The 72,089-nt window shown below is 38.2% G+C and overlaps 1 protein-coding gene across 1 annotated transcript; it reads right to left on the minus strand.

Annotated features, from left to right (window-relative positions):
• Window positions 1-32,696: 32,696 nt before the first annotated feature.
• On the minus strand, window positions 32,697-46,858 carry ap1ar (adaptor related protein complex 1 associated regulatory protein). The gene is made up of 10 exons (XM_053630936.1): window positions 46,446-46,858; window positions 45,891-45,939; window positions 45,743-45,769; window positions 45,620-45,645; window positions 43,358-43,454; window positions 42,879-42,977; window positions 42,459-42,511; window positions 40,706-40,776; window positions 37,638-37,760; window positions 32,697-34,229 (listed from the first exon to the last, which is right to left on the minus strand). The coding sequence occupies exons 1-10, from the start codon at window positions 46,514-46,516 to the stop codon at window positions 33,958-33,960; spliced, it is 888 nt and encodes a 295-aa protein (XP_053486911.1). The 5' UTR covers window positions 46,517-46,858; the 3' UTR covers window positions 32,697-33,957.
• Between the last annotated feature and the right edge of the window lie 25,231 nt (window positions 46,859-72,089).

Below are 72,089 nucleotides of genomic sequence, written 5' to 3' on the forward strand. Positions count from 1 at the left end.
TGCCCTGCGGCCCAGTCTCCGAAGGGAGGGGATCATGCTCTGCTTCAGTATGTCACAGTACATGTTGGCTTTCATGGTTCCCTCGATGAACTGTAGCTCCCCAGTGCCGGCAGCACTCATGCAGCCCCAGACCATGACACTCCCACCACCATGCTTGACTGTAGGCAAGACACACTTGTCCTTATACTCCTCACCTGGTTTCCGCCAAACACACTTGACACCATCTGAACCAAATAAGTTTTCTTGGTCTCATCAGACTACAGGACATGGTTCCAGTAATCCATGTCCTTAGTCTGCTTGTCTTCAGCAAACTATTTGCAGCTTTCTTGTGCATCATATTTAGAAGAGGCTTCCTTCTGGGACGACAGCCATGCAGACCAATTTGATGCAGTGTGCGGCGTATGGTCTGAGCACTGACAGGCTGACCCCCCACCCCTTCAACCTCTGCAGCAATGCTGGCAGCACTCATACGTCTATTTCCCAAACACAACCTCTGAATATGACGCTGAGCATGTGCACTCAACTTCTTTGGTCGACCATGGCGAGGCCTGTTCTGAGTGGAACCTGTCCTGTTAAACCGCTGTATGGTCTTGGCCACCGTCCTGCATCTCAGTGTCAGGGTCTTGGCAATCTTCTTATAGCCAAGGCCATCTTTATGTAGAGCAACAATTCTTTTTTTCAGATCCTCACAGAGTTCTTTGCCATGAGGTGCCATGTTGAAGTTCCAGTGACCAGTATGAGGGAGTGTGAGCGATGACACCAAATTGCTCCCCATTCACACCTGATACCTTGTAACACTAACAAGTCACATGACACCGGGGAGGGAAAATGGCTAATTGGGCCCAATTTGGACATTTTCACTTAGGGGTGTACTCACTTTTGTTGCCAGCAGTTTGGACATTAGTGGCTGTATGTTGATTTATTTTGAGGGGACAGAAAATTTACACTGTTACACAAGCTGTACACTCACTACTTTACATTGTAGCAAAGTGTCATTTCTTCAGTGTTGTCACATGAAAAGTTTTAATCAAATATTTACAAAAATATGAGGGGTGTACTCACTTTTGTGAGATACTGTATATGTGTGTGTCTGTGTATATATGTGTGTATATATGTGTGTATATATGTGTGTATGTATATATATATATATATATATATATATATATATATATATATATATATATATATATATATATATATATATATATATATACAGAGAGACAGAGCGAGAGAGAGAGTACCATGGTAACCGGAGTTCACTCTCTATGCTTTGTGGTCAGCTGTCACTGGTCGTCTATGTGTTGGCTTTCGTCGCAGTAACAAGCATGTCACAGTGTATCAAGATAACATTAATTTCCTCCCCAAACAAAGTCCCCAAGGTGCTGCAGGAGACAGACACAGGGTCTGAGACCACTGACAGCCAAAAGGAGTGAAAGAGAGAGGAATACATCACAGGTTCAGTGCCTAGTTGTCATACTGTTCATTAGAAACAACTTTTTTCTCTCCTGTTCCAGATATCGAAGTAGGATTGGATGCTATCTGAAGATCCAGTTTTATTGATCCAGCTACTATTTTCTAGACTTCTATGTTTTGATTCTTAAGGCAACAATTTGATATTTGATGATACCACTTAATCTGCTACAATATGATACGATATGATACAATATGATATGGTATGATATAATAGCCACCGATCAATATGTTGTCTTTGTTATAGATTTGGGCACACGGTGGCTTAGTGGTTAGCACGTTCGCCTCACACCTCCAGGGTCTGGGATTCGATTCCTGCCGGGGCCATGTGTGTGCGGAGTTTGCATGTTCTCCCCATGCTGCGGGGGTTTCCTCCCCCAGTCCAAAGACATGCATGGTAGGCTGATTGGCGTGTCTAAAGTGCCCGTAGTGTATGAATGGGTGTGTGAGTGTGTATGTGATTGTGCCCTGCGATGGACTGGCACCCTGTCCAGGGTGTACCCCGCCTTGTGCCCGATGATCTCTGGGATAGGCTCCAGGTTCCCCCGCGACCCTGAAGAAGATGAATGGATGGATGGATGGATGTTATAGATTTAGGGCGTATGGTGGCTTAGTGGTTAGCACGTTCGCTTTGCACCTCCAAGGTCGGGCGTTTGATTCCCACCGATTCTGCACCCTGTGTGTGCAGAGTTTGCATGCTCTCCCCGTGCTGTCTGGGTTTCTTCCGGGTACGCCGGTTTCCTCCGTCAGTCCAAAGACATGCATGGTAGGCTGATTGGCGTGTCCGTAGTGTATGAATGGGTGTGTGATTGTGCCCTGCGATGGATTGGCACCCTTGGCATTTTGTGACTTCTACATTATCGAGTCAGTACAAAAACCATGTTAGATTCTCTACCTTACAATTAAATGTTACAGAAAAATGCTTGTATGTCAGTAAAGAAAGCAGCATATTATACCACTTTTCAGACAAAAAAACACAATGAAGGCTGCTGGGTTTTGCTGCAAAAGTAAGAAGCAAGTGTGACAGTAAAAGTCTCCATAAGAACTGTGGCTGGTTCTGCAAGATGCTCAATAAAACTTACAGCTCATTTCCTTATAAGATTGCACTAAATTTACAAGAGACTACTAATAATTTTTTAACAAAAGCTCATCACACCGAATATCAACTTTGTTTCATTTATTTCTGTTTACTGCACCTTATAGTATATTTTTAAATTTCATTATGTTTGAAGGCATCTTTGCTGTACATAATTTCTAGACTATTGCACAGTACTGTATATTTGACAAATATTTTAATAATATACTGTACATGTTAATAACGTTAATATTTAATTTTTAAGTAGAATGGCTTTTAAATTATATTTTCAGTTCAAAGAGCCTGCTTTAACCCTCAATCCTGATGATTACATCAGAGCTCAAATTGCAGAAAGTTAGCAGCCTGAATGATGGGGCCTTCCTGCCTCTCTTAGTTATTTAAATGAAGATGACTGCCATTACTGTAGGTCTCTGCAGTGAGTCTTACCTACTGCATTTAAAACACCATGTGCTTTGTGTGTGTCTTTGGTGCCGTGAGAGGTTTTAGAGAGGTGTCTAAAATGTACCTGGTGGGGGTCTGATGAGATGCAAAACAGTATTCCCTGCAGGCTAGTGACTAAAGCTTCACAGTGACTGGCAGGGTGAATATGCTGACCTTAAGAATCATCAGAGCAGAGAAGATAGTGTGTGTGTGTGTGTGTGTGTGTGTGTGTGTGTGTGTGTGTGTGTGTGCGCGCGCGCGCGTGTGTGTGTGTGTGTGAGTGTGTAGGAGATGAAATTATATCATTAGAAAAATGGATCCAACAGTTCTGTATGGAATAGATGCTGGTGTGCGTTGTGTATTGTTAAGCTGCTTGATGATGTGTATGCTTGTGTATGTGTACTTAATTATGTTTATAATTAATTTGTTATTTGTGAAATGGCAGTTTGGTTTCCATAGAATTGATTAAAATGCCATGAGTAGGTAAATGCTGTTCAGTAATTTCCAGCAATCTACATGATAAGCAGTGCACAGAGTGGTGCTCATAATTGTTCAAAGTCCGCAACAGAAAACAGCCACCCTGATGAATCTAACCTTTTTTTTTTCACCCAACTTCCTTTGTACAGCTGAGCTATCGCATATGCTGTTCACTGTGCCTTTGTGCGGCTTTTCTTTCTTTTTATTTCCCTCTATTTAATCCAATTCATTATCCAGAGCCCTTTTGTCCCTCCACTATCAGGGCACACAAAGCGCTCCACTCAGTATGGATGGGGCTTTCTTCACATTCTGTCCTCTTCTCCCCTGGGATGCAGGGTCCACGAAGAATACCTGGAGCAGGCTTTTTCTTTTTGTGCGCAGGAGGCACGGCAAACAGCAAGAGGGGAAAGCCGGTGAGGCACCCAGCTGAAGGATAAACGCTTTTGAGAGGCACTCACACCAAAGGAAAAACTTTTTTGGGGTCACATAATGCTTCCATATGCATAGAGTGTGCTAGTGGGACTCTGAAATGGAAAGAAATACTATTCTGCACTAAAGCAGATGGATGCAGTGTGTCCTGTTTTTGTTTGTTTGTTTGTTTAAACACCAAAATCCACTGCAAAGAATGTGGCTTAATTACACAATATCTATTTCTTACTGAATATGCACTGGAAATAGTCATCTTAACAAGTGGAAATATCTTAAATATAGTCTAATTTATCTAGTATTTCTTATTATACAATTATAGTAAACCTAGTAAAAGATCATTAAACCTATTTCTAGACATTATTTCAAGCTTGTAGGTTTCTTATTCTATTGGAGATCATTTTGCTTCTTTCTAGAAATAAATGCTTAACATGAGCAAAATTATCTACCAATAGAACAAGCTTGAAATGAGTACAAATGTCTTGAAATATGTTTAATAATCTTAAACATAATAATCTTTGGTTTATGCCCTGCGATGGACTGGCACCCTGTCCAGGGTGTACCCTGCCTTGTGCCCGATGCTCCCTGGGATAGGCTCCAGGTTCACCGTGACCCTGAAAAGGAGTAAGCGGTAGAAGATGGATGGATGAATGGATATTTGGTTTATTGTGATCTTATAATAAGAAGTAATAGGTAGATGTGACTATATTTAAGATATTTCCACTTGCTGAGATGTCATAGTTTTGCAATGTGAGACATATAATAAAGGTAATCTTAAATAAGGTATGTAGAATATTGCAATCACAGCTATTATTTGATACATACAGTGGTGATCGGAAGTTCAAATCTTTTTATATATCTGCTTAAATATGACCTAAAACATAATTAGATTTTCACACAAGTCCTAAAAGATGATAAAGAGAACCCAATTAAACAAATGAGACAAAAATATTATACTTTATTTATTTATTTATTTATTTATTGAGGAAAATGATCCAATATTACATATCTGTGAGTGTCAAAAGTATGTGAACCTCTAGGATTAGCAGTTTAATTTGAAGGTGAAATTAGAGTCAGGTGATTTCAATGAATGGGATGACAATCAGGTGTGAGTGAGTGTCCGGTTTTATTTAAAGAACAGGGATCCATCAAAGTCTGATCTTCACACCACATTTGTGAGAGTGTATCATGGCATGAACAAAGGAGATTTGCTGATGAAACAAAAGAGTTGCTGATGCTTATCAGGCTGATAAAGGTTAAAAACCCCTCTCTAAAGAGTTTGGACTCCATCAATCCACAGACAGAGAGATTGTGTACAAATGGAAGAAATTCAAGACCACTGTTACCCCAGGAGTGGTTGACCAACAAATATCACTCCAAGAGCAAGATGGGTACTAGTCCATGAGGTCACATAGGAGCCCAGGGTTACTTTTAAGCAACTAAAGGCCTCTCTCACATTGGCTAATGCTAATGTTCATGAGTCCACCATCAGGAGAACACTGAACAACAATGCCATGCATAGCAGGGTTGCAAAGAGAAAGCCACTGCTCTCCAAAAAGAACATGGCTTCCTCTCTGCAGTTTGCTAAAGATCAAATGGACAAGCCAGAAGGCTGTTGGAAAAATATTTTGTGGGTGGAAAAGACCAAAATAGAATTTTTGGTTTCAATGAGAAGGGCTAGGTTTGGAGAAAGGAAAACACTGCATTCCAGCATAAGAGCCTTATCCCATCTGTGAAATGTGGTGGTGGTGGTAGTCTCATGGCTTGGACCTGTTTTGCTGCATCTGGGCCAGGACAACTTGCCATCATTGATGGAACAATGAATTCTGAATTATACCAGTGAATTCTAAAGGAAACTGTTAGAACATCAACCATGATTTGAATCTCATGAGAAAGTGGGGCATGCATCAAGACAACGATCCTATGCACACAAGTCATCTACCAAAGAATGGTTAAAGTAGAATAAAGTTAATGTTTTGGAATGGCCAAGTCAAAGTCCTGATCATTATTCAACACAAATGTTGTGGAAGAACCTGAAGCAAGCAGTTCATGTGAGGAAACCCACCAACATCCCAGAGTCAAAGCTGTTCTGTACTGAGGAATAGGCTAAAATTCCTACAAGCCGATGTGCAGGACTGATCAACAGTTACCGGAAACATGTAGTTTAGTTTAGCGGTCACACCAGATACTGAAAGCAAAGGTTCACAAACTTTTGCCACTCACAGATATGTAATATTGGATAATTTTCCTCAATAAATAAATGACCAAGAATAAAAATATTTTTGTCTCATTTGTTTAATTGGGTTGTCTTTATCTACTTTTAGGACTTGTGTGAAAATCTGATGATGATTTTGGTCATATTTATGCAGATATATAAAAATCCACAAACTTTCAAGCAACACTGTACTAAAGTATAGATGACGTGTACATCCGTTTATGTGCTAAATAAAGACAGAATGAGTATAGATTGAGTAGTTCGATCAGCCTCTGTAAACCCTCCCACTTGGCAAATTCTCCTGATCACATCTTCTCTGCCTGCACTTGAGATCCTATATAGAGAAACCCGACACATTCTTGCCTGTCCTTCTACATTCATCTCACGGTCTCCCTATCGCACTATCCTGTATAACCATTCCATGCCCCATGGTGGGTCGCTGAAACACATTTCAATTGAGAAACTGTGCATCTCAAACTGAGAGGGACAACGGGACTTTTTTCCCCCAGGAAGTGATTTTCACCGTTCAAAGGGACCGGATGCTGTTAATGGCTTCTCTTTATTTTCTCCTAAATGCTGTGTGTGTGTGTGTGTGTTTGTGGGTGTGTGTGGGTGTGTGTGTGTGTGTGTGTGTGTGTGTGTGTGTGTGTGTGTGTGTGCATTTTAAATGAGAGACAAATAGAAATGTGACATGTCAGTCACAGGTGGTTGCCCTGATGAGTGTACACATTGTTAAGGGAGGATCATTTCCTACTCTAATTACACACAGCAAGTACTTACTGAATTGGGGCAGCTCTCCAGACACAACAGCATAATGGGTGTTGGGATTCAATTAAAAAAATTACTTGAGTGTTTTAATGCTGCATAAAAAAAGGGAACCCAGAACCACATATGCAAATGCATACAGTATAAACACAAAAAGAGAATCAGATGCATGCTCACTAGTCTTCTCAAACGTAGACCAGGACTGAAATAACATTAGCACCAGACCAAAGTGCTTTTGCAGAGAATGGCCAGACTGGTTAGAACTGACAGAAAGGCTACATTAACTCAGATTACCACTCTGTACAATTTTGGTGAGCAGAAAAGCATCTCAGAATGCACAACACATTGTAATTTGAGGTGGATGGGCTCCAACAGCAGAAGATCATGTGAGGTTCCACTTATTTCAGACAAGAACAGAAAGCTGAGGTTGCAGTGGGCACAGGCTCACTGAAACCGGACAGTTGAAGACTGGTAAAATATAGCCTGATGAATCTTGCTTTCTATTGAAGCACACAGATGGTAGGCTCAGACATTGGTGCCAACAGCATGAATCCATGGACCTGTTGTGTTGTAATGGTGTGGGGAATTATTTCTGGGCACACTTTGGGCCTGTTAATACCAATTAATCATTGTTTGGGTGCCACAGACTATTTATGTATTGCTGCTGACCATGTGCGTCCCTTCATTGCCACAATTTAGCCATCAACTAATGGTAACTTCCAGCATGATAATGCACCATGTCACAAAGCAAAAGTCATCTTAAACTGGTTTCATGAACATGACAATGAATTCAGTGTTCTTCAGTGGCCTTCCCAGTCTCCGGATCTGAACCCAGTACACTTTTGGGACGTGGTAGAATGGGAGATTAGCAGCATGAAAGTGCACCTAAAGATTCTGCAGGAATTGCATGATGTAATCATGTCAACATGGACCAGAATCTCAAAGGAATGTTTCCATCATCTTGTGGAATCTCTGCAATGAAGAATTGAGGCTGTTTTGACAGCAAATGGAGGCCCTACCCAGAATTAGTATTGTGTTCCTAATAAAGCTCATTGCCGAGCTAGCTAGTCCAGAAAGAACGTCTAAAGACAACACTATATGAGTGGAAGTAATAGCTCTAACCCTGTATATTGTTCTTGACTATCAGGTGATATTGGCCATTGACAGTGGAGGATTTCAATGCAACAAAAACATACTTTACTAAGAGCTGCACAAGTGCTCTTTTCCAAAGTGAACCAAAACCTGCTCTTCTGCACTGCAACCCATCCATGGTAACTAATATAACTAGTTAATGCTCTTCATTTAAAATTCGCTAGCTAGCATTAGAAAGAACAAGACTAGTAGTATAACTGCATGATCAGGCTCATTTTGCATGGCCACTATTTAAACTGGGGAAACATAAACAGAGCTAAATCTTCAGTGACGTCTCTGATTGATTAGAACTATCCTTCCATCCCTAAGGATAAATATACTTAATCTCTATCCAATATAGAGTTGTGTGGAGTGCATGTGTAAACCACACAGTTACTTTGATAATGCATAACCGCACATTTTTTTTCTTTGTAAAAGCAGTCCTACAGAATTATAAAGATTTAGATCTAATTTACAAATACCTTTGTCTGAATAATTCATGATTCATATCAAATACCAAGAATATCAAATACCTTTAAATAATTCGTAGCCTTTTATAAAATATGTAAGTGTCTCATGTAAATGTTTATTGACTGCCCTAACAATTGCCCTTAGACTTCCATTGTCAGTGAGTTTTGAGTAAACAGGTTTTCCGTGCTTTTCTTAATACAGGGGATTTACACAGATCAAGATAGAGAGAGTCTGGAGGGTTTTTTTATTATTCAAGTGAGACATGCAGCAACACAAAGGAAATACAAAAATGTGCACTGATTTGGCTAGTGGAAAAGTGTGTTATCAAATGCCCATCTACAGCACTACAAACCACTATAAAGCATACAGTTTATGCTTTTTTACTACATATGTTTATATATTCACATTGTACTCATTGCCACATTATGTTTATACTGAGGATGAATATATCTGACATTTTCTAGCCTTCTATTTCTATGTCTTAAATAATCATTATGATTCATTTGTGGCACTGTGTCATTTGTACTCATTATGGGGATTGAAAGCAGTAGAATAATATAAGGCCATCACTTTCTCTGTGAATGAATCCCAATTTGAGCTTCACTCTCTGAAGCTCAAATTCCTCTCTGAAAATGAAGCAATATCATCTCATTTGCAGTTTAAATTTCTTTCAAAGAGTCCAGAAGCGAGTGTGTCCTTTGGCTTGCCCCTGGTCTGATTATGTCCTATCTTACAACCACACACATCTTGTGTATGCATGTTCCTATTAGCAGTACTATATATATATATATATATATATATATATATATATATATATATATATATCATCCTGATTTCTGGTAGGGACAGGGGCATAAAATGAGGAACTGTAATCTACAGACTGTGGACTGTTATCTGCTAGTTATGCTCTAGGAATACTAATTAGATTCAGCTTTGTATATACATAGCAACAACTGCTGTTTGGCGAGGAGATAAGGGGTGTGTTTAAATTCAGCTCACACACGCCTATGCACACACACATACACACACTTATTTGCACCCTCTCCTATCTCTTCATCTCATCATCATCTCCCATTTTCAGAGATGATTGAACCAAACTGTGTGCAGCTGAGTTGTGCAAGAGTGACTGCCTAACACACATCTGTACAATATATGGTTGGTTCTCCCACAAAGAGATATGGAGCCATAAACCAAATTTGTGCAGGAGATTTCTATGGTAATAGTAGCATTTAGCACCTATCTGCCAATTTTTCCTTCTCTCTGCCCCATCATCCCCATCTTCCACCTCTAAGATTTTTGTCACAAAAAAGCTCACACACCAATTATTATGGATCAAATAGCAAAACCTGGCTGAATACCAGTGTCATATTATATACAGAGACAGTAATCAGACTCAGAAGCGAGAGGTACGGTGCAGCAAGGGAAATTAGAAGACCTAGCGAGGAAATGAGAGGGAAATGAAAGGTTCTGCCTCCACTGTAGCACACAGGCCATTCACATCCTGAATGAAGACAGCACATTCCTCCCATAGGAATCAGCTCTAATCCTCATTTAACAATCATTCCAGACAACCCGAATGAGTCTCTACATGTGATGAATAAGATATGCTAATGCCAATTTCGGAATGGTTAATACACTGCAAATAATTATGTGTTGCTCTTTGCTTTCATCTTTCCTTGTGAAATGTTGAAATATCATTTATTTATTTATTCAATGATGCTTTCATAGAGAGATTACATTCATTTGGTGTTAGTAGTAAATGAAAGTAATTCACCACAAGATTCTTTAATATTGAAAAAAATGGCCTTGCAATGTTAAAAAAAATAAAATAAAAGTAGTAGTAATTAAGTAAGTAAGTAGTAATGTGAAAGGAGGCAGCCAGTTTCCTTTATCAATCATTTTCCCTTCTGTAGCTCAACCTGCAAATAAAGATACAATGTCTGTGTTATTAGTGATGCAAATTTTCTTTAATATTATTGAGGACCATTTTTCTTAAAAGTATATCGAGAGATGTTTTGTTCCAATGACAGCAATTTAGTGATTATTATTGGATGTCCTCTGGTATAATAGTCTATTTTTATCAGTGATTGCTGGCTGTAATATTAGATGGGAGGGCTCAAACAAACTATTGTATTAGGATTGAGCAATGCATTATATCATGAGGTCTCATTGACGGCATATTAAGAATGATTTATGTGGGACAAACCACACACACACACACACAGCGACATAAAGAAAGAAAGAGAGATAGGCTGCTGTTTCACTTTGTGTTTTCAAATAATTTTTTGTGTGTTTCAAGTCTGTAATGATTTACTGGTTTCATGCTATGTTTCCTCTGAATACCAAACAACAGAAAAGATGTAACCCTTTTGTTCAAATTAAAGAGCACTAAGTGAACTCAAAATTGACGTTTTGTGGCTTTTAGTATGAACATGTTAACCTTAAGGTTATGTACGTATAAGCTTGTGTGCTCCATAACAATGACAATCCGCATTTATAATATATATGCATTAAAAATTGACAGTCTCTCTCTACCACCAGTACGGCTCAACAATTTTGATGACATCATTCTGCACTTCAGCTTCTCATCAGATTTGATGTCCAAACAAAAATGCTCTCTAGAATCTGAAGTGTCCCGCCCCCAACATTAAAAAAATCTATGCTACTAACCGTCAAGTACGGCTTAGCCTGGGCTGTGAGGTAAGATAAACGCTATTGGCTATTTAAAAAAGAGAGAGGAGCCACTCGATATATCCCACCCTGACTTCCTGTTTCAGTGGAAATTACATCAGTGCATCTAATAACACAGAGTGTTTCGAGGTACTTCATGGGGACATTAAGGTTTGTGTGTGATTTTTGTTTGGACGAAGTATATAAGAATTTTGGGGAGGAAATAGGATGTAAACAATCCAGCTTGTTCACATCCATCACACACACACAACTGTATTTCTGTCACTGCTGATGACATGTTATGGAAGTGTCAGCAACACAGGCTGGAAAAATATCAGCTCAAATGAAGATCTTGGGGGCGTTTTGTGTGAAAACACCTGACATAACTATCACTGGTCAGCTGCATTAATCTATAGTCTGGGCTAAAAAGCAATCAGCCTGAGTCTTGCATTTTTGTATGGTTCTGTGTATTGGTCTTACTGGTGCTGCTGTTGTGTGTGGTTCCACAAAAGCTTCTCTGGAGAGGAAGTTAAAGGGAGTTAGCCCTGTTAGCTAGCCAGTTACACCAGCCATACCTGATATTTATGTATAAATTGTGGATATATGATATAAATGTGAAATTGACATGTATGAACTCTGTATGTTTTAATTATTGCATATAAGGTCAGGTTAATGAAAACAAAATCCAGCCTTCATTGGAAAGTAAAGTTTTTTCTAAGTACATCTCCAGGCCTCAAGCTAGACCATCACTAAGAAAACTCAGGTAATAATTACAGGTAGCCAGTGGTGAAAAAAGTAGGAGGTTGTTCAAATGTGCAGACTTCTCTAGTGAGGGTGTTAGCTCTTTACCGGTCCTCCTCAGGCTGTGTAGTATTCTTATTATATAATCTGCTTCTTCTTAAGCTTTATTTTAGGTGGGCGGACAGATTTACTGTTCCTGTGTCCTCAAGGCACTTTGGTATGCTAATGCCAGACAAGCTTTCCCACAACCGCAAGGGCTTTTTTCTATTTTTTACTCTTAATTATTTTACACAAGTCAGGGATTTTTTTCCTTCTGAAACGTTAAGATTTCTTCAAGAGAGGAGTTCTCAGCATATATTACAGGAAAACAAGCACACATGGGATTTGTGTGTTAATGAGTTTGTGCTGACGAGAGGAGTTGCCTTGGAAGAGATTTGGAAAGCTGTTACTCTGCTAAAGCACAGAAGGCTGATACTGCAATGCCAACTGTTTTTCATGGTTGAAAATTCTTAAGGCAACATGATCCTGACTGGGATAAAGTGGTTACTGAAGATGAATGAAGGATGAATGGAATTTGTAAGGATTTGTATGATCCGAATGTAGATGACAAAATACAAATGATTTAGGTCTGTGCTAAAGAGGCAGGATTAAGACATTTTTAAAAACATAATGCATCTAGCCCAGACTTGTGAATCCAGATCTGGGAATTTGGAATCTAGACAATAGTTTGCTCACAATCTCCAAGCTACTAACAAGATTGGTTGTTCCTCCTTTCTCTCATGAGACTTTCAATGTAGGTGAGCATGGGGTCAGTTGTAACAGGGATCAGATGTAACACTATCGATTGTTCTAATCAGCAACAAGGTACAGTGGAGACACAAACTCTGCCCATGTTCAATACCATCATTCTCTTCCTGCCTTCAAAAGAAAAGCACAGAACTTAATCACAGCTCAGAAGGATTTATCAGCAGTAGTCAGATTTTGAGGTTGAATTTGTCTTCATTTTGTCTTCATTATCAGTTGGCATGGTTGATAGATTGCAATGCTAGGCTGGTTAGCTAACATACATATCAGTTTCCAAGAAGGTTGACAGTGTGGGGTCAGTTGTAACAGTGTTACCAATATAAGTATTTAAGATATTTATCAAAAGCACAATATATTTTTGCAGGACAACTTTGTGGTACAATGATGACGCTTAAAGACTGAAGCATTTCAGCTGTTTTTCATGTGAATTATATATTTTTTTGTTTCAGACAGTGCAAAAACCCACACTTAAGAATATGTTTAAGCAACAAAATAATAATAAATAAAATAACCACTTAATTTGGTGCAAATATTGTACAACTACATAGGAGTTCTTTACTGCATGATAAAATCCATCCATCCATTTTCTATACTACTTATCCTACACAGGGTCGCAGGGAGCCTATCCCATGGGACTTGGAGCACAAAGCAGGGGGCACCCTGGATGAGGTGCGAACCCATCACAGGGCACAATCATACACACACTCATTTACACATTATGGACAATTTAGGAATGCCAATGTCTTTTGACTGAGGGAGTAAACCACAGTACCCAGAGGAAGCCCCCAATGCATATGGAGACCATGCAATCTCTACACACACAGGATGGAGGCAGGAATTGAACCCCCAACACCGGAGGTGTTGTGAGCCAAATGTGCTAACCACTAAGCAACCATGTCCCTCCTGAGCCTACCCATACTCCCCATTTTGATTGCATTTTATACATCCTCTGATATTAGCATGAAAATGTTTTTTTTATTATTATTATTATGAATACAGTTCACAGACAAATGTGACATATGTTCCAACTGACCTACTCTCCCCCCACTCATATACATTCACTTTTTGCAAAGTCTTGCCAGAGATTCTCACTGCACATTTCTGTCTAGTTTTTGTGTTTTGAGATTTGCCTAGTTCACTCTTCTGCTCTGCCTGTAGTAGCATGATTTCCTTTGTTTATCTAACCTTGCTGGCCTTGACTATGATTCTGTTTGCTGATTAGATCTGTTTAATATACTTGTGATTGTATCCTACAAACGCTGCCTCTTCTTGAGACAACATTACACTTCTCTTAGACCTGCATAGGCCTCCTAGAAAACTTTAACATATATATATATATATATATATATATATATATATATATATATATATATATATATATATATATATATATAATCAGCAAAAAAAGAAATGTCCTCTCATATTCAACTGCTTTTATTTCCAGCAGACTTCTTAACAGGTGTAAATTTTTGTATTACCATAAAAACATTCAACAACTGAAACATAAACTGAATAAGTTTCACAGACATTTGACAAACAGAAATGGAATAATGAGTCCTGAACAAAGGGGGGTCAAAAATCAAAAATAACAGTCAGTATGTTGTGTGTCCACTAGCTGCTTTAAGTACTACATGGACTGCATGGACTGCACCAGATTTGTCAGTTCTAGCTGTGAGATGTTACTCCACTCTTCCACCATGGCATTTGCAAGTTCTTGTGTGTAAATGTCTATATGAGTTCCCGTTTACATGAACATGATTTGAGCAGAGCATAAGGAAAGATAATGTACTTTGCATGGGAATACAATGATAACTTGGTTGTGCCTCCTTTTGGCTAGCAACACCAAACTAGCCTAGTTAGAAAACCTCTTCCTACCCGGGCAGAGTCAAATCAAAAGTCCAGGGGGTGGATACATCTCAGTGTTTCTGCCTGGATAAATGTGTTTTAGAGCATCTCATGGGTTAGGGTTGGGGGTCAGGATTAGGGTTAGGCTTATAGGAGGAGTTGGATCAGTTCCAGTTCCACTCTTTGGGCAGTGGGCAGTGGTGGCTCAAAATTTAAGGCTCTGGATTAATGATTGGAAGGTTCGGGGTTGAAGTCCCAGCACTGCCAAGTTACCACAGTTGGGCCCTTGAGCAAGGCCCTAAACCCTCTCTTCTACAGGGGCATCATATCATGGCTGACCCTTCGCTCTGACCCCAACTTCCTAACAAGCTGACAAATGCATGGAAAAATAATTTCACTGTGCTGTAAAATATATATGTGCCAAATAAAGGCTTCTTCTTCTTTTGGTTCTGCAGTAAGGACGTCCATGTTAGTCATTCAGTACTGTTAATCTACAGTAACATTTCAGAATAGTCTTAGATTTACAGTATAGCATTCTGATGAATCCAGTGGGGAACTTTGAACCCATGAAACCAACAATAGTCAAGCACTCCCAAAAAAGAAGGAAATGGAAATCAATACAATAATAAAAATAATTATTCCTAATACTATTCCCTCTGCATGAGTATTTTGCTGACCCACAGCCCCAAGCTCTGACAACCCTGATTCTCTAGGGTTCGTACATCCAATTTTCATAGCTCCTTTTTGAGAAGCTAAACAAGCTTTGCAGTATTTAGAGGACAGAAGTATGCTGAAGAACCATATATCACCTCAGATACAGAGGTTCCTAATGGGTCCTGACAAATTATTCCTGACTAGCTAAAGCAGAAAAAAGGCAGAGGATCTGGTCTGCTGATGGCTTTCTTCAGAGTTGCAACCAAGTGCAACAGCCATGCAAGGCTGTGAAGTGCTGCAGGCAATCTGCTGACACCCTGATGATGAGATGGATGATATCCTTAAAAAAGCCAACAAAGAAGCATTCAAGCAGCTGCAAGTCAGCAGATCCATAGAGCTTATAGAGCACAGGGGAGAAGGAGCACCGCCTCAATCCGTGTCCTCTAATGGCATTTCACTCATCTAGCAGACAAAGGCTTTCTGTATTGTGTTCATGGATGTCCACACTGTGTAATGCACTCCTTACTGGCTACTATGGGGAAAATATCACCATTCATCAACTGAAAGCCTATAAAACCTTAAGGTATGATGGAATTGCAGAATCATGGCTTTCTCATGCTTTTACTAAAGTAGATGCACAAAAACTATATGGATCTACCAATAATTATTTACTAACACAGAACAGAATACTAGGGGGACCCAGTAAAGTAAAGTAGAGATATTTATGAGACATAGCTGGCCATTCCAGTAAGATTTTATTATTATCCATCCATTTTCCATACCATTTATCCTACACAGGGTCACAGGGGCACCTGGAGCCTATCCCAGTGAGTTCAGGGGACAAGGTGAGGGACACCCTGGATGGAGTGCCAACCCCTCGCAGGATACAATTGCATACACATTCACACACTATGGACAATTTGGAAATGCCAGTCAGCCTCCAACACATGTCATTGGACTCGGGGAGGAAACCAGAGTACCCAGTACCACCGAAGCACTGGAAGAACGTGCAAACTCCATGCACACTGGGCAGAGGCAAGACTTGAGGCCCCAACCCTGGAGATACAAAACAAATGTCCTAACCACCGTGCTCCCCTATTATTATTATTATTATTATTATTATTATTATTATTATTAACAACTTAACAACTGGATAAATCTTGCTGTCATCTGGTTAGTTGGAATGATAATGTAAAAATTTATTTCATCACTGTCCAGTGGTGAGATTTGTAAAAAAGAAACACAGAAGTGAACTATTGCCCGACCCCACTGGCCACAAAGACCAAACAAGTAAGCAAACACTGGTCAAACATTTTCACATTAATTATTTGTAAGCATAATATTGGATTTCTTAATAATATTGAATTTGTAACATTAGCATTCTTTGTAAGTTGTAGACTAATGTTGTGTGTTAAGTCTACTCACACCACAAACACCATTTCCCAACCTGCCCTGCAGCCTACAAACATGGCCGCCATGGACTGCAATTCCCAGATCACGTACACCTGCATCCAATTCACAGCATAATCACAGCCTATAGTATAAAGGGAATCTCACTGCACTCACTAAAGGTGAAGTATATGCTTCATTCCTTGTGTTAGTGGCTGGTTTGCCTAGTGTTTACTGATATTCTCCTGCCTCTGATATCCTGTTTGTTGACTGCCCAAACTTTTGCCTGTTTACTGATTCTGAGTTTTGCCTACGTTTTGGATTTGTCTGCCCCGATCATTAATAAACAACTCTACTGGCATTTGCATCTGCCTGTTCCTTACATGACCTTATGTTAGCAATGACTTTTTTGTTGTTTGCTAGATGACAAACAATTGTTGATGAGCTTTGGGGATCCTACCCAGGCCATAGGGCTAGCCATATTATGTATTTTTCTATGGAAGTGGATTAGCATTTTGAACCACCTTAGACTGCCACCCCGATAAAGTGACTGGGTCTAGCCTGGCTATCCTATTGTTAAAAGGTCTGGCGATGGCGGTGATATCGGATATGTTGGAAAGGATACTGAACTCTGCTTACAGACCAAGGAAAGGAGAAAGTATTTTACAATGTGTGGCCACATAGTGGAACTGTTATTATCAAACAAGGCACATACAAAGCAGTGCAAAGGAAAAGGCTTCCCTCTGAGTTTTGTACGTGTTCTGAATATCTTTGTTGGTTGTTAATGGATTCGGTTTGATGGGTCCTCGCATTCACCGATATAAAAGTGCAGAAGGGAAACTCTGTTATCTCTTTTCACAAAAGAGAAACAGAAAGAGCGAGGTGATCAGCTTGAACACTTGAAAGCTGGTGAGAGAAAGAAAGAAACACATCCGCCCCATTGCTCTATTCTTCTTCTTCCGATTGACAGCTCGGCGCCTGATGGGTTTTCATTCTCTTTTGACCTGTGTTCTGCCACACATTCAAAAAACAACATGCTCTTGTGAGCTAATCAAAGACCAACGGAGAGCGGACTCATCCACTTCACGAAAGAGAGACGACATTCAGGTCTGTCAAACATGGGCTGAGCAGCAATGAGGAAACATGCTTTGTGTGGCCATTTCTCTAGAGATGGTGATGGGATCAAGGGGAGGGAAGGAGGAGTGGAGGAGGGGTGAAAAACGGGGTGAGCAGTAATGAGGCTGAGTGGAAAACATTTCAGCTTGTCTCAATGGACAATCAGTAAGACGTAGAGCACAGCTGCTGCTGGAGATGGAGAGAGAGGCATTAAGAGAGAGAGAGCGCGAGGGGAAGGGGGTAACTCGAATCAGCTCTTGCTACTCTTCTCATTTTCTCACTATTAAATATTTAATTTCCATTAAAGTCAGATCCCCAACAATGGCTGTGAGAGATTTACGCTTTGTTTTATTGCATTGTTTTTTGCCTTTCATGCACTAAAAATGTGAAAATTAGGCTTTCTATGTGCTCCTAGAGGGTTTTAATTTTTTACTGCACTTTTTTTTTTTATTAAATAAAAAAGGCACATTTGAGACCCCATATGTGAGTGACTCTCTGAGATTTGAGTTTTGTCTTTTTCATTGTGACATCAGACTCATCAGACTAACACATATGTTATCAGAAAATGTTTAACCTCTAAGGTTGCACATTGCTCCTATAAGCAATGTGTTTGGCTCCTGATATTAATTTATCATTGTTGAAAAGACAGCTTAGCATGTCTAGTGTCGCCTTTGGAGTCAACAAAGCAGCTTTAGTTGGTAGAGAAAACGTAACCAGAAGCTCTCTGGCTCTCTCTCTCTCTCTCTCTCTCTCTCTCTTTCTCTCTCTCACACACACACACACACACACACACACACACACACTCTCCATGTGTGTGTATGATTGCATATGAAAAAGGCACAGGCAGACTTTGTGAACCAAAGAGAGACAAAAAGAGCATGAGAAAAGGAGTCAGAAAGAAAACAGATACAGGAATAGAACCGACACAAACAACTTAGTTGGAGGGAAATAAAAAAATAAAGGCACAGTAGCAGATCAACAGTGATGCATCACCATGACAGCAGACAGATGTGCACCTCATTTCGCTGCATTCCCTGTGACCCCTACTAACAATCAAACACAAACCTGATGCTTTCTCTGCAAGCGCTGTGACACCGGGATGATGATGCCCTAAAAAAGAAAACAGCCTTCCCATCTCCTTGAGCACTTCATATATCGTCTCTGTGACGCTGACCGTACTTCGTCTGGGAAAATGAAGGCCATTTCACAAGATGAATACATCTGTCGTTTTCATTTATTTTGAGCAGCGTAAGGTTCTCTTAGAGCTTTAAGGAGTGTGTGTGTGTTTGTGTGTGTGTGTGTATGTCTGTTTCAAGGGAAATATAGAGTGCTGTGGGGAAATAGAGCTCTCAGTTCTATAACCTTTTCCCTGACAGCTATGATAGGTTTCAAAAATGACTCTTTCTCTCTCTCTCTCTCTCTCTCTCTCTCTTTCTCTCTCATTAGAATTAGCACTTCCACACAAAATGGCAATGCAAGCTGTCAAGTGGAAAGTTTTAAGGCCAAATTCTTTGACAAGCTCGTTTTTGCTTTGCCCTCACATCACCTTAGGTATTTGAAAGTGCATGCATACACATGCATATGTGTGCATTTCTGACTTCAAATATTCTCCTATAGTATCTACAGTATTTGTATTGAGGTTGCAGTGGTTCCTATTGGTTGGCTTATTCACATATAGTCAAATCATCCTCAGGTAGCTGTAATGTCCATATTCAAACCTGTCCCACAGAGTGAGAGTAGAAAGACTCAGAGACTCTTTCTCAGCAAGCTTTTAGGCTTTATCCATAAATCAATAAAGACCAACATTTGGTTGCCTTAACCTGTCTTGCTGGGAGATATTATTATTATTTAATAAAACAATGTGGTTCGATCACTGCAAAAAATGACATCTTTATATACCTTGTATATAGTTTAATCTATCTAGTATTTCCTATTATAAGATTACAATAAAGAAAATATAAGATTATTAAACCCATTTCAAGTCATTTCTGTTCATTTCAAGCTTGAAATAATCTTATTCTGATGGCAGACAATTTTGCTCATTTTAAGCACTTATTTCTAGAAAGAAGCAAAATGATCTGCCAATAGATTAAGAAAACTGCAAGCTTGAAATGAGTAATGTCCAGAAATTGGTGTAATGATCTCTTATTTGGGTTACTGTAATCTTATAATAAGAAATACTAGATACATTTGACTATAAAGATATTTTCACTTGCTAAGATGACATTTTTTGCAGTGATTTTGGCCTATCCCAGATGAGTAGAAGCAGAGCACTACAACTATAGCTGAGCTACGAGGCATCGGATTTCTTTATCAGCTCCTCCATGATTGACAGACTGACACATTCATGGAATGTAACTGTCAGATTGAAGGGAAATATAGCGATGAGATTATTTGAACATGAAATGTTCTTGATAAAATGATATGATTTGCTTGGTTGTGTGCTCTGTACATTTGTGAACAGAGTTGCCACTTTCATTGCATAGCAGTACAGAATCCCCGGATGGATTACACTGCATGATATTTATCTTTCTCAGAAGTGCAAGCATGAGACCACTATGCCTGTACAGACTGTAAAACCATGTGATTTAGATGGTAAGATATGCAGCATATCAAAACTTTCCATGAAGGCTAACCTCACTGATCTTTCTAGTTTTGTTCAGGAAGACCACCCCTGTAGTGCCCAAAATATTTTTCCAGACTTCTGAATCTAATACATGGTTATTGCTGGGTCAAAGATCCTATTTGCAATGCAATAATTGGCTAACCCTTCAAATTAAGTGATATTATGGCATGAATATAAGCAAGAAAGGGTGCACAGTGGCTTAGTGGTTAGCACGATTGCCTCACACCTCCATGGCTGGGGGTTTGATTCCCACCACTGCCGTGTGTGCAGAGTTTGCATGTTCTCCACGTGCTGTGGGGGTTTCCTCTGGGTACTCTGGCTTCCTCCCCCAATCGAAAGCCATGCATGGTAGGCTGACTGGCATGTCCAAATTGTCCAGTGTATGAATGGGTGTGATGGATTGGCACCCCATCCAGGATGTACCCCGCCTTGTGCCTGATGCTCCCTGGGATAGGCTCCAGGTTCCCTGTGGCCAAGTAGGGTAAGTGGTATAGAAAATGGATGGATGGATATAAGCAAGAAATAATAGTATGATCTAGTAGTTGCGAGAGGTCTGTACTTTCAAACACAGAGAATTTGTACACAGCAAATTAGAGATTAATACTTGCATGTATATTTTTAGGATACTTTATAGTGTTTACTTTAGCTGTCTTTAGCTCTGAAATGAACTACACTATTGTGTGGCTTAACTTTTTAGGACTCTAACTCTAAAAGCTTTAAAAGCACTTGACACATTAGTGCCCCCTACAGATCAAGAAGACTGTTTCCAATGGACTATGAGGTAGGTTAATGGGAACAGCCGGATTGCCGCAAATACAAGTGAATGAGGTGCATGGTTTTCAGTGCCAATACCCTTAAAGCACATGAGCTCAGGCCAACATGTCTAGTCTGTTCTACCAAATGTCCAGCACTAATGGTTTAAACATTCAAACTTGTTCATGTGCATTAGAACTTTTTTCGCTATACCTTGAAGACATTTGGGTTTGAGATCAAAGATGAATATCAGACAATATATCAGAATTTCAGCTTTCACTTCTTCATATTTACATCTAGATGTGTTAAAAAAACTTAGAATAAGTTTTACCTGTGAAGACTGCATTTGTTGTTTAAAAGGATACACAAACATGAAGACCAGAGAGCTGTCTTTGGGAGAAAGGCAAGCCATTTTGAAGCTAAGAAAAGAAGGAAAGTCTATCAGAGGCATTGCACAAACATTTGGCATAGCCAATACAACAATTTGGAATGTCCAGAAAATGAAAGTGGTATACAAACAACCAGACATGGATCATGCAATCAACCGCAGTACAAGAAGCTGTACAAACCTGGAAAAGCAACACACAAAAAATGCAACAGTTTAGTGTTGTCAGTAGGTCGCTGGCTTGAATGCAAGCAAGGGATATGCAACCAAATATTAAGTGCTATTTGCTTTAATTTACTTATCTGTTCTTTGACTTTTGCTCACTTACAGTTGGGTAGTCTGATAGGTGCCATGTTTTAAGTTATTTAACACATCTAAATGTAAATATCAGAAAATGAAAGCTAAAATTCTGATTTATCATATTCATCTTTTGATCTCAAATCCAAATGTCTTCAATGCATAGCGAAAACAATACAATTTGCCTTGATGTTCCCATAATTTTGGAGGGGACTGTATATGCCTCACTGATGTCACCGAGTGATGCTGCTAGAGCAGTTACAGTGGTGTTTAATAGCAGAAGAAGCTTTGGTTTTACACATAACAAATAATGATCACATTGTGTTGTTACTCCTAAAATAAAAGAACATGTGCTTCTTGAAAGTGAAGTTTTGGAACCTGATCTAATTGAGCAGAATGTACAGATGAGGAAGTGAGAGAGAGCTGGAAAGACCAAAAGACTAAAGCACTGCTGCACTTCTGTCTAGGTAGTGATGAAGTAAGGGATAATTCCCACTAGCACCACTATCCACAGGTAGGAAACCATTAATCAAAGTGAAAATTTAGATGAAAGATGTTAGAACTTTAAAAACTCTGAATTTTATTAGAAAATAAATCTTGAATGCCACTGAAGATCATGTTAATTATAACGATTAATATGCAGGTAGTTCAGGGTGGATTTGTCCTTTGAGATTTTAAGATTAAAGTTTCTGTCTGTAGAGTGTCTTGTAGTTCCAGAGAGCTGAGGGACTGTAATATTCCTAGAATCATTATATTGAGGGAGAAGCAGGAAAATAAAAAGCATAAGATGAATCTGCTGACAGCCTTCTCTTGTATTTGAAGGTGCAGAGACATTGAGGTACTCAAAGGAGCAGCTTTTAGCAATGCAGTGAACTGCATTTCACATGTTCCTCTCCAGCCTGTCAGAGAGAGATGGATTGTCTCTTTCTCTGAAACCTGATAAAACTAAAATATGAGGGTACATTGAAAGCTGAGACAAGTAGTAGCTCTCTCAAAAATGTAAAATGTCAATGGGAATATAGTTCAAATATATTCTTTTCTCATATGAATTCATAGGAGTGGCAATAATTGCTGCACACCTATATTTAACAAAGATATTATATTTTGATAAACCTGTGTCTATCAAATGAGAGCAGTATTTTTGTGAATTGTTTGAACAAAACATCAAAAGGTTAAACAATAAAGATAATTTTTCACAGCCTTCTTTTATTAGTGGAGGGCACTGTAGAATATATTTCACTTTCCTCAATTCAGATACTGAAAATGGTTGATAGTTATTTTATTTCTAAATCACCAATGAAAAAATTAAGCACCAACACACAGTATACACAGTATACAGTATCTCTCTCTCTCTCTCTCTCTCTCTCTCTCTCATCTATATTTGTGACAGATATGTTACAGAATTTTTTTTTGTATTTCACTGAAAAAAATAAGCAACATATTATATAAGAGACCACTTCTCAGAGAGAAACATAATAATAAAGTCTCCAGAAGAACTGTGGCAGATTCTCCAATATATTCAGTAAAACTTACCAGCTAATTTCTTTATAAAACCGCACAAATTGCGCCTGATTTTTTTTTATTATTATTTTTTTTTTTAAAGCAAAGGGTTGTCACACCAAGCGTTGTTGCTTTGTTTAGTTTTTTTAGTTTACTCATCTTTATGGTATGAATAATAAACATATACCATAAACTGCTTTTATCTACTATAACTTTCAGAAGCACTTCCAGAAGGTTGCACAATTGATGACAGCTCATAATAATAATAATAATAATAATAATAATAATAACAATAGAATTAGTGTGTTACAGTCTCATGTCTGACAAGGCAAAAAATATGTTTCTTAAGGTCTTAGATCTGTAAAGAGGAGCTTCTTGACCTGTTGTTCTTTGAAGAGGTCTGGTTAATCATGTCTTCCTGCACTGAGCCATACTCCACACACTCCAAGCCCTCTCTATCTGATTACAAACAGACAGTTACAGCTGGTTACATTCAATCTGCACATAATCATGAAGCTGTAAGAACTCACAGCTGGCAAAAGTACTCGCCAATCATGAGGGTTAGCGATGTCACCTTGTCCTACTGCATTTCAAGAGATAGGTATCTGAGAAATAATTGCAAGTGTACATAGATTTAGTTTTGTAGTGTCAGCAGCTGGTCCAAAAAAAGAAAAAAAGGTCCAAAAAAAGAGCACAGGCGAATGTACTAGGAAGAACATTCTGGAGATTTCACAACTCTCAAAACTGGGCTTGAAATATGTATACAAGTGCAAATGTAGCCATCCTTCAGAATTTTGTACAAGAAGCTATTTATCTTTAAAAAAAAAAAAAAAAAAAAAAAATTTGGTAAAAGAAGATGGATGAAGAAATTAAACAGTGGTGTAGCAATATAAAATTCCACAAGATGGTGGAAATGCAAGGTCAGAAAGGAAGAAATGTGTTAAAAGAACCAAATAAACAAAATCAAAGTTTAAGGATGACCCTCTGATTAGAGGGTTATTACACTTATTTGATAATATTTATTCACCAATGTTAACTTTTTAACATAATTTTTTTCCACAATTAATATGCACTATTTGACCATTTATATTTGTGATGTTGAATTAACCTAATAAGCCTAATAAGCCTAATAAAATAAATGTCTTGTTAGAATTTTCTTCTTTTTTTTTTTCCTAAAGCTATGCAGACCATTGCATACAGATGTAGAAATATTATTGCACTTCCCCATATTGCTGTATTGCAAGAATTGTAGGAGTAAAAGAAAAAAATCATTATGAGATGGTCTACTTGTTTAGGTGGTCCTTGAATCTTGACCTTTTCCTGGAAACTTTTACAGTTTGCCAGCAAGGTCGCTGGTCTGTTCTGCCAAACATTAAACACTGACTTCCTGTGTGACTTCCTTATGAGTTTTCACTTCTGTATGGGATGCTGAAGCTGGAATGAAATATCTGAATCTAAACAGTTGTGAATGAACATGTAGTTATTGCACAGAATTGGCATAAACTTCAGTCATCAGTGATTTCTCCTCTCTTTTTATTTCTCTAAGTCACTCTTCTCCTGAAAAAGGACTCTTCAATCACTCATTCAAGTGGTTGGTGCTATATTTGGCCATTGTGCATTGACGCAATCTCCCTCCTCTTCTCTCTCCCGCCCTTTGTCTATTCATTTTTGTGTAACACTGAAGCCTTCACAAATGAACAGAGATACATTTCATGCATTTATTTCCTCACTAGAAGAGGAGAGTAGTCTGTAGCAATTTTTTTTCTGTGTAAATCTATATATTCTGGGTATATTGTGTATTTTATCATCCAAACAGTCTCAACCATTACAGCATCATCCATTTTACCCTAGAGGTATATGCTTGGTAGACTTATTATACTATTAAAGGAAATTCTATCATACATCTAAAGCAGCAATGCAATATTTTCCGGCAGTTGTTATATTAATTTGAATCTTGGTGTGACCTGAACACATGTGATGTAGCTGTCTTGGACTGTTTTGCTGCTCTATGTTTATTTGAATATAATGCATTGGGATATGCTGCACTGAGCTGCTAATCTCAAATCATTATTTCTAAAAGGTGCATTGCAAAATTTGTAGAAAATTGTATGTACACAAAAATGCCTTAAAGCTGATGAAAGAACACTTAAATATACTTCGGAGGGATAGGAAGATTACTGAAGCAAGTATTACCAGAATATTAGCTATGGTTTGCTAGCTACGTTTTTCTACCAGTTTTGCCAGAATCCTAGCAGTTTTTCTAGCTATTTTTGCCAGAATCCTAGCTGTTCTGCTAGCTATGTTTTGCCAGAATACTAGCTAATTTGCTAGCTATGTTTTGCCAGAATAGTTGCTGTTTTGCTAGCTATATTTTGCAAGAATACTACCTGATTCGCTAGCTATATTTTGCCAGAATGCTATCTGTTTTGCTAGCTATATTTTGCCAGAATACTAGCTGTTTTGCCAGAATACTAGCTGTTTTGCTAGCTATGTTTTGCCAGATTACTATGGTTTTCCCTGCAGAATATTAACTATGTTTTGCTAGCTATATTGTACCAGAAATCTGGTTCTGTTTTGCTAGCTGTGTTTGCCAGAATATATAGAATACCCTAAGGATGTGGTGTTGATTGGCGTTGGGTGTAATAAAACCATTTTAAACTCATGCTCCATGAAAGCCTGTGGTAATGTTTCTTTTGGTTTATTTTCTTTGATAGAAAAACACAGCCCAGGATGCTGGTATGCTAATTTGTGGATCTCCTTTCATCTTATTTTTGTCCTTAAAAATACACAAAGTTAATAAAGCCTTGTTTTAGGTTTGACTTAGTTAGATGATTCAGAGAGAGACCAACATGTGGGACTGTGCTGCAGAATTAAAACCACCAGAAGTTTACAGTTAATCTCTCCAGCATGATAAGGATGAAAAACAGGAGCCCTCTCCTTCAATCTAAACTGAGTATGACATGGTAAGGAGGGGATGTGTGGTTAGTGGGCCATGTACTCCTTCTATGACCCTTTGGGAATCTCTGTGACAGCAAGGACGCTGGTTTGGCTGCGAGCTGCGTTCACGGGTGAAGATATAAATATTGAACAGGTGGCTTCCATAGCGTAGCGAATGACTCAGGAGAAGATGATGATGGATTTGGTGGCCAGGAGCAAGACTGCTCTTCCTTGCTGCTCAGATTAGTTCCCTCCCTGAACCTGTCACTCACAGCTAATGGATGCTAATACGAGTGGCTCCGCTAATATAACCTCTTTCATTGGAAGACTCCTCTCTCTCTCTATCTCTCTCTCTCTCTCTCTCGCTCTCTCTCTCTCATATATATATATATATATATATATATATATATATATATATTGCAGTGTATGTGAAGGGCGCTTCAGGTTGACACCTTTTTAATAAGAAAAACTATGGATTTATCTCAGAAAAGTGCCCTCAAACAACATGCAGTGTATGATTTCCCTGCATTTTATGCCTATACTTTTTTGAAAAGCAAGGCCAGTTCATTTGTTTTTGCATTTGGGTTTCAAATAAAAGATGAATATGAGAAGAGAGTTTAGGATTTCAGGTTTTATTTCCTGGTGTTTATATGTAGATAAACAACATAGGAACATAGCATAAACAACATAGCACATTTTCAGCCCACCCAATTTGTAGGTGAAAATATTGGATCATGTGACTTATAGGTGATTCTCGTTACCCAGGTGTGTCCTGTTAGATTGATTGTTTAAACATTAAATAGCTCTGAACATTTACTTTTGGTTTTCAAAATTGTTGTTAAACAGGATAAGCCAACATGAAGATCAGAGAGCTGTCTCTGGGAGAAAAGCAAGTCATTTTGAAGCTGAGAAAAGAGGGCAAATCAATCAGAAGCATTGCAGAAACATTGTGAGATCTCTGAAGAAAAACCCCAAAACAAGAGTCAGTGACATCACCAACAACCTCCACAGGACATGGATGAAGGTCACAATTCACAGTTTGAAGAAGAATTTATGAGTAGAAATATAGAGGCCATACCACCTGATGCAAAACTCATGAGCAGTAAGAATCAGAACGCCAGATAGGAATTCACAAAGAAATACAGAGCTAAGCCACACAAGTTCTGGAACCAAGATTAACCTCTACCAAAATGATGGAAAGGCCAAAGTGTGGTGAAAGAAAGGATCTGCTCATGATCCAAAACATACAAGCTCATCTGTGAAACATGGTGGAGGTAGTGTCATGGCTTGGGCTTGCATTGTTGCTTCTGGAACATGGCTCAATAATTATTATTAATGATGTAGCTCATGATGGTAACAGCAGAATGAATTCAGAAATGTACAGGAACATTTTGTCTGACAGTATACAGAGAAATGCATTCAAATAAATTGGGAAGAACTTTATCATGCAGCAAGACAATGATCCAAAACACACAGCCAACTGAAAAAAACTCAAAACAGACTTGTGGAGGGTTTTAGACCCAGCTGAGCATGCATTTCACCTCCTGAAGAGGAGACTGAAAAGGGCTGCAGTAAAAGCCTGGAAAAGTAACACCGTAAAAAAAAAAAAAAAATTGGTGGTCAATGAGGCTTGATGCATTTATTGCAAGCAAGGAATATGCAACCAAATATTAAATATTATTTACTCTAATTTACTTATCTGTTTCTATAATTTAGCTTGCTTAACAATTGAGTGGTCTGATACAAAGGTTATATGTTTTATGTTGTTTAACACATCTATGTATGTAAATACCAGGAAATAAAAACTTAAATCCTGAACTCTCATCTCATATCCATCCATGTCTTTGGTGTATAGCATAAACAAATGAATTGGCCTTTCCATTCCAAGGGAGTGAGTGAGTGATTGAGTGAGTGATTGAGTGGCTTTTTGATTAAATATATAAATGAATATAATGAATATAATATCTGCATGCTTGCTAGACACCTTAAGCATGTGTACAACATTGGAAACGATTGTGAACACATCGGTTTTCAGAGTAATGACTGATTTTTAGCAACACTCCAAACACCCCTCAAAGCTGTGATAGAGATATTGATGAATGAATCACTGCCCCTGTTAGTTTAATTGAAATGTTTGAAATAGGTGTCCAACAAAAACCCATAAATGCCTGAGAAGGGTTTTTTTTCTTTTTTTTTCTTTCTTTTCAATAAGGTGCAAACTAACAAATGCTCCTTTTATATGAATAAAATTTAAATGCAACATAAAATGGAAATTATTCTGTAATGGAAATTCTGTAATATGACATATTTCTGGATTAAACAGCCTCAACATTTTCAGATGAGGTGAGAGGGAGGTGAAACATGACATCATATAAACATTGGCAAACATTTTCCCCTAGCACTTAATGATGTCAAATATCAGAAAACATTTAGAGGCAGCCTGAATGGAAGATGAAAGATGGAAACAAGCATGGTCTTTAAATTATCCTGATGAATGTTGCATAAAGTGACCAAAGACATTAGCTAACACAGTTAAGCCTTTTTTTATTATTCTTTTTTTTTTTGTCATTAAAAATGACACCTCACCAACTCACCTAAATCTACTGTAATGGATTTTGGATCATTAGCAGTGTGTTGAAAATGGAATAGACTCTATTTATAAAATAAAATAAAATAAATAAATAAATAAATAAAGAGAGACATAATGTAATCCATGTTTTATGTTATTTTTTTATTCATTTTTTGTAATTGGTCAGGGTTGCAGTGGGGATAAGGGATGTGTGGAAACTCCACACATACTGTACCGTGCTGCTGAAATAACAAAATGGATTATTTGATACCCATCTATTGGGTTCGTATTTGTACAGAATTGCACTGTGTAAGACAGTAAGTCAATGCATCCTATAATATGATGCTCTACATAAAATATCCCCTCTACTGCAAGTTTGCACAAAGAACAAAATGTTACTTATGTCAATAAACTGACATTGACTGGCCCTGTGTTTGTAGGAAATGCTGGCATATAGATTGATTGTATGTGTGCATAATTAACCCTTGCTGTGTAGAGGCTCTTCACATAGAGGTAGTCATCTCTGGAATGAAAGATAATGCCATAAAACCTTTGTAAGTCTGGCTGACCCTCCTCACCCTCTCATTTAGGGCAGTAAATACATGTGAAATGGGTTTTAATCCCAGTCAGGCAGAGTTTATGGCCTCTCGAATGATCTTGTATAGTTACTGCAACACAAAATGGTGTGTGTGCATGTGTCTGTGCGCATGAGTGACTGTGGGTGGGTTTTTCAGTTGAAAATATTCCTTCCATCTCACCCATGGACAAAAGGAAAAAAAGTCATAGACTATATATGAGGAATGTGAAATAGCGTAGAGACAAATGGGGGAGAGGGAGCAGCACTCTTGAAGTGCCATACAGAAAGGAAATAATAAATCGTAAGTGTCATGTTGTGACATATAGGTGCAGACTGCAATTGAACACTCTGTAACCTCCTGGTGCCAGTAAAGTTAAAGGTGTTCTTGACAGTGTCACTGATCTGTGATGCTGAACAGATGCTGCTGACCCATTTTAAAAATCAGCATTCCATCACTATGTCCAAGATATTCAAGGTTACAAGAGTTTTTGGAAAATTAACAACTTAGAATAAAATATATATATATACTAGTATAACTTTTTTTTGCTGGGGTTTTATTTACTTTTAGATTGCTTTCTCTGCACCCTCATTTGGAATCAATTTATGCCTGTTATGCGTGACATCAATAAACACATTTGTTATTGAAAACAAAATTTAGCTCTATTTGGAATAATATAGTGTGATCAATAAATCAATAATTCTTGAACTATACACCAGCGGCATAGAAAAGATAGTAAACAAAGCTGCTCTCTCTCTCTCTCTTGCTAGCTCTCTCTCTCGCTTTCTCTCTCTCTTTCTCCTCTGCACTACACTACACACTCATTCACCCTGAAATATGTCCCAGATTGCTTTGCGGCTTGTGCTCTGCAGCAGGTGTCCTTTCTCAGTCATATATCTTCATTTGGTGCTGCTGCTCCTGCTCTTAATGACAGGAGAGTAAAAAAAAAAAAAAAAAGAAAGAGAAAAGAGAGAACCTATCACCAAAGTCTCTCCTCCAGGCATGCGCCTGCAACTCCATCACTCACTGTTCCTTCCAGTCTTATAGTCACTGTCCTAATAGAAGGCCCCATTACCTCAAATCAAATGAAATATGCTTGACAATAAAACTGACCTATTTTGCACTCATGGTGTACTTTCCCTTAAGACATGTATGACTGAGGAAAAAGGAAACATTTGCTAAAACTTACAATATTTCAACACTTCTGTGTAAAATTGGGCAGCCATTCATCAAGTCAGCATGCCATACATCCAAAATAATGAGCCAACCCAGACGTGCACAGCCCAGATAACCACAAGTGTTTATAGTACGAGTACCGAGAGCTGCCATTATTCACACGCACCGTGCTTTAGTTTAGCTTATCAGCACTCAGTCTGCTTCCGCGGTGTATTCCTACTGCCTGGACACTTATATATTTACCATTCAGGGGTGTTACATAGGAAGCTTACAACAGTTAGGTATAAGAAACACGAGTGCCATGATAGTCATATTGATGTCAGTGAATGTTGTATGTAGATAAAACATTCAGCAATTTGAAATTCAGTATGTACGTACAGAATATTTGATATAATTATATGAACTTGTTTTCTATATTAGATTTGGACAACAGTAGCCAGAGATGTACATGTTTATCACATTTATTCCTGCTACAACACTGCCATCTGCTGTTTGGCCTTCTCTAATTGGATGTCTATTTATTGCATTTCCAAAATAATGTAAATCAAGTTGATTACATTTGAAATATTTTAAACTGAATTCAGGACATCTTGGTGACACAGCAGGTAGCGTTGCTGTCTCACAGCTCCAGGGTTTGAACCTGAGTTTGATCCAGGCTATTGTCCCGCTTCCCAAAACATGCTGGTCAGTGAACCCGATATGTGTGTATTAGGAGTGTAATACAATGGCACTATCGATATGTGTATCAGTTTATTTCTCCAAACATCCACATCTGTATCTGTATCCAGACTTAAAACAAAAGTGTGCATGGCCAAGACCGCTTTTCTATGAAACCTATGCCTCTACAGAAGTAGAAATGTCTGTGAATTCTGGCTCTGACAGTTCAACCTCAGCTCAAATGCAGAATTGGTCTCACCTGGGGAATTTTTTTTTTTTTTTCTTCAATAGCATTATTTTTGCAATTATTATTATTTTCTATCTGCCTGTCCCCCTCTTTCAGCTGCTCCTTTTTCAGGGTCACCACAGCAGATCACTGGTCCAAATATTGATTCTGGCACAGGTTTTATGCTGGATGCCTTTCCTGACACAACCCTCTCCATTTTCCAGGACTGGGACTGGCACTGAGAGTGCACCGGCCCTCATGCAGTCCTCCAGTGGCTGGGGTTGGTTCCCAGACCTGAAATCGAACGCAGGCCGCAGCAATGAGAGAACTGCATGCTAACCACTAGTCCACCAGGGAACCATTTTGTACCTGCCTGTGGTATTTCAAAAATAATAAAGAACTTATAGCCTAATTTAAACCACTGCGATCCTGCTCAAGCAGTTACTAAAAACCACCACATGTTCATGTTAATGATGGTGGCCTTTGTTCGTCCCACAAGCTTTATACCTGACTGCTTGGTCACATCACCTACATACATTTTTTAAAAAACCTCCTGCTTGTGTGACTTTTAAGTTGCGTCTTGCAGAATCTCAGTCTCAATGCACACGTCAAGTCTCAACCAGATGCCATCCAACCCTTTCTGGGAAAATAATAATACAAATAAATACAAGCAAGTCAGTCCATACAGGACTTCGTGGAGTTTTTTTGTGATCGATGTGGACAAAAATGCTTGAACTTCTGTGGCTTTTTTCAAAATTTGTGAAGCAAATTCGGTGCTTTTTTTTCTTCAAAAAACTACTTGAATTGGTGAAATTGCAATTGCACGGAATTTTTTGCACGGTCTTTCGCAGTGATGAGACCTTTTAGCTGTACTCATGTTCGACGCACATGAATCCAAACCCAAATCTGTGGTAATTTTGAAAAATTGCAACCTCCCGCAAATATTGCAGTGTCCTTTATTTTGCATTAATTTCTGTGATTGCAAAATTCTGGAGGAAATGGATAGTGTGCCTTTTATTCATATCATTATTTGAATCACTTTAAAACCCATTATCTGACATGCATTGTACTGTTATCTATTATGCATCTGTTACTGTATGTATTGCACTCTCCTGGAGTCCCACATAGCAAGGTACTGGGTAAGAGAAGTGAAAATAATTTATTTGCAGCTGCAATATGATGGAGAATAAATCACTCAACAGTTTCTGATCTGGTTCATTTTTATTAGCAGAGGATAGAATTTCCCCAAACTACAGGTATATTGAGTTTGATCTCTACGATTTCACAATCAGTGAGATTTGAAGATGGATATAAAATGTGCTCCTTTATTCACAACAACCCTTATGTAGATGAACAAAAATGTGCAATTCCATAAGTTCTTCACATTTAAGAGTTAATGTTTGGAATGCTACAAAAAAAGATTTGAATGCATTCTATTTACACAAACCAGTGGTAATGACTATTTAAAAAATCAACTATGGTAAAGGCTTAGTTACAGTCATTCCAAACCTTTCATTAAAAAAACCCCAACCAAACAATTAAAGCTCAAAATCCACCACTAACCCAAGGGTGGGTCCTGTGTGGTAAGCTAGTGTCACAATTAGGCACAACATTGTTTAAACATTTTTTTTTGTTAAATAAATGTTCATTTTTAAACATGAAAAGGGTATTGTGTATTCATAAGATTGAGTCAAACAACAGACACCTTTCTTAACACACTTAATACATTCGATTAATTTGAGTCGCTATAAAGGCCCAATAGGATTGCATTACACGTTTCACCTTACATGTGTAGATAGTTTTGGTAGAGATATCTGAAATGGCAGTTGTTTGTCATCAAGTGATCAAAGATAGTGCATTTTGACTTGTAAATATATTTTAAAATAGAACATTTTATTTAAATCATTCGTAGTATAGGGCATGGAACTACTAATAGGACCAAAACATGTATTTTTCAGTCATAATTTGGTATAAAGACAATTCAAGGTGTTGCCTGTGTATATTTCACACTTTAAAAGCACTTGTGTATGCATTACATTTTCACAGACAGGGTGTTCATGAGGAATTTTTAGAAGTTGCAAATAGAAGTATTTTTAGCCATACAAGATTTGTAGATCAACATGAGGGTTGATGAACGGAGATAATGGACACAGGAAGAACTTTCCCCCTAAATGCATTTCTATGCACTTCAGCCTACAGGTTCCACGTTGCTGAAATGTGTAAAAGACAGCTTGGTGCTGAGTGGATGACGGGGATATCAAGCACCACTTTTCTTAAGCACGCTACAAAAAAATACAACATTTAGCATTTATGTACCCCTCTTTGATTCTAATGAGGTAGGCCTAGTATACCACTGTGGTCATGATCTCGTTCTGTAAAGATGAAGCCAAAAAAAAGACGAAAAAGAAAAGAAAAAGTTGAGTGGATTGTTATGACTAAATGATAACCTCAAAACTTTTCTGCAACAGCCCAGAATTTTAAAAATTGCACTTGATTCAAATTTATCTTAAATAAGGCTAAATTAAAAATGTACATAGAGTGGAGCTAGTCAAGTGATTATCTGGGATTATCTGTCCTGCTGGTCAGCATTAGGCTCTGCCTCAGATGGAGTGTCCAGTACTGGATTAACAAATCCCTCGAATTCATCATCATCACACTGCTCACTACTGTCTTCAGCATGTGCACTGACAAAGTCGTTCTCCCACTCAAGAGCGTTGGAGTCCTCTGAAGCAGAGGCTGGCCCACTGCCCAACTTTTTACCGGCAGGACGGAGTGCAGCTCGCAGGATGTCCTCCTCTGTCTTAGAGCGCTCCCATGTCGCACCTGTCCGATTCATACCTACAAGTGATTGGATATTCATTAAAATAACTTGCCTCTTAAAAGTTAGTCATCTTGTACTGTATTTATTCTTATGTGCTACTATGTATATGCACCAGTCCCTTTAATAGGAACACCTACACCATAAAATTAAAACCAACGACAAGTGACATGAATAACAACATTGATTATCTCGTTACCATGGCACCTGTCAGGAGGTGGGATATATTAGGCAACAAGTGAACAATCAATTCTTGAAGTTGACATGTTGGAATCAGGAAAAATGGGCAAAAATGTGAAGTGGTCCTGGTATAAAGTGGTTAGCACCTACCAAAAGCGGTCCAATAATGGACAACCAGTGAACCAGCAACAAGGTCATGGATGCCCAAGACTCAATGATGCTTGTGAGGATCAAAGGCTAGCCTGTCTGTTCTGATCCCACAGAAGCGCTACAGTAGCGCTGCTGAAAAAGTTATTGCTGGCTATGATAAAAAGGTGTCAGAACGCAGTGCATCGCAGCTTGTTGTGTATGGGGATGAATAGCTGCAGACAGGTCAGAGTGCCCAGGCTGTCCCCTGTCCACCGCCAAAAGTGATAACGGGCACATGAGCATGAGAAAGGGACCATGGAGCAATGAAAGGTGGTAGCCTGGTCTGATGAAGCATGCTTTCTTTTACATCATGTGGACGGCTGGGTGTCTGTGTGTGCGTCATTTACTTGGGGAAGAGATGGCACCAGGATGCACTATGGGTAGAAGGCAAGCTGGCAGAGGAAGTGTGATGCTCTGGGCAATGTTCTGCTGGAAAACCTTGGGTCCTGGCATTCATGTGGATTTTACTTTGACACGTACCACCTATCTAAACGATTGCAGACCAAATACACCCCTTCATTGCAACAGTATTCTCTAATGGCAGTGGTCTCTTTAAGCAGGATAATGCACCCTGCCACAATGCAAAACATATTATTCAGGAATAGTTTGAGGAACATGACAATGAGTTCAAGGTGTTGACTTGGCCTCCAAATTCCCCAGACCTCAATCGGACCGAGCATCTGTAGGATGTGCTTGACAAACAAGTCCGATTCATGGAGGCCCCACCTCGCAACTTCTAGGACTTATCAGTCTTGGTGACAGACACCACAGCACACTTTCAGAGGTCTTGTGGAGCCTTTGCCTCTGTGGGTCAGAGCGGTTTTGGCAGCACAATGGGGACCTACACAATGTTAGGCAGGTGCTTTGAATGCTATGGCTGATTGGTGTATACACCACTCATTCATGCCATTACTCAATGCAACCCATGAAAAATATGCAGATACAGTTTTAAAATTAATCAATTTGGCATGCATTTTTATTTATAATTACAGAGGCCTTTTCCCATCCTATTCCCTTCCTGGCAACAAAAATAAGAACTTGTTCAGCAAATGGCTGATCCCATCATGGTATAACAAGGAGTGCTATGGAAATTCTTTCCTCCTTATGTCAGAGTGTACAACTTATCCCCAGGCGAGTCTGGACTTGGATATGAATGCATCTTAGTAGCATTCTTCATTGCTATTTTTGTGACCTGAAATGAAATGCTTGTACTGACATGGTTGTAGCAACAGGAGGTGTGATATTAGTAATCTACTGGCACAATGTTCATTTACAAGCGCAATTTGGCCCAAAATTGAGCGATCAAGATCCACTCTTAGTGCAGACGAAGCCTTCAGACTTAAAATTCCTGTCCCATTTCTTACAGCCCAGTTAAGTGGATGTACGATAATTGTCTTCACTTTTATATAACTAGAGAACAAAGGCTCAGAAAAAAAAAGATTAAACAGTCCTACAACAGAGTCACATCATAACATTTTACAAATCATTTTTATGCTAATAACATTAGAAAGTGAATAAAAACTCTGTCTGTTTCATTTGTTCTAATAGTCAGAGCAAACATGTTCGAACAGTTTGAGCAGCAGCAAAATGTCAGCCATGTGGAAGCTTTTGATGATGGACAAGCTTTTCATATTGGCTGTTCATGCAAGTATGAAGACAGCCAAGGACTTCTCCACTACAGGTTGTGGAATACAGCAAAACAACAGAAGGAAAAATAGTAAGATGCTGATGCCATCTATAGCCAGTTTTTGAAAAGATGAAAAACAAAATCACAAACAACAGTGCCAAAGCATAAAGTATAACTACAAAATAATTGAATTCATTGCCTTGAATTACCAGTCATTCTTTTTTGTTGAGAATGTTGGATTTCACAGGCTAATAGATAATAGATGCCTCCTTACACAGTGCCTAGTTTTCAAATATATGTCCACCAGAAATGTACAACATAGTTGCTCCTCACATTCATGGCTGGCAAGACTTTGCATGGCAACTAGAGACATTTCAGCTCTCAGTTTTACCACTGAGGGGTAAAATAATAATAATTTTTTTTTTTTTAAATTGCCTGGTCTTTTTCCAATCTTCAACAGTGAAGTGCCCACTGTAGCCTCAAATTCCTGTTCTTGGCTAAGTGGAAACTGATGTTCAATGTTTAACATGTGTATTCTGATTTACTTTTCTGCACACTGTGGTTGTAAAGAATGGTTATTTGAGTTACTGTAGCCCTCATGTCAGCTCAAACCAGCCTGGCCATTCTCCTCTGATCACTGGCATCACCAAGGCATTTCCACAGACTCCATGTTTTTTTTGTTTGTTGCACTATTCTGTGTTAACGCTATAGACTTGTGTTTGTATAGACTTTGTGTTTGAAAATCCCAGGTGATCAACAGTTTCTGAACTAATCAAACCAGCCCCTCTGGCACCAACGGCACATTTTCCCCCGATTCTCATGTTTGATGTGAACATTAGCTGGAGCTCTTGACCTCGTCACTGTCGATCTCCTGCTGCTCAAAAATTGATTTTGATTTTACACATTGCGCTGCTGCCACCTTACTGAGTGGATATTTACATGAATGAGCATGTGTACAGGTATTCCTAAAGGTACTCCTATTAAAGTAGCCAGTGTGTGAATATACTGCATGTATTTATAATATGCACATTCATGTTATTATAGTATGCATATTAAACATACTTGTTTATTATAACTTTTTGTACTGTTTTTATATTTTTGTTCATTTGTGCACTGTGCTATTTGGCTACTGTAACAAGTTCATTTTCTTTAAGCGATCAGTAAGGTGAGTGTACGTATGGATGGATGTATCCAATTTCAGTAGTTACCTGCTGTGTTTAAAGCCCTATAAGCGACAATTTAATGTCAGTCAATTTAATGTTAGAATTCTCAGGTACAAGCAGATTTAAAACAATTCTCCTAAACAATCCTCTCCTGCACATACCAGTACGTTGAGTTAGCATATAAATAGTTAGCAACAGTTAACAATGATAATACTTATGCAATGATTATGTCTTTTTTGTGTGTTTGTAATAGATAAGCGCTTTCTCACCCTCCTCATCCTCCCACTCAAGATCAAGCGAGGTGGCATCATCATTAGTGGAGCGAGTTCTGCAGGTGAAGTCCCAGCTGCTCTCTGTGTTAGGAGTCACTAGATTTGTCTCAGAGGAGAGTCCTGGATATACAAACAGTACCTGGATATTAGTGTTTCTCATCATACGAGAAATGAAATAAAATGATTAATGATGATACATGCCACAGCTAGGTGGGATAGTGAATGATGCAGCTTTTTGAGATACTAAGAGGACGATATCCACCAAGAATTACAGGTTTAATAGATAATAACTACCTTAATGAAGATCAAATATATGTAATGTAACTTATTTAAATACTCATTTTTTACAATCACCTGTAGAGTGTAGCTGATTGTGTGACATTCTCTTTGTTTGTATTATAGATATCGTTAAGCATTTTGTATAATCTATATGCTTTCCTTAAAAGAACAAATATTTACATTTTCTCAGGGGGAATAATAAGACAACATTTTTTAAATATATTGTGTCTCTGTACTCAGAGTTTTTAAACTACTTTCTGCTTTATTCAGAGGCAGTTATGTCTATTTTCAATTAAACATATCTCAAGCAATGTCACATTATCCACTTTATACTGAAAAATCAAATTTACAGACACCAAAAAGAAAAGCTATACAACATTTTTGCTTTTTATATATATAATAGTGGACTTTGTACAGAGTCAAAATGTTTCTGAGGCCCTCTAGTGGCTGGCTGCAATACAAGTTTTAACTCCACTCATTCCCATGTTAGTGAATGGGACCCAGGGCAAACTTCTGTTTTAAGTTACACCTGCACAAATTATTTTCAGGAATAATGTTCTGTCATGCTGTTCAGTTGACCATAATATCTCCCCCAATATTTTTTCCTTAAGATAAACACAGTATATGAGTTATTTGGTGACAAATTAAAGGGTGTGGTTAAGGAGGTGATATCCAAAGCTGTCAATGACAGATTTCATAACAATTTATTGACTGTATGACAATGAACACTCAAAATATTAACATTAAGTTTAGCCAGTCTCTCATTTTTAAACAAACTGCACTGAGAGAATGGGCAGAGTGTACAGGTGCATCTAAAAAAATAAGTTTCATAAAGTATTTTTTTTCCCGTAATTTAATTAAAAAAGTGGAACTTTCATATATTCTAGATGCATTACACATAAAGTGAAATATTTCAAGCCTTTTTAGGTTTAATCTTGATGATTACGGCTTAGACAGTATCTCAAAATAGTAGAATAAAGAATTTATAATACAGAAATGTTGAACTTCTGAAAAGTATGTTAATTCGGCTGGCCAATCAATCACAGTAATACATGGTCAGCAAACCAGTTACTAGTAGTTTTGGCACTGTGGGCAGGTGCCAAGTCCTGCTGGAAAAGGAAATCAGCATCTCCATAAAGCTCGTCAGCAGATGGAAGCACAAAGTGCTCTAAAATCTCCTGATAGATGTTGCATTGACTCTTGACTTGAGAAAACACAGTGGACCAACACCAGCAGATGACATGGCACCCCAAATCATCACTGACTGTGGAAACTTCACACTGGACTTCAAGCAACTTGGATTCTGTGCCTCTCCACTCTTCCTCTAGACTCTGGGACCTTGATTTCCAAATGAAATGCAAATTTTACTTTCATCTTCCCCATGATTGTGATTGTCTGAACCAGACTGAGAGATTAAAGTCTCAGGAAACCTTTGCAGGTGTTTTGAGTTAATTAGCCGATTAGAGCTCTGCTCAGGTCGACATTTCTGTATTATAAATTCTTCGAGATACTGGATATTTAATTTCCATGAGCTGTAAGCCGTAATCATCGAGATTAAAACAAAAAAAAGGCTTGAAATATTTCACTTTAAGTGTAATGAATCTAAAAAATATGAAAGTTCCACTTTTTGATAAAAATCTTGGATACCAGTGATTTTTCTTTTTCCTTAAAAAATAAGTTGTGTTGAGTGTAAATGTTGCTGGCTATTTACCAGTATATTTTCAGTTGTAACCTTACTTTTACTTACATTACTTTGATTAAAATGATTGATAATGTCAGCTAGCTAGCAAATAGCAGCTCAGTCAATCATGACTAAGAGCTCTAACATCTTTTTCTGACAAATGGTAAACTCAATATTTTTGCAAAGATTATGTGATTACAATTAAACATTTAACTTATTAATTAACACTGTACTTATCACTTTGACTTACCCAATACACCATTTTACGTTGCACTTCAAGTAATTTGCAGGTGTATGGGCAGGTCAAGAGGCATTTCAACCCCAAAAACGCACAATGGAAGTGAATGGCGCCATGATGTCCACTCATACAATATACAGTCATTGATTGGAACTATGAGGGTAAATAAGCAGTGGAGGTAGGGGTGCAAACTGGGTCTGACAAGTTGGCATGACAGATTGGCTACAAGTAATATAGCAAACTTTTCCATGCACAATTTGCAACTGTAGCTATGACAGGCTTCTTTGCATACCTGATTGTGACACTGCTCACACTAAACAACGTCTGATTAATATCATGGGAATAAGTGATTAATATGGGTGGAGGGGTGGGTGTGTCCAATTCACTTTTACAGTAAAAAACAAATAGACACTGTTCTGTAAGGATGGGCGATAAGGACTTAAAACTATCACACAATATTTTCTGGTATTTATTGCGATAACGAACCATGCATCACTGTCTTTGGCTACAAGTGCTCGCTGTTATCTTGAGAGCCTCAGAAACACAAACATTGATCTAAAAATAAAACTGATTTTCTGTAACCAAACCAGTTCCAGATTGTAGAGGTAGCTCCTCGTTTAGCGATAAACTCCTCCTCAGCTTCACGTCTGTCTTCCGCCGTACTCGGTCGCTGACCGTCGCACACAGAAATACATCTTCAACTCGGCTTTATCGTTACTATCGCAGGAAGACTAATTCTTATTGTGGGGATAATTTCTACCGGTATATTGATAAAACAATTAAATGATAAGATGTCGCCCATCCCCACTGTCCAGTTACTCACAGAAGACATGTGTGATATCGGTGAGGAGAGATTCGAGTACTCACGACTACTGCGGAATGCCTCTGACTGAGCCTTCACACTCTGCAGGTACGCTTCAAACTCTCCACCTGATGGCCTGTTAAAGAAACACACACACACACACACACACACACACACACACACACACACACACAGAGAGAGAGAGAGAGAGAGAGAGAGAGAGAGAGAGAGAGAGAGAGAGAGAGAGAGAGAGAGTGAGTGTTACGGTGCATTCCTGTCACATTCCTCTTTGAGTCTCAAGTTTCATTATGAGTAAAGATTTGTTGATTAGAACATGTTTGAAAAAGCTTCCATTTTGGTTAAAAGCTTCACATACTTCACCTCTGGTAAATTAATAATTGAGGAAGTCAAGTTGTGTCCAAAATGACATACTATACACTATGCACTTACAATATGCAAGCTAGCATCTAGTGTATGAATTTTAGAAGGGTAGTATCGTCTCAAATGGTACACTAACTGTGTTTAACTAACCTGAATTATAAGCTCTTTCCCAGTCGATGGCAAATGACATCAAACACACATGAGACGCTGCTAGCTTTAGCTGAATCATTTTACTGTTTATGTCAACATGACCTTTTTTTGATTCTGAGCAAATTTGATCCAGCTAGAAACCTGTCTCCTCACTTAAGTCCAGCTGATAAGTTTACTGTGAATACTCTCCCCTTTCTGTTTCCTGGTCCCTGCGTTGCTACCCTTTTCTAGACCCTCACCATTTGCGCATTCCTTCGTCTCCCCGAATTTACATACCTTCCCGTTTCATGCAAATATTCCCTTCTGCCTAGCCTAGCCTAACCCATTGTCTCTGTTGTGTGCCAAGCCTGATATATACTCTGCCTTTCTTTGAATAAATGAGAGATCATGCCATTTGAACTTTGCGTGTCTGTGAGTTATTTGGCAAACTCTCCCAAGCTTGGTGCAGGAAGGGCGCCGTCTTTCTTGTGTATTTTCACCTTCTCTCTTCTTAAGAATCGTAACTCGATGATTCTCTATTTTCAAATCCTAACTCCACCTTTCCTCATTTATAATAAAAAAAATAATAATAATAATAATAATACACACACACACACACACACACACACACACACACACACACATACAGTACTGTGCAAAAGTCTTAGGCACATGCAAAGAAATGCTGTAGAGCAAAGATGCCTTGCTTCTTATTTTTGCAGCAAAAAAAAAAAATGAAGCAGCCTTCATTGTGTTTTTTGTCTTAAAAGTGGTCTCTTACGTAATATGCTGCTTTCTTCAATGACATACCAACATTTTTCTGTAACATTTCATTTTGTGCTGGAAAACTAATGCTCGGGAATCAAAAATGTTTTTGTACTGACTCGATAATGTAGAAGTCATGAAATAAAAAATCTATAACAAAGTTTGTATTAAAAAAAAACAAAAAACAGGGTGCCTAAAACATATGCACAGTACCATGTCTATACATAAATCTTGTGCAAGACATTAAGTCTTACACAAGCTGGCTGCATATGACTATTTCTTTTAGTGCTGTGTATATCCTGAGTGCTTTAAGCTGATGTCTAGACATGCATTTCATCATACCCCTGACCAACTATATGTAAATAGCCCATACTTTTATAAATATGCATTCTCACAGCTTTTTTTCTGCTCATACTATTTATTTTAATTTATTCTCTTTTTAACACTTAAACATGCAATACTTTTATTTACATGAAATCCTGTACTCCCTATATTACAGGATATTATATAATAAGTTGGTGTCCAAGTGCGAGTCATACTCACTGTTTGCGATGTGAGCTGCTGCCCTCTTTCTCGGTTTTCTTCTGTGCAAGCTGCTGCTTCCAAAAACACACATGACTTTAGTAATGACAGCCTACTTAGACAGATGGCTGATCATAAAGTCTCTCAAATCTCACACAAAAACCCAAATTACATTTAATTACATCATCTTTTTCCATTTTGTTGGTCCTGCAGACTAAAATCTGCATAAATTGGGGGGCAGGGGAAATAATATAAAAAATGAGTGCAAATAAGGATACGAGCAACATAAAGAACAGATGTTAAGGAGGGGGTAGGGAAAATGCTGTTTTGCTTATAGTACTAATTAATTTTTTTTCTAAATATATCAGCAGCAGGATGAAGGACAGGAGTATGGCAGGAGGATAAGAGAAGGGCTGGGCGTGCTCAGTGTGGACGCCTCACCTCCTTTAGCTTTCGCTCCTTTGCGAGCCTCGCAGCCTCACGCTGAGCTGCGACTATAGCCTCCTCTTCTAGCCTTAACTTCTCCTCTTGTGCCACTAACTGGGCAGAAATAACACAACAAAAAGGGGGACAGTAACGAAACCGAACAAATGAAGATAATGAATAGCAGGAATGAAAAGCACTAAAAAAGCAACACAAACTGCAAACCATGGAAATAAAGAAAAACTTAAATGTAGGATTATAAAAGTAAGCTTAAATACAAGACTCTAACCCCTTACTAAAAACTGCCTGCTAATTTTGATGAATTTAAAGATTCAAAAATATTTTCATTAAATTAGGATAATCACAGACAGCAAAAGAAACTAATGTAATTAGCTCTTGGGACTATATGATGCTTGCATGTCTTCATGATCTTTTTTTTTTATTATTAGCTTAACAGCTGGAAAGACAAGGTGAGGCACAGTGGTAATGGGCCATACCTCAGCATTCAGCTTCTCATCGATCAGTGTCTGCGTATCGGCAATAGCAGCATAGCGCAGTTCCTTCAGATGGCCAATCTCCTCCTCACTGATGGGCCTGAACCAAATATAATAAAGGTCAGACTTCACAACCCTCCTGAGATTCCACAGTTTATACCTCTCAAAATTGCATATGCCAGAAGAGCTTTGACTGTATTGTCCATTCATCTTCATTTTCGCTTGCTCAAATCTTAATGGAATGGTTGGGGTAGAACAGTAGTTAATCTAATGTGTACACTACTGCAGCACTCAGCTTATTGTCGTGTCTTGTAAAACCCAAAGGAGATTTCAAGACATTCAAAATGATGATATCTATACTTCAGCTGCTACTCAGGTGGCTCCTATTCTGAACCTAATCCCTAATGCCTTGCTCTCTATCTTTACAGCTTCATGGCTTGTTTAAAAGTGGTCCCTGAAACCACGTTAGGGGGCACAGTGGCTTAACGGTTAGCATGTTTGCCTTGCACATGCAGGGTTGGGGGTTCTAATCCTGCCTCCACCCTGTGTGCATGGAGTTTGCATGTTCTCCATGTACTTCGGGGGTTTCCTCTGGGTACTCTGGTTTCCTCCCCCAGTCTGAGGACGGATTCTGTAGGCTGACTGGCATTTCCAAATTGTCCGTAGTGTGTGAATGTGTGTGCGATTGTGCCCTGTGATGGGTTGGCACTCTGTCCAGGGTGTCTCCTGCCTCGTACCCTAACCCTAAGTTCCCTGGAATAGGCTCCAGGTCTCCCTCGACCCTGTGTAGGATAAGCGGTACAGAAAATGGATGGATTTGTTGAACCATATTGTTCCATAAACACCCCCCAATATCTGGAATATCACACACAATTTCTGTGAGAGTCCTTTGATATAACAATTCCATTAAGTGATAATATCTGCAGATGTTTAAAATTTTATTTTTCACTCATTTATTTCTCCCAGTTTATGTCAGTGTCCTAGTGGTTCCGGAGCCTATCCTAGGAACACTGATTTTAAGGCAAGAAAACACCCTGGAGTCACTCCGCAGTCAATCAAGTGGCACCATGCATACACACATTTACATACTGTACTCATTCACATCTGGGGTAATGCCAAATAAGAAAGCATAGCTATTGCGCCACAATCTTGCCCAACTTTCCTTAATTTGTCTACAATTGTCCTTGCTGGTTTGACAAAACTTAACACATTTAAGACTAACAGGCAAGGGCGGAACCATGGTATGGACATTGGGGGGGGTCCACTTAGTTGTCCTTAGCCCAAATGTAGTGTAAAGGAACAAAATGCTGTGCAATTTTCCTCACTTTCACTCACATATATAACAGTCTGTCACAACGTGAGGGTTCACAATGAACTCTGCGGGAGGATATGCAAGTGAAGGTAACGTTAATAGTCAAAAACTGGAACTGACGTTAGCCTAGCATACTTCGTGGGTGTGCAAATATCAAAAGTTACTTGACGTTCTTAAGAACAAACCAAGCCATGGTATGATGCCTTCTATACTAAGCTAAGCTTACCTACTATTTAGGTATCTAGTTACTTACTGTCTGAAAAAAGCTTGTATGTTCTGCTACACTTTTCTATGCTTGGCTGCTGTCTCCATTTCTTACAGACTGAGCTGCTAAAATATATCAACGAACTTGCGTTGAGTATGGGCGCAACCAAGTGTACAATTGGAGGGGGGGCACACACCTATTTTCCTTAACAAATGGAAATATATTAAAAAGGAATAGACATAAATAAATAGAATAGATGAAGCAAAGACAGATCCGTTGTCAGGGTTAATTAAAGGGGGATATACAGGAAATATTTTGTACTGTATATTAGGGGGACAGATTGGTATTTCCTCAACATTGGGGGGGGGACACGACCCCCCCAAAGAATGCATGGTTACGCCCATGCCAACAAGGATAATTTTGAGGAAAATTGAGGAAATTATTTTGCCAAAAAATCTATGTTCGTCCAAAAAGAAAACCTTCTTACTGGTATAACAGCTATTTATTCATATAATTAAATCGTTTCTCCAAGCAGTGCTCGCAGATGCTGTGCCATGCCGCTGGATAAACTTCACGTTGCTGGAATTACTGCTGTTCTATCAGCAACAAAACCTACAGTACTTCACACCAACACTAAAAGCTACACACACACACATACATATACACACACACACACACACACACACACACTAAACTCATTGTTTTATTTATGTAAGCTGTGTGAGAAAAGCAGAACAAAACACCTTACCTGGCACAACTTTGTGAACTCTCACCCTGCAAGAAGAACCAATATTATTAGAGAAAACATAAAAGACGGTATTCCCGAGTGTGACTTTCTTTGTGTCTGGGAAATGATGAAGTCAGCACTCACCTCATCACTCTCCACAAGATTCTCAAACTGCAACATTAAAAACAAACAAAGAGATGAAGTCATTCTATGTCAAAAAAATTATTTATTTATTTTTACATAATAATATTTATTTTTTATTATTTATTTTTATGGGGGGGATTGACTATACCTCTATTGTATAATGTTCTCCAGTTGTGCTACTTCTAAAGTATTTAGACCTGTGAACAATGGGGAAAAAACAACAACAAAAAGAATTAAATTGCAATATTAATTCTTTTCTTTTTTTTTTCTGGACAACATTATTACAGTGAATACACGTTTTACTAACTTTATTCGTTGTGAATGTCAGTGCCAGTAGTGTAAGAGTAGCTCATAGCTACTGTTAATAATGCAGCTAGCCGCCTGGCTAACTAGCAGGAGGAGGGATGGGTTACGGGGCGTGGCCCTATTACTGTATAACACGTATTTTAGCTGTCTGTCAAACTAAAGGCATACTTAATGTTCTGTGAGAAAAAGTTTATTCTCGAAAGAAAAGACGCGGTTATTGATTTATTTATTTTAGTTTAACATAACATACGTTAGAGTTTAGCTTGTGGCTTAACCAGTGCACGTGATCACATGTTACTGTAATCACACTGTCACTGTCAAACCGTTCGACTTTACATACACAAAGATTAAACAATATTTTAACATTCATTTCTATAAACATTTCTAGCACCCTCACCCTCCTCCTCTCTGGATCCTGTTCGCCTCTCTCCAGAATATCCCAGTGCACTGAGTCCAGCAGTTCCCCATGGCATTGTGTCAAAGTACAGAGAGGCAGACTGGGAGCAGATCAGATATCAGCCTGCTTTTCCATCCCACACAGATCTCTCTATCAGCTGCCCGGAAACATCACCAGCGCTAAGAGAATAACGCATTGTAACACATTTCAGATTACAAATCAATAAAAAAAAAATGACCACCAGTCTGCTGCCAGAACTTGTTTCATACAGCAGCTGCAGACACAGGAGAGAAACTCCGGCGACTGCTAACCTATTGTTTCCTCTTCCTGCCAATAACACGTGATTAATGTTTAAACTACGGAAAGCCGTTTGGCTCAAATCATACGCCACCGTGAATCATCGCTAGGAGGAGACAAATGTCAATACAATTCCCTGAAGTGGGTTTAAAAAAAAAATGACGCATCGCCATTCAATAATCAATACATCCATTGAGGGCATCCGTTATTATGTTCTATATTGACTTTTGTTTTGTTTTTATACTGCTCTCTGTATAGTCCCTGTCTGAAAGGATTTTAGCTGTCGAAAAGTTATTTTTGCTGTTTTTTTGTTTGTTTGTTTGCTTGCTTGCTTTTAGCTAGGGGTTAGCCACTACTAGTGGTGTTTTGCTTGGTAACTCAGGCTGCTTAGCAACTGTATTGTTAATTTCACATGGGTGGTACACAGCTAAAATCTAAAATAGTCATAGTCCTCTCTAAAATCCTGTCTTTGATTAAATCCCATGCACAAGGAAACACAAAGAAGCATTATAGCTGTTGGAACTGCTGATATACACTGGCATAACATTGTCTGACATATATTATGTGCAGGAATTTGTGTTGTTTAATAAATAATGATAGGTACGCAGATGTCAAATCAATTGAGTTTTTATTGTCATTCCTCTATATAGCTTGTATACGTTGGAACGATATGTCGTTTCTTAACGACCATGGTGCAACACAGAGCAGTACACAGGACTACAGTAGGTGTGTTCGCCTTCATGCGGCTCTGCGCAGACTGATCCACGGCTGACTGGAAGTAGTGCATGCTGGTTAGAATTTTTGTCCGACTTGAGACGCCGCCGACACCACGTCACTGTGACGTATGGAATCAAAGTACCGCGATAGCGAGTGCAGCCGGTGTTCTGTCGATTTGTCCTACCTTGTCAGATTTTCCTACTGTAGCGTAAAATTAGGCTATATCTATATCTCTCGATCCATCCTACCACATCGAAAAATCCTACCACAGGTTTCTGCTTCGCATCTGTGACTATGTAAAATATTTCAGTGTAACTTTGCTGAAGATTCTTATTACGCAATGGTAGGATGATTTTACAGTGCAAAAATACCCTATCAGACTGTCCTACCAATATAAAATAAACAGGTAGGATGATTTGACAGTGCAAATAAGAAAAAAGCACCAATAAACGGATAAATTGAAAGAAAATAATGAAAAAAATTTAATAATATATATTTTACACCAAACAATCAAATCATTTTGAAATGGTTTACTAATCAGTGATGCATGCCCCATATCTAGCCGAATGTTTCTATGAAAAATGCTAACAAAGATGATCACTGGTGCTGGCTGGCTTTGTATGAATGTGACCATAAACAGTTCTCATTACTGCTAGCTGGCCTCGCGCAAGTAGTAAAAAATTATGGGCGTGTTGTTCAGCATGACAAAAATGACGCACTGTTGATGTGCACATGTGCTGTAAGCCCTGGTAGGACAATCTGACAGGTAGGAAGAAATGTCAGGACACCGGCTCCGTCAGCCAGTGCAGCTTCTCCAGGGTGGCTGCATGAGCTCTGATGACAACACAGCTATTTCAAGATTGGCCAGACTCACCAATGACAACAATGACGTGCTTTTCATGTTTATTCTGAAGCTTTCTGTTCCGCTAAGGCTCACAAATAAGTTTTGTTTTATAACAGTAAAAGCCCTTTTCGTGTAATCTTAATATTATATTGTGTCATGTTTATCGAAATAAAACTGCAAAAAATGTAGACCCGACATTATTGGTTTTTAAATAATACAGGCTTCATGGCTTGGTTTGTTCTCTGACATGCATTGTTAACTGTGGGACCTTATAAGACAGATGTGTGCCTTTCCAATTCATATCCAATCAACTGAATTTACCACAGGTGGACTCCAATCAAGTTGGAGAAACATCTCAAGGATGATCAGTGGAAATAGGATGCACCTCAGCTCAATTTTGAGTGTCATGGCAAAGGCTGTGAATACTTATGTATATGTGCTTTTTTTTTGCTTTTTATTTTTAATAAATTTGCAAAGATTTCAAACAAACTTCTTTCACGCTGTCATTATGGGGTGTTGTTTGTAGAATTTTGAGGAAAGTAATGAATTTAATCCATTTTGGAATAAGGCTGTAACATAACAAAATGTGGGAAAAGTGAAGCGCTGTGAATACTTTCCGGATGCACTGTATGTTGAAGATTCTTCTTGTACATACAGGCAGTGTATTAACTTAACCTATTCAGTGAAAAGTGTTTCTGGTTGCTACATGTAAAATTCAGATGTCTGTTTATCTGAGAAATATTACATCTAATCCACTTCGTCTGCAGTAAAGAAAGCAAACACCGCATGAGTGTCACTACGGGAAACAGAATGTGTCCGACTTGACGGCTCCGTTTTCATCTCCTCACCACACTGCAAGCGGCAACTCTCGCCGATCGGTTACATCCAGCCGAAATCGAACACACCTATTGTGTTTTGTTTATATTGAAACATTAATTTTATGTTCAGCCGGTTCTTGCCTCCTCCTTGCCCAACTTCAAAGTTTGTTACATACACAAAGTGCAATACACAACAGTGCGAGTCAAGTGTAAGACAATAAATACACAGGACAGTAAATACACAAAACATTTCTGTAAACTGTAAACTATTGTAGTGGCATAAACCTGCTGGGAAAAAGAAATAATAGAAACTATTACAGAAATTCTAATGATTTCCACTACAAATACCATTACAAACCATCAGCTAACCATTTAAATTATTGCAATACCATTATTGGTAATAGACAAAACATGCCACCAATAGAAGGCAACAAATTACCCAAAATACTATGTATTTTATCTTCTGTGTTTGATTGCTCATTGCTTTTCACACTTTGTGTTTGTCCATGATTGTTCATTGTTTATGTATCATTGTATTACTCTTGTAAAGTGTCCTTGAGCTCTGGAAAGGCGCTATATAAAATTAAACATATTATTATTATTATTATTATTATTATTATTATTATTACCCATAGAGACCCACAAGGATCATTACAGTTTCTATTAAAACCAATACAATTCCCATTATAACCATTAAAACCATTACCATGGTTACACATTCTGAGGTTTTTTTCTATTTGGTTTTTTTCCATAATATAAAAGTGACTGATGAAGCTTTGTAAAGTGCAGTGTGCAGTGATACTGAGTCATATCCTCAGGAACCACAAATTTTCACCAAAAAAAAAAAAAAAGAGATAGAAAAAGACCACTGAGCAGACAATGGGCAAACTAAGCATTCTTGGCACAGTGAATAAGGCTGTCCTTTAAAAGAGGAACAATAGCTCTTGGGATGCCATCCACACAGAGTGTTACTCTACTCTACTCTATCACTCTATTGGTGATAGAGTGAGAAAAACTCTGAGTAGACAGACTGACCTTTGTGCTCCCAATCTCACACCAGTTCTGCCTCTGAGTGATTACTGAGAAATGGGATAATGTACAGTATAGTGCATTGTCATAGGTACTGCAGTCTGCAGTATACAGTTTAATGTACATACTGTACACATATGTATGCACAATATTGACACTAATATACAAGAATTTGTATTAATATATCATCTCTTACAAGAATGTGGCAATGAATGGATCTAGAAACCTTTGTGATCTTTACTGGCATTACAAAAGCAAACTGGTATTGACTGGTGATTTCATTTAATTATCACATACAGTAGCCAGTACTAATGTTATGACTTAATATGCTCCAGTTTATGCTCAGTTACTGTATGTGCACCTCTCTGGCATAGCAGCACATTTCTTTCACAGTTTTAAAATTACAATACACAAGTAAGCTATGACAAAATAACAGGATGCTAAAATAAAACAGAGCACTACTTATGGCAGCAGTGTGCCTGTTGTCATCACAAACTCCACCCCTTCCACTTATCCCTACTCTTGTTGGTGAGTTTAGAAACATGTAATCACAATCTGAAGCCCTGTCCAGTTTTTCATCTGAAACTGGAATGTTTTGAGTGACAGGCAATGCCTGGTGATATGGCCATTACTGTGAGTCTTTCGTGTGAAGGGTTTACTAACAAGCTAATATTTTGTGTTGAATGCCCACTTGATTGTTAAAGCCTGCTTCTGCACTGTAGAATGCTTGATCACAGTAAGGAGCATCTTACAACCGATGTACAGTAGTGCGTGAGTTATCGACCCTCCCCTTCACAGTGTAGTAGCACAGCACAAAGTCATATCCCTGAGGCATCAATCTGCACAATAAAGGGAAAATCAAAGTTTTAACCAACGTAAAATGTAAATCACTGTAAGATGCAGCACACATTCCATGACCTCTACATTAACTACATTAACAATCAACTTGTGGATCTATGGTCCCTCCACATAAAACATAGCCCAGGTTAGAGACCCCTGGCATAACAAGGTGACTTGGCCTTAAACACTAATCTTACCTCATGGATCCTCTGGAATACCCTTTTAAGGTCATTCCACAAGTGGCTACAAACTGATACATTGTCTATGTAAGCAGAAGTATAGACTGCATCCTGCAAGATGTATAAGTGTCAACGGCTTTGTGGAGTCCAAATGGAATTTCAATAAACTGATCATGTCCTCTGAAGGCTGGGAACATTATGAGTTGTTTGGCTGATTATATTGGAAGCACTTACCAGTATTCTTTGCACAAGCTCATGGTACCTAGGTACCAAACAACTCTGTTAAGTTTTGAAAAGTCAACACACCGCCTGGGCATTTCATCCCTCTTTGGAACAACAACTACTGGGCTACACTACTTCCTTTTTCATGGACCTAGTTTCAGCATCACTTTCTTAAGGTCAGAAATCATGCAAGTTGGTTCATTGCTGAATAATCTGCTTGGAATCCTGTCCATCATTGCTGGTTGGGTGGTAGATGGAATGGGTCAGGTCAAGTAGGGTTGACTGAGAAATACTGCTCCACCAGCTCTTATACATCTTTCATCACCTTTGCTCAAGCTACCCTTAACAGGCCATGTCCTTACCTTGGATAACAGACCACTATTTGGCAGTGGCAGAAGAATGAATAATTTTTTTTTTATCAGAGACCAGGTCAAACCCTATTGCTTTTCCATGGGGTGGTATGGCATGGTCCCAATACACTCAATAACCTTATTTGTTTAATCAATTTTCACATGAAGTTGTTACCCTTACATGCATACAAACATGAACATCAATAGAAATGCATCAATAATTAGTCCTATCTTGACACCTTTAAGTGGAAATATTTCAGGGCATGTAAAGGTGTAGTCATTCACAATATAACTGGGATGTAGTGATTGACTGCCTCACTCCATTTCACACAGTGTTCATGTCAATTTGCCTAAATCATAGTCATGTACTGTACTAATGGACTAATGATTGTCCTACTCCTGTCTAGAGGTTTCAGAGTCTCCATGGAAATTTGCCTATATGGTACATCAATTATTAATCAGAGGTGCCCTACTTTACTAGAGCTACACTATATGGGCAAAAATTATGTGGACACCTGACCATCACAGCCATATTTGGCCTTCCCAAAACCTTTGCCAAACATTGAAAGCACACAAATATATAGAATATTTTTGTATGCTGTAGCTTTGAGCTTTCCCTTCACTGGAATTAAGGGGTCTAGCTCAAACCTGAACCTCATCTATACAGAAAGTGAGGTCAAGAAAGACATGGTGTGCAAAGAGCCCTGACCTCAACTCCACTGAACACCTTTGGGATGAATATGAATGCCAGCAGTGCACCAGGCCTCCTCACCCCACATCAGTGCCCAACCTCACTAATGCTCTTGTAGCAGAATGGGCAGAAATTCCCACAGCCACGCTCGAAAATCTAATGGAAACCTGACGTAGTAGTCTATTTATTTTTATGGACTACTTTCTGTTCTAATTGTTATAGAACGAGTAGAACTTAAGTTGTGTTAAATATAACGAGTTGTGCTTTGTCAATACCCCTGCTTTTCCTGCTTCCTCTGTCCTTTTAGAAGAGAGGATTGAGAGACTTGTTCTCTTTTTTCTTTTTAACCTTATTTCTGGGGATTGTGTAGAAAGTTAGGATGCTAGGCTTCTGGAGCTGCTCTTTATTAGTTGTACCTAATTTTAGATGTTTAGCGCAGAGTAAGGTGTCTAGGGGGTACTTTTAAGTTGTTTTTAACTTCCATTATTTGGAGATGTTATTATTTCCATACAGTAGATTAACAAAAACAGAGACATGCATAGGGGGGTCTTATGGAACACACCTATAGATAACAGGAAGGTTTTTACATTCTTTTCTTCGGAAACATCCTGCTCTTTTTATCTTGAGCCAGAGTCTACTATAGCAGGGTTGTCGGATACTAGATCATACCTATTGTCTAGGACGCTGACCACTCACAAGAAGCCAGGTGACGTACTGTATATAGATATAGTCTTCTTAAATGGGGTTAAGGATAAAAAAAGCTCAACCCACCTCTTACTATGCTTTTATTTCTTCCTAATTTAAATAGTACAGTTACATATTTGAACTACTTTATATTGCTATATTTCTGAAGTCTATACAAAGAGCGTTTTAAAGTTATGGCTGTGCAGCTGCTCCATTTGGAACCTAAATAGCACTGAGATAAACAGCAATATTGAAGAGGCAAAAGGAAACATTGTGTTATGTAAGGAAATAAATGGGGTTGATGAATTTAACAACAAAATAACTGATGCCTGAAATATCATTTTGCTTAGCATATTATGTCACATTTCCTGTTATCACTTGTACAAAACCAGTACTGTATCATGTATCTAATATAAATAATGCATTTATGCAAAACAATCTCCTTGTAAAGACAATAAGTTAATCAGATAAGTCCCTCTGCCTTTATGTTCACTGCTAGAGTGTAATAGGTCAAGCTGGCTACATGAAAATTGTTTTTTGACAAACACTGCCACTTCCATCTTCCATTAGCTATTGTTGGACTTAGTTTAGACATAAGACTAGCACAGTGAAACAATACTACCGCTAATCAAAAGGGAACCAAATTTCAACACTGCTGCCTTAGATGTACAGTGTTGTATACAGTATACACTTGTATAAAATGTAGGGCACCTGGATGTAGGAAAATGGTGACAAAAGGGTTAAATTGACATAAGCCTTGCCATATGACCTCTCTGCAGCACCATGGTGTGATAGTATCAGATTGGTGTCTTGTCATCAGTAATCCTGGCGTCATAATGATGTCACAAGCTAGAGGAGGTTGGGCATGGATCCAGGAACCTAATATTAAAAGAAAAGTGACAGGTTTTCCAGTTGATGGCTCATAGTGAGGGGTGATTAGAAAGTTGTTAGTTTCAAAAGCAGCATGTGTGGAAAAAGCAAACAAAAGCCAAGAAATTTGGATTACCTCACTCTTTCCGTCCTTACTTGATTGCATATCATGGCCCTGTCTGATGTCCCCCCAAACAGATGCACTCTTGTGCGGATTTGCCTTTTGTGTTGTTCTTTATTTCTATTGGTGTTTATGCAGAGATCAGTATTGAGAGTTAACATATTTTAGCAGAGGTGATTCTGATTTCATCTTAGCCATCTTGAAAGCCACCCTGACCTGTCTCCACTGTTGCTCTTGTGTACAGACGCATACAGACACAATGCCAGCCTACATCATGGAAAACATCATGGAAAAATCTGCACACAGCCAGGGAAGTTTTCTCCAGTGACATGGTGGGACAGCTGGGATAATTGTCTCCTACTATGATCATGACAAGACCAATCTGTCAGTGAATAAGCTTGGTAAAGAGGGGATTTAAATCTACTGTCAGCCATTTCAGAATATAAATACATAGAAGAGTGCTTACATTCTCTGCCTGAATCTATTGCTTGGTACATTATTTTATATGGATGATTGAATATCAACTTGATGAATATAGTCTTTCTATAATTTGTTTGATACAAGGGAATCATTGCTGTCGATATAGGTTCATTAAGTTTTCTATTAGGAAATGTTAAATAATAAAAATAAAAAGAGTGCAGTCCTAAGCAATATTGACTGAAATTATTGTAAAATACATCTTGTGGCCAAAATATGACTCTGATCATCACACTTGCACTGGCCTTTGATTTTAGTATAGGACATGACCTTAATTAGATTAGCAAGCATGAATGTATGAATGTCTTGAAGGACCATTGTTACTAAAATGCTTAAAGTGTACTCAATATAGCAGAAGACCACTTATCTTATATGTAATCTTTCATCAATCTCACGCGAATTCATGTATCAGCATTACGTAATCAGGATACAAAAAACTGGTAACTGTAATCCGTTACAGTTACGTCAGAAAAAAAAGGTGTCCTCTTTTTGGAAAGCCAGAATATGGTCACTCTAACTTTGGTGATGTAATGTTACCCGCATCAGGGACAGTGATCTTTTATTTATTATTTTATTAAAACAAATCCAAACATTGAACACGTTTCTAAACTCTAAAATAAGCTCTAAATAAAAGTATTTTAGATCATATTTCTTTTCTCTTGACTTTATTTACATATAACCTTGAAGCAATCCAATTTACATATAACATTGAAGTAATCCAGTAATAATCAGATCACATTGCGTTCATATTGTGATACTTGGATAACGTTACTGATGACATTTTTTATGAAGTCATTTGTAACTGTAACAGAATACATTTTTAAAGTAATCCTCCCAACCCTGAAAATACACAGAAAGAATGATTGTAACCAATAAATTTAACTGACTTATTTCATGTCTACATTTAGAAACAGAATATGTGTGTTGTGTTATACATAGAGAATTGATTTTATTCATTATATAAAGGGCCTCCAATGATATCATGGCTGAACAGGGCAGTGGTTTTATTTTTAAAAATAATTCACCGCTTTCTGGCTCCTGGTTTGGCAAAGGCAAATATAGCCTCTGCAAGCCATATAAGCAGACGACAATATAAATGACTTTCATTAACACAACTGGTAGCACATGTCAAGTGCCTGGAGGAAAACTGTTTCTCTATATCAGGATGATCAGTTTGGGTAAAAAGCAATCCAGCCCCCTTGGACTAGAGTGGCGCAGAGACAGGCCAAATATAAATCCATTAATTCACACCTGGGAGAGCAAATGCTCATCATTAAAGATGACTCACCTTTTCAGTCACACAGCGGTCATTCCTAAATTATACTGTATGTCCCCAAATCACCTGCAGTGTTAAGGGACAGAATAACATTGTAGAAGAGCCAGATAATTAGGGACAGAGTGCAGCTTTAACTTTTGAACTTTTGATTGATATGTAAGGAGAACTGATAATGCTAATTTCATTTCAAAATACATGTATATACATGTATAAACTGACAGCTTAAATCCCTACTTTAGACCTGTACCTACATCTCCATACCTTCCTGAAAAGAAGACTAATGAAGAAATTTTCATCACAGGTTCAGGCATTATGGTGCAAGGCTTTATTTACAGTATTTCAAACTGTAATCTATTAAATATTTTCTATATGTGTATGTAGTCGATTATATAAATTATGCAGCTACATAAATTATTAACCTATCTGAGAACGTCTCACCAGAAATGTGCTGCAGGAAAGGAACACCATTTTCCAAAAGATACATTCAGGTGCAGAATTATTGGCACCCTTGTTAAAGATGGGAGAAGATGTTATGAAAAAATATGTCTTGGGATTAATTTGCTCAATCCTACACTGAAAATATGAGATAAATCTAATATTTATTTGCAAGTTTTATCATTATTTGAATTCATTAAATCTAAAAAAAAGATTTAAACCCTTATCAAAATATGATATGATGTGTCACAATTATTGGCACCCATAGAAATAATTATGAACAAAACATAACAGAAGCATCTTCACGTTTATATTTTACTTTTTCACCTCAAAACATTTACTCGAGTAAGTGGTCATGCATGACTTCCAGTTTCACTGGGGTATATGCAGTACTTGAGGTGACATAGAAACCAAATAACCTATAGATATTCATCACAGGGAAGTATAGAGAGTACATAAATGAAATGAAAGAAAAGGGTGCTGACATTTGTAAATCAGACAGAGGCTGTGAGAAATACAGTAGGTACATGATTTAAAATACCAGTGCCCACAGTTAGGGCAATAATATAATGAAACTGAGCTGTAATGAAAACGTGTTCTTTACCCCCACGCACAGTGAGGAGGATATAGCAAAAAGTTCTCCAAGGATCACAGTTGGAGATTTGCAGAAGATGGTAGCATTTTGGGATCAGCAAGTCTACAAATCTACAATTAGATGCCACCTCCATGGCAACAAACTATTTGAAAGGCACACCAGAAGAAAGGCTTTTCTTTCATCTAACCACAAACATAAGCATCTGGAGTTCATTAGATGCTACAGGAACTGGAACCAATTCTATGATCATATGAAAAGAAATACAGCTTTTTGGCAACAAACACTCAAGATGGATTTAGTGTACGAAGAAGAGCTGGTTATATGGAAAATAACTTAGGAACCTGGATAGAATATATGGCATTATGGACTCCATTATGGACTGCCTCTGTCAAGAAGCTGTAACTGGGTCATTGTTAGATCTTTCAGCAGGTCAATGATACAAAACATACATACATATTCACACAAACACAAAAAATATCCACAGATTCAAGCTTTTGACATGGCCATCCCCTGGCATAAATCCATATGATGCTATAGGATCTGTCTGGATTCTGTATTGAGGAATGGTCTCAGATTCCTTGTGCTGTATTCTCCAGTCTCTTGACTCCATGCTTTTACATTTGCAAAGAGAGGTTACAAAAATACTAAATGCAGGGCAATAATTGTGTTGTTCACATCAACTGTAAGATTAAGTTAACTACAAAGGTATATTTTCATAATCTCTTTTTTTTAACCAATGTTAATCTTTAAATATTTTAATCCGATGTCAACAGTTCCAGTTTTGTACTATGAAATGTATTTTAGCCTGCTATCTTCCTGTATTCCTCTTAAATTAGTGGTTTGTTTTTCCCTTGCATTTCCTATAGGTGCTGTTTAATGTGGTTACATATGCTGCATTATCCTTCAGGCTTGGACAAATAACTTTCATGACATCACCCAAATAATTTCTGCTTTTCCTGGGATTAAAAACAAGGATCAGTAACTACAACCTGTCAAAAAAGATTCAGATGCAGATACATGTAAATATAACACGCACAGACAAGCACAAAAGGGCTACCACTAGAAGCTGAGTTTCAATCATGGCACAGCCATACAGTTGAAACTTTCCATCTGGATTGTTTCATTTAGAGGTTAGAACTACATCCATAAAGTTTTCTGTCATGAAGTTTTCTTGTGGCTTTCCCAGTGGCAGACTAGACCATATCGTGTAATATCAACCCTTGCACAAGTGTAAAAGATCTAAAAGCCCCAGTGGTCCTATGTGAAGTTCAATTTTAGCTCTGTACGTAAGCCGAGTCACACGGAGGCATATCTCACACACACACACACACACACACAAACACACACACACACACACACACACACACACACACACACACACACACTTTCCATTGCTATGTAGGTCATTTAACATAGAGACTAATCAGAATGGCAAAGCGGAAACTCATCCTATATATTTTTTAAGCATATACTGTATTTCCACACGTATATTATTTTGTTTTTCAATTCTTTAAAGAGGCAAATGTATTATTAAATTATTGATATTGTATTTTTGATCCTGGACCAACATAAACCATAGTTGCATTCCTAGAATTTTTCTTGTTCTTGAACACTGTAGTCGCATTACCTTCACTTGAACTGTAAGGTACATAAAAATGAAATATATGGTAATGAAATATGTTCAACCTGTGTGACCCCCATACTACTGTATTTTGGACATGTGGGTTTTAACTGTGGCTGAGATGTGCCACTATGTATTACATTCCAAAACATTTCTTGGATGTTCTCTTTTATGTATTCTTGGATACAATCAGTTTTCTGACGATTCTGAAGCTAGTTTGATTTTTTTTTCTTTCTATGTGTTGTACTCTCTCTCTCTTGCTCTTTCACACACACACACACACACACACACACACACACACACACATTGTCTCCTTTCTCCATATGTTCTCTGCCCTTGCCCTATCTTTATTTCAGGTAATGAGGGATGTGAACAGTAAAAGCCCCTCTGATGCAGTATGTCTAGTTACCCAGGTTCCTCAGTGGTGCAGCTAGCCTACTTTGTGTATACAGGTCAATACTGCGCAGCTCCCTTGCTATGTAGGCAGTCTAAGTCTTAAAATATGTTTATTAAACACATACAGAAAGGGGGAAAATTAAAGGGGGAAAAACTGTACAGTGTCTTAGTAAGGTGTCCCGCTGTAAGCCACCAGAACAGCTTGAATGCGCCTCCTACACGTCTTTGTAAATATACTGGGGGGATGGGACATTCTTCCAAAAGATTTATAGTCATCATTCACTTTAATAGATGACTATTAAACATTCATGCAATTATCAGCCAATCATATGGCAGCAGTACAGTGCATAAAATCACAAAGATACAGGTCAAGAGCTTCGGTTAATGTTCACATGACACATCAGAACAGGGAAAAAGTGTGATTTCTGTGACTTTGACCATAGCATGGTTGTTGGTGCCAGATGGGTTAGCTTGAAAAAGTACTAATCTCCTGGGATTTTCAGGCAGATTAGTCTGTTTTCAGAAAGATGCAAAAACAAAAAACATCCTGTGTGCGGAGGGTCTGCAGGCGAAAACACTTTGTTGATAAGAGAGATCAAAGGAAAATTACCAGACTATTCTGAGCTGACAGGAAGTCTATAGTAACTCAAATAAGCACTCTTTACAACCATGGTGATCTGAAAAGCATCCCAGAATGCACAACACATCAAACCTTGTGGTGGAGTGGCTACAACAGCAGAAAACCACAACAGGTTCTACTCCTGCGAGCCAAGAACAAGAATCTAAGGCTATTATGCGTACATGACTCACCCAAACTGGACATCTGAAGACTGGAAAAAGACCAGGTGATAATTTTTTTTTTTTTTCAAATCTTCAACTGTGTGTATGTGTGTGTGTGTGTGTGTGTGTGTGTGTGTGTGTGTGTGTGTGTACAGTGGGGGAAATAAGTATTGGACGCATCACCATTTTTTTTCAGTAAATATTTCCAATGAGGTTATTCACATGAAATTTTCACCAGAAATCAGCATTAACAGAAATATAAAGAATTCATAACATTAAAGTCCATAAATAAAGTTGTGTGTAATAAAGTGGAATGCCACGGGAAAAAAGTATTGAACATGCTAAGAAAAAGCAGTTCTCCAAGGGAAGGGAAGGCAAGGAACCAGCTGAAATCAGTAAGTAGTTAGAAAGTAATTATACCTCCTATCTGTGCAATTAATATCAACTGGGTTAGTAAATTGATGGTCTATAAAAAGGCTTTTTTTTACCAAGGTGTCAGACAAGAAACATGTCATGATGGGTAAAAGCAAAGAGCTCTCCCAAGACCTTCACAACCTTATTGTTGCAAAACATATTGATGGAATCAGATACAGATGTATTTCAAAACTAATGAATCCTCCAGTAAGCACCATTGGGGTCATTATCTGCAAGTGGAAGCAACATCACCCCGTCATCAACTGGCCTCACACAGGAGCTCCTCGCAAGATTTCTGACCAGGGAGTCAGAAGAATAGTCAGAAGAGTAGCCCAAGATCCAAGGACCACTCAGAAAGAGCTCCAGAAAAACTTAGAGGCAGCAGGCACCATCTTCACAGAGAAAACTATAGGCAATGCACTCCACTGCTCATGTTCAACCCATAAGACTCCATTACTAAAGAAAAGCCATGTCAAAGCTCGTTTAAAGTCTGCTACAACTCATTTGGACAAGCCTATGAAATACTGAGAGAGTGTCGTCTGGTCAGACGAGAGCAAAATTGAACTTTTTGGCTGTCATACTACACACCATGTTTGGAGAAGAAATGGCACTGCACATCACCCTAAAAACACTATACCAACAGTGAAGTGTGGAGGTGGAAGCATCATGGTGTGGGGCTGTTTTTCATCACATGGTACTGGCAGACTTCATATAACTGAAGGAACGATGAATGGAGCCCTTTACCGGGAGATTCTTGAGAAGAATCTGCTGCCATCCACCAGGATGAAGATGAGACATGTGTGGACCTTCCAGCAGGACAACGATCCAAAGCATACAGAAAAGGAAACTCTCAATTGGTTTCAGAGAAAAAAAAAAATCAAGGTGTTAGAATGGCCCAGTCAATGACCTGACTTGAATACAATTGAACAAGATTTAAAGACGATATGTTTAGAAGAATGGACCAAAATCACACCTGAATACTGCGGCTGATTAATTTCTTCATACAGGAAGCGTCCTGAAGCGGTCATTACAAACAAAGACTTCTCCACTAAGTATTAAATACATTTCAGTTAGCGTGTTCAATACTTTTTTCCTGTGTCATTCCACTTTATTACACATAATTTTGTGTGTGTGTGTGTGTGTGTGTGTGTGTGTGTGTGTGCGTTTTAAGCTGTGTAAATCCTTAATTAATCCTCAGTAAAGGTGATGAGGGAATCTGTTAAAACAGCTTACATCTGACATCAACACTATATGGACAGGAGTGTTCACAGAATTGTCAAAGTCACAGTGGCACAACAGACAATAAGTTTCAGGATGGTTACTTTGTTCTTGGCATGGACTAACAGTGTGCAGACCTATGTACTGAGAACTGTTATTACTGAAACTCTAATTTGCCACTCACTCAATTATATATGATTATGTGCTATAAAACATCAGTCAATAATCAATACACCTGTAGGCATCTCTCGCAATACGTAACATTTTCATGATTATCATAATTTTTATTAGCACTAAATTAATTTAAAAAAAAAAAAGAAATTAAATGAGTAGTTCATGTCAAATATATCCACTTGTAACATTGTACAGTGAGGGGAAATAAGTATTTGGACACTTTTTCTGTTATTGAAAGGGGACCTATTATGCAAAATTCACTTTTACATGGTGTTTGCACATAAATGTATGTTGGCAGTGTGTGTAGTAACCCTGTGGCAGTAACCCTATAATGGTAAAAATCCACCCAGTCCTTTTTTATATTCCCCATAAATCATAAACAGTGTCTCAAAATGAGTCATTCGCGTTTTCTATCCAACGTGACATCACATTGGAACAGGCCCCGCCCACAGCTGGTGATGGACTCTGCCCTATTACTATAACTCCTCCCCTGAGTGACTTGCTCAAAGTTCGCCATGTTTTCCACACGGGGGCAGCTATAGTGATAAGAAGAATGTCTCAGCTTCTTAAGCATTGTAAGAGTTCTGTTGTTGGCTGTAATAATGAACATAAGTGTCTTCATGTACTCCCGGCATCAGAGCCACTGAAGACGCAGTGAAGTATTTTTTTTTTTTTTTTTCAGAAGGAAATGTGCAGCAAAAAATAGTTACCTTCGTATATATATGTTTGTGAGAATCCTTTTAAACCAAACTGCTTTGTGAACGAGGGTTAATACAAAGCAGGGTTTACTGAAAAGTTGATTTTTACTGTCACATTTACTGTTTGTATAATTCATACATCTAGGGCTGAACACCGGTATTGACAGTGTCAGTCATATTGGTTCTCCTCATTTGTTGTTGCCGTAGTATCCGACGAGCTGTAAAGGCACAGCCCTCTTCTGGAAAGGGGGCGGGGTGCAGCAGCTCATTTGCATTTCAAGAGACACACATGAAAACAGCGTGTTTTTGCTTCCACCCAAAAAGGGGCATTTACAGCATGGTATAATAAATGATCCGTGGGGTATTTTAGCTGAAACTTCAGACACATTCTAGGGACACCTGAGACTTATATTATATCTTGTATAAAGGTGCATAATAGGTCTCCTTTAAAGGTGAAAAGCATCTGCATCAGCTGCAATTCTCCAAGATCCTTAAATAGGATCTCCACCTTGTGCTGGAGTTCACTTATGGCCCCTCTTTATGGGTGTCTCTAAAAATTACCTTTTTGTTAGTGATCACTTCAGTTTCAGCAAGTGGGTGTGGTTGAACTGGTTGCTTTGGTGATAATCTCACCTGGCAAGCATTGGTGACCAGATGGGGTGATCTTGTGGTTAAATCCAGGTTTTCTGCCTCCAATTCAATTCTTGCTTACGACCAACAAAGGCTAGAGCCAACTCTGTTCAATAGACTTCCACAACATTCCACCCCACCACAAAATGCACCATTGCCTGCTAAAATTCTACTTCAGCAGTGCTGTCCAAATCTCCAGCCGAGTGTTCCGTACCTGGCACTACCCTCCCTCATTGCTTCCAAATACCCCATCTACAGCACCAGATGTGTCCATACACCATGCCATCCAATCAGAACCAGAGCTTTTCCTCCACAACTTGATCCACCAGGTGGCATTGGCAGCTTATATGTAAGCATTGGCAGCATGTATGTACTATATTACATAACTATTCCTATTCTCCCAAAAATATTTTTGTAGTAAAAAATAATTTATATTACAAAAATTCTTACTTGATATTCTGCAGATCACATATTTTGTTTAAACTGATTGTAGTAAGATATAAATGCGTAAATGTTTGTTAATGTGGTTGTAAGGGAGATATAAAAAAGGGTTTTTTCAGATGTGCACTGGCTCCCACTCCTCCCGCGCAGTGTGTCCAAATACAGAGAGAGAGAGAGAGAGAGAGAGCGAGAGACAGATATATCTCCTCCTACCCATGCACGTATGACCTGGCACATCTTAAACAGCGAGCCAGCCCACACACACTCATACACATGAGCAATTTTAATATCCACAGGTCAGAGTCTCTCTCAATCATGCATGCATCTAGTGTGTGAGGGAATCATGGTGCTTATCATGAAATGGATGCAAGGTCGGCTTGGGAACATGGAGATCAAAGAGGGAATGAAAGAGGTCCACACTTGCAAGAATGTGACTGTGTGTAGGCTGGAAAGGAGAAAAGGAAAATGAGAAAGAAAAAACATGCTATTTGGGCTATGCTTGTTGATATCATCTTTGGAGAATTACCATACACAATTTTTGAGAATTACTTCTAGCACTTATTGTGCTCATGAATGCTTTGAATGCTGTGTGCTGTGCTGGTATGGACTTCTGCTGACAGACTGGCCTGTGTTCCAGTTTGTATTTGCACAGGAGAGAAGTATGCATTTTCTTAAAGATTGTTCATGAAAAACTGTGTACTAAGAGTATCACTTACTGCATCAGATAGCTCATGTTCTCCTCCTCACCACATCATACTGACACTGACACACTCAGAACGAGAGAGAAAGAAGTCTGCAAAATGCATTTCCTGGCAGGTCTTAAAATAGGCTCAGAGGGCAGCTAGGACCAAGTTATAAAGGATTTCGTTTAATTTATGTCATATGATGTTAGCTCAAATAGTCATTTAATATTTTCCATTTAGAGGACAAGTTCTTGACCAAACATAATAAATCAAAATAAAAAAAGATTTGTGAAATCTATGCATATGCAGGACTCATACTCTCATACTATTTCAAGATGTGAAATGTAAAGACAAAAATATGGCCTTAGTCATTGTCTTTATACTTGTCTAGGCCTTGATCTGGGTCTAAGACTATGTCTTGACTTATGGTCATAGACATGACCATATATGGCAAAGAAATTTAAGAAAATGCTTATTTTGTATGGTCAAGGATGATTATGTATTTGTATTTTTATGCTCCTATTTTTTAAATTTTAAAATTTCACCAGCTCCAGGATTTCTCACAATGCTGTCTGTATGGAGTTTCGCATGTTATTTTAAAGGGGCCCCATTATGCAAAATTCACTTTTACATGGTGTTTGAACATACATCTGTGTTGGCAGAGTGTGTACACAACCACCCTATAATGGTAAAAATCCACCCACTCCTGCTTTTATATTCCCAAAAAATCATAAACAGTGTCTCAAAATGAGCCGTTTTCATTTTCGCCGTAATGTGACGTCACCTTGGAACAAGCCCCAACCAGGGACTCTGCCCTATTAGTATAGCTCCTCCCCTGAGTGAGCTGCACACAGTCCGCCATGTTTTCTGCGCTGGAGCAGGAACAGTGATAAGAAGAATGTCTCAGCTTTGTAAGCTTTGTAAGTGTTCTGTTGTTGGCTGTAAGAATGAACATAAGAGTCATCATGTACTCCCGGCATCAGAGCCACTGAAGACGCAGTGGATAAGTTTTATTTTAGAAGGAAAAATGTGCCCCAAAAAATAACTTTTGCATTAGACTGCTTTGTGAATCGGAATATTATTACAATTAGTAAGAGTTCATACATATTATACCAGTGTCACCTGTAATACAATAGCTGTGATCAGCAGCAATGTGTTCTATGTTTATAGGTCCAGGGGTGCATCATGTTGCAGGGGCCCTCCTCTTTTTGACCACAGGATGATGCACAAAGATCATGCGAATAACATCTGGTCTCAGCCTAGTCTTGGCCTTTTTTATCCTGACAAACTGGTCTGCCTTAAAATGTGCCTGCAGAGTGACTTGAGTTTATTTCCCACACACAACTCCTTTTTGTCTACCCACATACTGAACATGTCCCATAGTGATTAAACACATAGTACTGGGGAACACTTTATACATAGTTAAAAGACAACTAAGAACATGAGACAACGGCCTCTCTGCAATGAGACAGCACCTTCACCAGGAGTCTCAGATCCCTAGGTTTTGCAAGTGTTTTGCTGCTCCTTATTTTTAATAATTCTAACATTAAACTTTCACATGGTGTGGTCTTTGTGAAAAAGTGCTAATATACTTAAGTGTGATTACCTCACAAATGTTTTTGATGTTGTAATGTTTTGTTATATTTAGATTTCTCCTGCTCATTTGAGCCAAATGTTTTTTTCTCCTCTCCACATCACTGGGGACACCATTCATTCATACTCCTTTCTCTGAGCGATTGGAGCATCCCCATGCAGCACAGCAAACCATGGTGGACATTATACAAGGACAACATCGAGGAAAGGACACAGACAAAATGCTTGACATGCTTTTCAGTTTATTCGAAATGTATTTGTAAATCCATTGCTGTAAATAAGTGCATAGCAAAAGTCAAAATACATAAAATATATATGATTATATGTGTATGAACATAGTTTAAGTTGTTTATAATTTGAATATATTGTTTATTAATGTAAATTTAAATAGGTGCAGGGTGCATAAGAATTGTAAACATTTAGATTATTTTAATTTCACTTAGTTTAATTTTACATTTTTCTTATTTGCAATGGATTTTCTAAGTCCATTGACCAATTGTGCAGCGAGTTGACAATCACTGATAGTCTCTTGTGTCTTGTCTTATCTGAAAGTCATAAAGGTGACATTATTGATTGCCCTTGACAAACTTACAAGTTTAAGAACATAAAAAATATTAATTTAAAACAACAGCAACATGGTCTTTAACCATGGCATGTTAGCAAGGCAGGTAACGCCAACTGACCACACTAATCCTCAAATATTAGTGGATTTTATTTATTTATTTTTACCATTGATGTAACTATATATACATACTGCATACACTTGTTGCTGTGTTATATAAATATTTTAAATCAATCCATTTGTTGGCTACTAATTACCAAAAATCGCAGTTCTGTCTCTCTAACTCTATGCATTCACATAGCCCACAGATAACTTCCTGGAACAATCTGAAGTCTACATGATTTACGTAACAATGATGTGTTTTGAACTTCCGTTGATGCAACTCTAATGTAGTATCCGAAGCACGAGCTGTTCTGAAACTTCACAGACACATTCTGGGGACACCTGAGATTTTATTACATCTTGTAAAAAGGCTTAAAATAGGTCTCCTTTAATGGGTTTTCTCTGGATTATCTGGTTTCCTCCTACCTCCCAAAAACAAGTCAGAAGGTGGAATGGTTATGATAATTGCCACTTGGTGTGAATGAGTGTGGTGTGAATGTGTTTGTGCATGGTGCCCTGCAATGAAATGGCCTCCCATCCACAGTGCATTCCTGTCTTATTCTCAGTGTTCCCAATAATTTCTGGATCCACCATGATCACTTACTGAAGATGAATGAATGAATGAATGAATGTCCTCAGTTCCTCAGTTTGTGTAGATTGTCCTCAGTCTGTCAGTCTGTCCTCATTCTGTACAAATCGTTTTTTTACATCCCAGTTCCGAAAAAGTTGGGACAGTATGGAAAATGCTAATAAAAACAAAGAGGAGTGATTTGTAAATGTACTTTGACTTGCATTTAAAAAAAAAAAAAAACAAACATATAAAGACAAGGTATTTGATGTTTTACCTAGTTAACTACATAGTTTTTTGATGATAAACATTTATTTTGAAATTGATGCATGCAGAAAAGTTGGGACAGGGACAATTTAGGACTAATAGCAATGTGACATGTTGAAATAAGAAGGTGATGTGAAACAAGTGAGGCAATTGTCTAATCATAGTATATTAGGAGCCTCCAAAAAAGCCCTAGTTCTTCAAGAGCAAAGATAGGTTGAGGCTCGCCAATCTGACAACATATGCATCAGCGAATAATCCAACACTTTGAGAACAACATTCCCCAAAGACAAATCGGTAGGATTTTGGGCATTCCACCTTCTACAGTGCACAATATAATTAAAAGATTCAAGGAATCTGGTCAACTGGCACCCTGTCCAGGGTGTACCCCGCCTTGTGCCCGATGCCTCCTGGGATAGACTCCAGGTTCCCCCGCGACCCTGAAAAGGAGTAAGCGGTTGAAGATGGATGGATGGATGGATGGAATCTGGTCAAATCTCGGTGCGTAAAGGGCGAGGCCGAAAGCCACTTGAAAATGTTGAAAACCGCATGATCTCCAAGCTCATAACTGACATAACTGTCTTAAAAACTGTCAGAGTTTGTAATGGATGTCCTGGTTTAGGAATACTTTGGTAAACCTTTGTCAAACGACACCATTCGCCGCTGCATCCACAAATGCAAGTTAAAGCTTTACTATGCAAAGCAGAAGCCATATATCAACACTGTCCAGAAGCACCGCCTACTTCTCTGGGCTCAGTCTCATCTGAGATGGACAGTAGTACAGTGGAATCGTGTTTTGTGCTCCGACAATCAACATTTCAAATAGTTTTTAGACAAAACAACTTTCGTGTTTTCTGGGCCAAAGAGGAAAAGGACCATCCAAGCTGTTATCAGCATAATTTCCAAAAGCCAGCGTCTGTCATGGAATGGGGTTGTGTCAGTGCCCATGACATGGGTAACTTGCACATCTGTGAGGGCACCATAAATGCAGAAAGATAACGTAGAAATGTACACATTTTGGAGCAATATATGCTGCTATCCAGATCAGGACAACACCAAACCATATTCTGCCCGGATTACAAGCACATGGTTGCATGCGGGTGCTAGCATGGCCTGCCTGCAGTCCTGATCTATCTCTGATTGAGAATGCGTAGCGCATTATGAAGCGCAAAATAAGACAATGAAGGCCCCATACAGTTGCACAACTGAGGAAATGCATACTGGATGAATGGGGGAAAATTCCACTTGCTAAACTTAACCAAATGGTGTCTTCAGTGCCCAAATGCTTAATAAGTGTTTTTAATAGGTGACGTTACATAGTGGTAAACAATCGACTGTCCCAACTTTTTTAGAGTGTGTTGCAGCCATCAGATTTTAAATATATTTTCTGTATATTTTCAAAAATACATTTAATTCACAAAGTAAAACATCAAATAATGTGTTAGTAATGTGTTTTCAATATAGTACAGGGTGAATTGAATTTTTGAGGGGTTTTTTTGTATTTTCCATACTGTCCCAACTTTTTCAGAATTTCGGGTTGTATATAGAATCAATGTTTTTTCTACTCTAAAACCCTTATTAACAAATCGTTCCCAAACTCATTTGTTAGCTCAATCCTGCTGCTATGAATATCCCAAGTGTTGAATGTGGCATTGATTTCACCCAACATTATCCTTGTGCATGTGTTTCAGTCTATTGTCTGTGGAGATGCAGTAAAAGTTGCCAGGAGTTGTACAAATTTATTTTGTCATGGAACTACTTCTGAATGTCAGCATTGACTTGCTGAGCAGCTTCTTCTTCTATATTATTGCCCATATTATTGTTCTGTAACGCACTCTATATTAATGTCCTCAGGTAAAGATGCCATCTGGCACTTTTCTGTACCACACATGGTCTAGAAAGAAGCTGGTGAGTTGGTAAGTTGTATAAAGTTTGGGTGTATAATGATTTTTCATTTTTTTTTTTTTATAATAATAAGATGGACAGAGAGGTACACTCCATTCCACTAGCTATAGGACATAGCCAATACATAATTTTTTATAAGTATTTTTAAAATATTCATTCACTTTTTAAGGTTCTGAAGACTGGACTTGGTCTAGGTCTGGCAACACAACACTGATTATTATCATTATGGATTTGTATGCAGCACGTTTCCCAAATATTCTTCTAATGAATATTAGTATTTGGTGTTTTGGTACTTCTACTGTATTTTACTAAATCGTATTACAGTTTAATTGTGCCATTTGGTGGGAATGTAAATAATCATAATCCTTGCTTCAAAAACAGAGCTTCACTGTTGTCCCTGTTTTGCTGATGCACAAAGCTTAAAACAATTAAATTTGTAAAGCGAATTAGGGAAATATGTATGTGACCCAAATATAGCCTAATCAGAGCCAAAACTATTGCCTGTTAATAGTAAATAATTACCAAAATTGACTCAGTGGATCAGTTCCAAAAAGCCTAGTAAGCGCTTGTAAAAGAGAGCGCATATTAGAGACAGAGAAGGGGGAAGGTGTGATTTTTTTTTTTTTTCTGTGAGGTTGTTAGGTTTAACACATAGTATGAGAAAACATAGGCTGATTTCTTAATTGGTTTGAACTCTTAAGCTATCTTTGCAGTAAGTCTTGTCTATGGGTCTGTTAAAGGGACTGTGAAAGATATCAGAAGCAGCAATGACTGACTGAGTCAAGAACTCAAATGCTAAAAAAAAAATGCATTGTATTTAATACCAAGTTCTCTTCAAACATACTAAAACTACTGTAAAAATGTAAAACTGACAGTATTTCTTCTAATGACTGGAAGCTGGTTGCCAACAAGTAGCAAAAAAGGGAGTTATTAGCTTTCAGTATTTGTTAGCATTTTTGCACAAACTGTTCCTTTAACTGAAAATCTCCTAGCAGGAATGTGGTAAGCCTGGCCCTCAGTGAACTATAGAGTTAAGAGCCTCTGCCAAATCCTTCCCTGGCCAATCTGAACAATCTGTCACCACAGCTAAAATCCAGAATGCTCCATCAGTTCATGTGAGCACCCTTCCTTTATACCCTCAGAGTCCTGGCTTGGTTTGTCATTATTCAAATGACTTGTGCATAATATATATATAGATGTATATCATTTGCATATAAAGGAATCTAAAGATTATATAGCCATTTTCACATGAATAATTAATTGTGGTGGCCAGTGTTCTTAGGTTGTTTAATTTAAGATAAGAAACTTTTATGTTTCTTCATGCACATGAGGCTTTATCTAACTAGATGTCTAATTTATTCATATGTAAAACAAAAATTTGTGAATACAAACCGATATTAAAATAGAGCTTAAATGCTTCACAATAGTTGTTAAGTTTCAGATAATGGTTGCAAGTGATCAGAAGCAATGAAAAAAAAAAAAAAATTCTGTTGGGTTTTTAATCATTTTAATTCTACAGTTTCAGAGAAGACATGCTATGAATGCAGTTTATCCAACAATCTGAAAAATAATTGACATGACCACAATTGTCTGTTCTACTTATACTGACTTAAATAATAAATAAATAAAATAATTTTAATGAACAATAAAGAATGGTTTTCAAAGGGAAATTAACACTTGGTCAAAATATTACTGAGACCTATTTAGCAAGGAGTGCTCAATCTTCCCAATGCTCGGACATAGATGAAGGAGGAAAATGTTCTTTTTAACCTTGGTCTATTAACTGACTTAGTGTAGGCAAGGATTCAATCTAAGAGGTTTATCCTTTGATGGCAACAAAAATACTACACAGTTTTTAAGTTAATTTGTCACATTCAACAAATGTGTTGCTATTTGGTACTTATTTGAGATTTGATGGGTTTATTGAATCAACTCAAGGGATTCTAAGAGCTTTGACTTTGAAAGCCATCTATAAATTAAATGTTATGGAGAGAGGCATGCACAATTCATGTGGTAATCACTGCATGATGGTTTCTTTCTTCTTGTTTTGTCAGGGAAGTATTTACAAATTAGACAATCATAGCTCTATATACAGTATTAGTAACAATTTTAAAAGAATTATATTTTATTGAGCTTCTTGTAAATATGTCACATTTGAACTATTCTATTAAATGTGGAAAGAGAAATATACTGTACCAGTAGAGTCTTCTTTCCCTGTCTAGATTTATCATGGAGCCATACATACTTTATGTTTTCTCTTTGGTCTTTTTTGGTGGTATAAGATATGATTCACTGTCAGGATACAGTATGTGATTCACCAGCAAGCATTTGATGGTGTCAATATGTTTCTATGGAAAGGCTTGTTCTGCCTTAGAGATTAGGAGGTTTGTTAGGAATCCATTGGTTCAGGGTGGTTTGCTATTCACACAACTAACATCCAGATCAAGCAGAATGTCATTTTAGAAACAGGAGCAGAAGGGCCAAAGATACACACAGACCATGGAATGTGACTGTTTCCAGACATTTCCTGCCACAGGGGAATGATTCATGATCCTGTGGCAGCACCTACATCCATCCGGCAATGTCAACTATTTCAAGGTTTTGTGGTTACATGACATCTGACAACCTATATAAAAAAAAAAAAAACACACATACAAGGACAGGTTCATGTACATTTGCTGATGTACTCAAGCAAAAGAAATGACTACTATGTTAGGATCTGGCTGAATAGTAATGGCTAAACAAAAGAGCATGACAGTCAATACAATATAGAATATGCAGCCAAAGGCATATGCTAAGAAATGAGCCATGACCAACCGCTCAATAAGAACAAAGATGACTTTGAGCTGCTTCTGGGAGCAAAAAGACATGTGTCACCCAGGCCAATTCCATTGTTTACACACACACACACACACACACACACACACACACACTGAAGGTGTCCTTTGCCCCACACAGCCAGTTGGTAATTATCCGTGCTCATCTGGTCCTGCTGGCTGGACAGCCGGTGAAAGAAATACAGACAGAAAGATTCAGGATTTCAAGAGTGAGAGATTCATGAGCTTAACACCCTCATACTGTGATGCATTTATATTGTTGATATAAATGTATATGAAGAGGTTGTTGAACAGAGCATGTATGAATTGACAT

The sequence above is a fragment of the Ictalurus furcatus genome, chromosome 8 (assembly GCF_023375685.1).
Source record: "Ictalurus furcatus strain D&B chromosome 8, Billie_1.0, whole genome shotgun sequence".
In the NCBI taxonomy this organism is placed as follows: Eukaryota; Metazoa; Chordata; class Actinopteri; order Siluriformes; family Ictaluridae; genus Ictalurus; species Ictalurus furcatus.

Excerpts from the sequence above, each read along its gene's own strand:
- ap1ar (XM_053630936.1), bottom strand. The coding sequence starts at position 46,516 with ATGGGGAACTGCTGGACTCAGTGCACTGGGATATTCTGGAGAGAGGCG. Across the intron at positions 45,940-46,445 it reads AGGATCCAGAGAGGAGGAGG|GTCTAAATACTTTAGAAGTA; the intron begins GTGAGGGTGCTA and ends CATTGTTCACAG. Across the intron at positions 40,777-42,458 it reads AGCAGCTCACATCGCAAACA|GCCATCAGGTGGAGAGTTTG; the intron begins GTGAGTATGACT and ends TTTCTTTAACAG.